Source organism: Hemitrygon akajei, chromosome 7 (genome assembly GCF_048418815.1).
Source record: "Hemitrygon akajei chromosome 7, sHemAka1.3, whole genome shotgun sequence".
In the NCBI taxonomy this organism is placed as follows: domain Eukaryota; kingdom Metazoa; phylum Chordata; class Chondrichthyes; order Myliobatiformes; family Dasyatidae; genus Hemitrygon; species Hemitrygon akajei.
The window spans coordinates 61819722-61891810 of NC_133130.1; the positions used below are offsets into that span (position 1 = coordinate 61819722).

At 38.6% G+C, this 72089-nt stretch overlaps 2 long non-coding RNA genes across 3 annotated transcripts in view; one reads left to right on the top strand and one right to left on the bottom strand.

Annotated features, from left to right (window-relative positions):
* Positions 1-259: 259 nt before the first annotated feature.
* Positions 260-26587, bottom strand: LOC140729999 (uncharacterized). Of its 2 annotated transcripts, XR_012099469.1 has the most exons (7): positions 26475-26587; positions 23572-23626; positions 16475-16677; positions 15932-16063; positions 12791-12998; positions 4745-5010; positions 260-1569 (listed from the first exon to the last, which is right to left on the bottom strand). It is a non-coding gene; the product is annotated as an uncharacterized lncRNA (long non-coding RNA). The 2 variants fall into 2 exon arrangements; XR_012099468.1 differs by lacking the exon at positions 23572-23626.
* A 41370-nt stretch (positions 26588-67957) lies between these two features.
* The window catches only part of LOC140730000 (uncharacterized), a 15600-nt gene continuing 11468 nt past the window's right edge, over positions 67958-72089 (top strand). The window contains exons 1-2 of the long non-coding RNA XR_012099470.1: positions 67958-68007; positions 71088-71117. This is a non-coding gene — a long non-coding RNA (uncharacterized lncRNA). The remainder of the gene's footprint in view (positions 68008-71087; positions 71118-72089) is intronic.

The window sequence follows — 72089 nt, forward strand, 5'->3', positions numbered from 1 at the left end:
TACTGTATTTCTCCACTGAGAAATCAAGTCTAGAGATAATGTTTCAATGGCAATCTGCGATTTGCCTATCGCCACAGTAGGTCAATGGCAGACACAATCTCAATGGCTCTCCACACGGCTTTAGACCACCCGGACAACACAAACACCTATGTCAGGATGCTGTTCATCAACTATAGCTCAGCATTTAATACCATCATTCCCACAATCCTGATTGAGAAGTTGCAGAACTTGGGCCTCTGTACCTCCCTCTGCAAATTAGAAGACACAATCTGTGTGGATTGGTGATAACATCTCCTCCTCACTGACGATCAACACTGGCGCACCTCAGGGGTGTGTGCCTAGACCACTGCTCTACTCTCTATACACACATGACTGTGTGGTTAGGCAAGGCATCAAATAACATCTATACATTTACTGATGATACAACCATTGTTGGTAGAATCTCAGGCGGTGCCAAGAGGGTGTACAGGAGTGAGATATGCCAACTAGCGGAGTGGTGTCGCAGCAACAATCTGGCACTCAATGTCATTAAGACAAAAGAGCTGATTGTGGTCTTCAGAAAGGGTAAGGCAAAGGAACACATACCAATCCTCACAGAGGGATCAGAATTGGAGAGTGTGAGCAGCTTCAAGTTCCTGGGTGTCAAGAACTCTGAGGATATAGCCTGGTCCCAACATATCGATGTTATAAAGAAGACAAGACAGCGGCTGTATTTAATTAGGAGTTTGAAGAAATTTGGCATGTCAACAAATACATTCAAAAACTTCTATAGTTGTACTGTGGAGAGCATTCTGACAGGCTGCATCACTGTCTGGTATGGAGGGGCTACTGCACAGGACCGAAAGAAGCTGCAGAGGGTTGTAAATCTAGATGGTTCTATCTTGGGTATTAGCCTGCAAAGTACCCAGGTGTCTCAGAAAGGCAGTGAGAATTATTAAGGACCTCCAGCACCCAGGGCATGCCCTTTTCTCACTGTTACCACCAGGTAGGAGGTACAGAAGCCTGAAGGAACACACTCAGCAATTCAGGAACAGTTTCTTCCCCTCTGCCATCCGATTCCTAAATGGCCATTGAATCTTTGGACACTACCTATTTTTTAAAAAAGTATACAGTATTTCTGTTTTTGCATATTTTAAACAATCTATTCAATATACGTAATTGACTTGTTTATTATTTTATTTCATTTATTATTTTTTCTCTCTGCTAGATTATGTACTGCATTGAACATGCCACTGCTAAGTTAACAAATTTCACGTCAAATGCTGGTGATAATAAACCTGATTCTGATTCTGAGATCCTCCTGGATTACGACAGGATTCCATTCCTGAATGCTGTTCACAACCTGAATAGCGTGTAAGTAGGAAATATGGCTGCCCAGCAATATACTTAAAGAAAAGCATAAGCCAGTGCATTGAACTCAACCATTCAGATTTCTGTGAACTGAGTTCGCACATAACAGAAGATGCCTGAAGCCCTGCAGCAGCTGGCAAATCCATCCTGCCAGCCTCCCAAATGGTCCACCGTGTGCAAGGGTTGTACATAAACCAGGTGTTCTTAACTGGGGAGGTCCTGTACAAATTGCACACAATATGAAGGTAGATTTAAGAATTGTTTATTTCTGGCAATCTGTGTTTCTGCAAATATAGAGTCTGCCATGAACCAACTTAAACTGGGCAATGCTTTCAAGCATCATCTTTCTTTAAAAGTTTACAGTTAAAAAATATCCTTGATATATTTAAAACAAGTGACCTGATGAGGTTTTATTAACAGAACAAAAAAAATATTTTTTACTGTGCAGTCCATGACTTGTGCAGTAATTCAGTGTTAAACATATGAAAATGAATTTAAAGCTTATATAATTCCATTCACTATCTACAGTATATTGATGGAGAGAAGTCTTAATAAAGTAAGAAGTTAAACTTTAGCTCATGCTCTTAATGCCCTGGCACCAAAAAATTTCTCAATAGGCAGTTGCAATTAATGGATATTTGCAATGGGGCATGGCCAGTTTTATGTGTGCCAATTGCTTGTGTTTTTCTTTAGGTTAAACTTATGCAAGAAATTACAACAACTTAATTCATGCTCCGCTTAATTTGTGATTGATATTGCTTGCTTTTTTTTTTGGGAAAGTGTGCTTGCATGAGAATTAGGTGGAAAAAATTCCCTGTTGGTCCTAATGGAAACTCCAGGCTGTTTTAATTAAAATCAGGTCGTTGCACAATTCTATTGATGTGAACAAAATTGCTGTGTTTAGCATAATCCCAGTGACCACTGTGAGGAAACTATTTAAACACTCACAGTTGCCAGCTGAGATTAAACCAATTAACAGCAGTTCATATTATTCCTGCAGGTTGGACTTTTCTGTGAGCAACTTCTAAGGGTATCAAAATTAGATATAGCAATTCTCAACACAGTACCTGGTGTGTCTAGGCAGATAACTGAGAACTCTCATATCTAAAATGTCTCATCTACTTCATATTTACATGCTGTAATGAAAGAAAAGCGAGTTTCTCTTGAATACTTGCTGGTCTTTAAATGTAATTGGATTTACATTGGGAAGTCTATGATTTGAGCCCAAAATATCGACTGTACTTTTTTCCATAGACGCTGCCTGGCCTGTTGAATTCCTCTAGCATTTTGTATGTGTTGCTTGGATTTCCAGCATCTGCAGATTTTCTCTTGTTTGAAACTGATCTATCTGACTTACATAGTTATTCTTTCTTTACAACTGCTGCCTGACCAGCTGAATACCTTTAGCTGTGTTACTTGATAGTAAGAATTCTAAATCTCGCCTGGAAGTGGCTGAAGGAAAGTTGCAAATTTTTATAAAATAGAACTCTGATTTTGAGAACTTATGTTTCTATAACTAATGATATCTTCCCTCAGAAAAACTACCTGAAAGAATTCTTTAGAAATAAAAATAACTGCATGAACGAGTGAGTTGTGCAATGTCACAAGAACTTGGATATGGGGTGGTGAAAAATAGACAATAGACAATAGGTGCAGGAGTAGGCCATTCGGCCCTTCTAGCCAGCACCGCCATTCATTGTGATCATGGCTGATCATACACAATCAGTACCCCGTTCCTGCCCTCTCCCCATATCCCTTGACCCCGTTATCTATAAGATCACTATCTAACTCTCTCTTGAATGCAACCAGAGACTTGGCCTCCACTGCCTTCTGGGGCAGAGCATTCCACATATCCACCACTCTCTGGGTGAAAAAGTTCTTCCGCATCTCAGTTCTAAATGGCCTACCCCTTATTCTTAAACTGTGGCCTCTAGTTCTGGACTCACCCATCAGCGGGAGCATGCTTCCTGCCTCCAGCGTGTCCAATCCCTTAATAATCTTATATGTCTCAATCAGATCCCCTCTTATCCTTCTAAATTCCAGTGTATACAAGCCCAGTCACTCCAATCTTTCAACATATGACAGTCCTGCCATTCCGGGAATTAACCTTGTGAACCTACGCTGCACTCCCTCAATAGCAAGAATGTCCTTCCTTAAATTTGGAGACCAAAACTGCACACAATACTCCAGGTGGGGTCTCACCAGGGCCCTGTACAGCTGCAGAAGGACCTCTTTACTCCTATACTCAATTCCTCTTGTTATAAAGGCCAGCATGCAATTAGCTTTCTTCACTGCCTGCTGTACCTGCATGATTGCTTTCATTGACTGATGTACAAGAGCACCTAGATCTCGTTGTGCTTCCCCTTTTCCTAACTTGACTCCATTTAGATAGTAATCTGCCTTCCTGTTCTTGCCACCAAAGTTGGTAACCTTACATTTATCCACATTAAACTGCATCTGCCATACATTTGCCCACTCACCCAACCTGTCCAAGTCACCATGCATTTTCATAACATCTTCCTGACATTTCACACTGCCACCCAGCTTTGTGTCATCAGCAAATTTGCTAATGTTACTTTTAATCCCTTCATCTAAATCATTAAGGTATATTGTAAACAGCTGCGGTCCCAGCACCGAACCTTGCGGTACCCCACTGGTCACAGCCTGCCATTCCGAAAGGGACCCATTAATCGCTACTCTTTGTTTCCTGTCAGCCAGCCAATTTTCAATCCATGTCAGTACTCTGCCCCCAATACCATGTGCCCTAATTTTGCCCACTAATCTCCTATGTGGGACTTTATCAAAAGCTTTCTGGAAGTCCAGGTACACTACATCTACTGGCTCTCCCTTGTCCATTTTCATAGTTACAATGATAAAATGATCATCATTTTTGAAGCAGGAAGAAATGAAAGAGATGACTAACTTCTGTGACCCAAGCTCACATGATAACCAGCTAAGGGCATGAAAAAGAATCTATTGTTTGAGATTGCATATACTGTTAAAAAATCCAGTTCTTCATATAGGTGCGAGATATGAAAATGTGTTACCTCAGTTTGTAGGATTTACTTTACTTTATTGTCACCAAACAATTGATACTAGAGCATACAATCATCACAGCGATATTTGATTCTACCCTTCGATTTCCTGATGTCGATGCCAGTTGACCAACTGCTAGCCAAAAAAGGTGAAATTAAATTTTAGAGAATAGTTCACAAGGTGCCAGTAATTTCAAGTCCCCAATTTCTTTTTGTAACTACAGGTGATGCAGTGTAGTTTAGAAGAAAGGAAGGTGAGACACCCATGAATATTGTATTTCATAAAGGTGTCACTGAGGTGCACTGCAAGAAAGTGTGTAGCTTTCTCATAAATATACGCATCTAAGATTACTACTCACCTTTTCATTACTGGAGCAGCACAATAGTGTAGTGGTTAGCACAACACGTTGCAGTACAGGCGACCTGGGCTCAATCCCACCGCTGCCCGTAAGGAGTTTGTACGTTTTCCCGTGACCGCATGGGTTTCCTCCAGGTGCTCCAGTTTCCTCCCACAGTCCAAACACGTAGCAGTTGGTCGTTGTAAATTGTCCCATGATTAGGCTGGGTTTAAATCAGGAGATTGCTCGGTGGTGTGACTTGAAGGGCTGGTTGGGCCTTTTCCACACTGTATCTCAATAAATAAATAGCAGCTAGGAATATTAAATTCTCAGCATGATCTAAACCTACCCTACTTGGTAATAAAACATTTTCCTCTTCATGTTATACAGTATATGTTATGAAAATACAGTAATAGCTAAAGTTCCCAGTAGGTAATTAATGTCAACATGTATTTGAGTCAAGAATATCCCAGACCTATGGACAGTAAGGTGGATAGAGGCTGAAAACAGATCATAGAAATGAAAATTAGTTTCTCATCTGAAGTGGTGTAATTGGGATTTTTCTGGTATTGCTAGCACTTTGCACTTAGCTAAATATACACAGATTTTATATGGATTAATGAAGGAGTGGGAGTTTGGTACACAAGTTGTGAAAGGTAAGTAAAAGTAGATAATATACAAAGTTCATTTTTGTGTTATGAGGCAAGGCACACAAGTATGTTGGTAATGTTATATTTGTAACAGAGGCACAGAGGATAGAAAAGTACTGGAAATACTTCAGATTTGCTGTGGATATTTCCAGAGATAAAGGGCCACAGTCCAGAGACCTAAGAGACTAAAAAGAAACATTTTCACCACATACTAAAAAGATAAGATGTGTGATGGAAGTATAAGATTATAAGAAGCTTTAATAAAATAAATGTTATTAGCTTCCTTTTGTCAATAAGGTAATAATCTAAAATTTGCAAAGCTATAAAACAACTTGGAAGTTGTATGACATTTCATACATTGAGTATATGTGTACTTTAAGAAAGAATTCATAAAGATGCTTGAAAAAATAAATGTTGTGATATTAAAAGTGGGCAAATGACTGAGATTAAGTTTCTCATTTTGCTTAGTGAAGATCTGTACAAATTGATGGACTGAAGACTCTGTTTCTGCCCTGTAACAGTAGGTGAATTGTGGAGACGAGTACAAGCTCTAACATAGTACTGACTTTCAAATGTCTACAAGTTGTAAACTGTTCTGAAACAGCTTTGTGGAATGCTTCAGAGTAACTTCTTCACTCTTCTTGACTGTGTTGCTACAGGGAGCACACAATAAGTATACTATTTGATTAGATTTCCATGTAAGACTCTTAACTAGAGTTATTTATCTTTTTATCTGTTACCATCAAACCTGGAAAAAGAAATAACAATGAATGTGGAGTGCTGTGTTAGTGTTATGATAACGTATCTCAAATTTGCAAATAATTATCATAAACTTTGTTTACTACACAGGGATGTTATGGATCCTTCTGAGTATTAACTGAAGACAAGCACAGCTGGATGCTAAATGTTCCAGAAGGATAACAGATTTTTTTGGAATTATGAATGTCATTAGAAATTGAAAAATAACATCTGTAGTGCTTGTACTCATTAGTGATATCACTCTGGATGCCATATTGCTGAGGGAATTAACATATGCTCAATGCAAGCCCACTGATTTGATGTTAACTCTGCCATCTTATGTATCATTTCTCCAACGAGCATGGAGTATTATGTACCTTGATCCCACAGAGTTGAATAGTTTGGATTCTGGTAAGTTGGGCCATCAGTTAATTTGGGGCAGTGGCTTATTTGAGACAATTCTCAAAGAACAAAAACTAATTGGAAAAAAAATAGCTGACATTCCCTACCATTATCTGGGACAGTATGCTGCTTAACTGGGACAGGAGACTGTTGCCGAATGATTTCTAACTACCGTCAGTCACGTGCACTTGTGAAGCCATTGGACACTACACTGTGCTTTTAAATAAGCATCAGTTGTGTGTGTTTGTATTAAAAAAGCAGTGATTTTTATCACTGTGAGAAATAGCAGTAAGACAATTCAGAACTGTCTTACTCAGTGTGGTTTTGATCATTCAGGCTTGGAGATGCCAGAAACGGCCGGAGGAGAAAATGAAATTATTCCACTACTTCAACAGGTTAGGCACTATGAAGAATTTGAAGGTATCAACAATTAAGTTGAATATTACAATGAAAATGAAGATTTGGAGAATGTAATCTTTGAAAGCATTGTACGAAGGCAGTCCACTATCTGGACTATAAGTATCTGCACTGGTTTTGTTCATTTATAGTCAATCAAAAGAACGCAGCAGTGTATATCAGATGAATTCCTCTGTCGATAACTATTAGGAATTAATACACAGTTTTATAGTACTGTAGCTTAATTGGGCTAAAATGTACTAGTCCTGATGTGTTCCAATTAACTGGAATCCACTGTATATGATTAGCAGCCACTATGCAATCTACGGCAAGGAACACATTGTGGGGAGCTGCTGAGGTGACTGAAATAATTTGTTGATGCGATCAAGGCTCCTTTCAGCCTGAGGATGGACATATTGACAACATCTCACTATTGGTCATGTAGTTCTGTAGGAAAGATTACTGATGTTTTCTATTCAATGCGCATTAACTACATTACATTCTCCGTGCAGGCAGAGAGGACACATGCACTTGTGAGTATTACAGGCTTCACCCTGGCAGATAACGCAAGTGCATGCCAGCTGTACCTGCATGTGCTCCCCACCAAGAACACAATGTCCTAAAACTCTCTCCACCCACAGGTCCAGCTGAAGTGCAGCAAGTCATGCAGGGCAGAGCTTGATAAATTGGCAGCTGCTGAGCTGCTTCATTCCAGGGCAGGTCGCTGAGCCAACTACAGCTGAGTCACCACATTAGCAAGAGCCAGGCAGTGACCACATGCTGATCACTCAACTATGCAACCCACTCACTCATGAACAGGATGCATTCAATAACAACCATGCGGCCACACAGAATAGGAGAGGGCAGAGCACCAGCACTTTGAAGCAGCTGTTGATTGCCTGGACCATGCTGAAGGTCTTCACGATGGAGGACACGTCTAATATGCCAAAAAAGGATGTTATGGATGAAATGGGAGATGAGGACCTCGATAAAATCACTGTCACTAAAGAGACACTGATGAGCAAACTCGAGGGCCTGAAGGTAGATAAGCCCCCTGGTCCTGATGGGATGCATCCCAGGGTGCTGAAGGAATTGGCGGAGGTTATAGAAGATGCGTGGGCAATCATTTATCAAAACTCTCTAGACTCTGGGCAGGTCCCGGTGGACTGGAAGACAGCAAATGTCACACCACTTTTAAAAAAAGGATGTAGGCAAAAGACGGGCAACTATATGCCAGTTAGCTTAACATCTGTAGTCAGGAAACTGCTTGAAGCTGTCATTAAGGAAGAAATAGCGAAACATTTAGAAAGGAGTGGTTCCATTAGACAAACACAGCATGGATTCAGAAAGGGCAGGTCCTGTTTGACAGACTTACTGGAGTTCTTTGAGGACATAATGAATGCAGTGGATAGAGGGGAACAGGTAGATGTTGTATATGTACTTGGATTTCCAGAAGGCATTCGATAAGTTGCCACACAAGAGACTTATAAATAAGATACTGATGCATGGAGTTGGAGGAAGTGTATTGTCATGGATAGTGGATTGGCTAACCAATAGAAGGCAGAGTGTTGGTATAAATGGGTGTTTCTCGGTTGGCAGTCAGTGGTGAGTGGGGTGCTGCAGGGGTTGGTGCTGGGTCTGCAGCTGTTTACCATTTACATTGATGTTTTGAAAGAGGGGAATGAGTGTAGCGTAGCAAAAGTGTTGATGACACTAAACTGAGTGGAAAAGCAAATTGTACAGAGGATGTGGAGAGTCTGCAGAGGGATATAAATAGGTTAAGTGAGTGGGCCAAGGTCTAGCAGATGGAATACAACATTGGTAAATGCAAGATCATCCACTTTGGAAGGAATAATAGAAGAGCAGATTATTATTTAAATGATGAAAGATTGCAGCATGCTGTTGTGCAGAGGGACTTAGGAGTGCTTGATCATGAATCGCAAAAAGTTGGCTTGCACGTACAACAGGTTATTAAGAAGGCAAACAGAATGTTGACCTTCATTGCTAGACGGATTGAATTCATGCCACAACTATACAGGGTATTGGTGAGGCTGCACCTGGAGTACTGTGTGCAGTTCTGGTCTCCATACTTGAGGAAGGATATACTGGCTTTGGAGGCAGTGCAGAGGAGGTTTACCAGGTTGATTCCAGGGATGAAGGGGTTAACCTATGAGGAGAGATTGAGTCGCCTGGGACTATAGTCTCTGGAGTTTAGAAGAATGAGAGGAGATCTTCTAGAAACATACAAAGTTTTGAAAGGGATAGATAAGATAGAAGTAGGAAAGTGGTTTCTGTTGGTAGGTGAGACTAGAACTAGGGGACATTGCCTCAAGATTCCGGGGAGAAGATTTAGGACAGAGATTAGGAGAAGCTGTTTTTCCCAGAGAGTGATGAACCTGAAGAATTCTCTGCCCAGGGAAGCAGTTGAGGCTTCTTCATTAAACATATTTAAGAAACAGTTAGATAGGTTTTTACATAGTAAGGGAGTTAAGGGTTATGGGGAAAAGGCAGGTAGATGGAGTTAAGTTTATGAACAGATCAGCCATGATCTTATTGGATGGCGGGGCAGGCTCGATGGGCCTGATGGCCTACTCCTGCTCCTCTTTCTTATGTTCTTATGTCATTCTTTTCTCCCCAGTTGCAACATATATGTATCTCAAATAAGCTTATCTGGTCACTGAATGAACACTTGTATGTTTCATATGACTCACTTAGAATTTTTGATTGGATCCCCCAATTCTGTCGGCTCTCCTTATTTGGCATTTTCTCAAAATGTAACCACTTTTCACTGAGTTTCCCGGTCCAAGTACAGTAGGTTCCGATTATCTGGGCCATCAGTTAATTGGGGCAGCTGCTTATTTGGGACAACATTTAAAGAACAAAAATAAATTGAGAAAATGCGTGGGATTCCCTTCATTTATTAGGGACACCAAGCCACTTATTCGGGGCAGGAGACTTGTTGAATAGGTTCTAGCTAGGGTCAGTCACTGCATTTGTGGGGCTGTAGATGCTACACCATGTTTAGAGTGAACAGCTTTTAAATAGCATCAGTTAGTTGTACGAGTTTGTATTCAAAGAGCAGAGAGTTTTGTCACTGATAGTCGGCAAGAACGAAGCAGCGAGACAACTGTTTTGCTCACTGCTTTTTGAGCATTTAGGCTTGGAGATGCCTGTAACGGCTGGCAGTGAAAATGAAACAATTTCACCACTTCATCATGTTAGGAACTAGGAAAAATTTGAATTTATCGACAATCATCTTGAATGTTGCAGTGAAAGTGAAGATATGGAGGATGCAATTGTTGATAGCATTTATGAAAGCAGTCCATTACCTACACTGGATGTCTGATCTGAATTTGTTCATTGACTACACAGGGTGAATTCCTCTGTGGATAAATATTTGGAAGTAATACACAGTTTTATAGTACTATCGTAGTATTGGTAGCATGCTAAGTTGTTCTATATTTCATTTAAATACATACTCTGTTATTCAATTTGTCCTTATTATATCTTTTTAACTATTTCCATGAAACATCAGCTAATTGGGGCAGCCACATAATTGAGCCAAGAAGTACTGGTCCCAATGTGTCCCAATTGACTGGAATCCACTGTATTCAAATAAATTAGTAACAATGATAATTCTGTCATTGATTCCTTGTGCAGTCCTTTAAATTCTTACAGTTACTCAAGTGTTACTTCCCTAATCATATGTTCTACTCAATTACGGTATATATTCTCCATTCTCAAGGTTTGCATCAGGTGACTTTGGAATTTTAGTTTATTCTACATGAAATAAATAGCATGAACAAAAATGGGAGAAATGGTTCTGATAACTTCTTAAAAATATTCAGATTGAGCTAGCTAGTAATCCTGTAATCATAATGAATTTCAATAAATTTACAGGGAAATATTGAGCAGGCTTATTTAGTGTGACTTTTCCAAGCCTTTATTTCAAAATAAGCTGTGTTTATTGAATAATTTATTTTACATTGTTGTTGCATTTAACTGTCATGTTGCACTTACAATAGCAATAACTGTCATAGCATCAGCACTGCATGATTAGTATTATTTTGGGTATGTTTTTACTGGGACATAGTTTGAACAGATTCTAATATATATTATTATAATTGGAACGATTTTTGCATCTCCCTCCCACTTTGAGCGTAAAAGATATAATGCCCTGGTTTTCCTTATAATGAATAATTTAATTAGGAACTTGAATTCTCTAAATTCCATGTTTTGAATTTGTACATTTTAATAAAATCTGTACATTTAAGTCGAAATAAAAATAAATAGAATTTTATTGAAAACATCAACATGCTTAGTGATGAAATCAATAGTTCATTAAAGTTATCATGTAGAAACTGTTATCAGAGGCAACAGACTACAGAACCTCTGTAGGTTATTGTGAGATTAAGACTGTACTGCACAGTTCCCTGCAGAGATTATCTAGTCTGTAGCTATCCATCACTTTGAGATCTCAACATTTTTTACTTGCTGATTTTCTTAAGAGCAAGAATGAATCTAGTCAAGAAATTAATTCAAAAAGTTTGCATTTTTTGTGAACTTTGATCAGCTAGGTTCCTTCTTTAATATATCATTTTTACAGCTGCTTCAGACTGCATTGTTGTGTCCTGCTTGGCTAAAACAGAAGGCACCATAGATAGAAGATCATGGAATGAAGCCTCACTCTGAGACTTGAAAATTATTCTAAATGGATAAGCCTGTGTTGGACTGACAGACAGTTAAAGTTGAGAAGGTCAGCCAGAGAGTTTCAAATAAGTGTAGAAAATGTTGTTGTGCATTAGGGACCGATCTTTCCCAGCATGATGGCCAGTATCCCTGTCTCAAACATCATCACCAATATTAGATTATTTTAGTGTTCATTTCATTTGTTGCTTCTGGAGCTTTTTGTGTACAATGACCATTACACTTACCTGTGTAGTAACAGCACCTGCATTTAAAAATTAACATACAAAAATTGTTGTAGGTCACTTCTAACAGATCAGTGAAGAGCTGCATAAATATCAACACTTTCATGTATTTCTTTTTGCTATTTTTTTCTGAAAACTACAAAATAAAGAAATAGTTTTTGAACTTAAGCTAATTTTGTGTTGGTTAACTAATTTTACTATTTCATTTTAATGCAACATTTAATTCATGTGATTGAATGAGTTCCAATGACAGGGCACTCTGAAGCATCCTTCCGTACTCAGGCTTCCTGATCTGATAAGCTACCGACTGGCTTCTTGTTTTGTAGAGTCCGTACAGATAGGTGATAGTACGCTTAAAAACACAGACGATAGCATCTGCTCCTCTAACCTCTTGTTTGTCAATCTTGACTCCCAAAATGTAAGGCTCTGTGGCTTTTAAAAAAGTTGCAAAATTTGTGTAAAGAATGTGCCAATAATATGCCCAATAGTCAGCTATATATTTCATTGTGCATTTTCTCACAAGCATCCTTTTCTTTTCATTGCTGAAATGAAAATAGTTGCTCAGTCCAATCACCACAAAATAAATATTGCCTTTTCAATTCTTCGTTCAACCTCTGGAGACTCTTTTATTAAAAAATTGCAGTCTGCAGAAATAACTTCCTACCTAGTTGCTCTGTTATTTCCCTTTTTACAAGATAAACAAATTAGAAATGTTAACATAAAATTACCATTTCTTTGCTGGACTCAAATATTTCACAGCTGGAACATAATGTAAATCTAATGTTTCAACAGCATGGTAAATGTCACCTTTACTTGATTCAGTATATTTTACCATTCTTTTGCCTACACATCTAGATTATGCAAATTTATTAAGGAGAAGTAATTACTTTCTTTATTACGCCTCGCAGTGGAAACCTTGCTCATTGAACTGTTGACTCATGCTGACCTACCACAATAGTTTCCTGGTGACAGCTGACACGTGTCTTCTCCTCATAAAGCCTCTCCAGGGTAACAGACCCCCACTGGTCAAGCGTAACTGCTTTCCTGATGCCAGTTAACTAGCACGTGTCTCATTGTTGCTGGGCTTTTCTGGTGAACTCCTTGGCCCACGGGAGCTGTTTCACTAAAATGAGATCATGACCCTTGAACCTTCAGATGCTGCAACAAATTGGAAGATTAACACATTTGTTTTATAAAAGTTAATTGGGAAAATCTTATTGTATTGTTTGGAAGGAAAATAAAGAAGATTGTAAAACTCCTGTGCAGTGTTTAGTCTCCAGCTGCAGTTAATTGACATTTCTTAGAGGCTGCAAAAGGTGCAGTGGACTGAAGAGAAATTTACTTAATCAATTTGAATTCTTTATAACAGGCTGCCATTACAGGCTCGTACTCAACATCGCATGTTATTCTAATTAATGTCATTTAGAAGTATATTTTTACACTTATTCAAAATATATCATAAATCAAAGAATTTTCAAATCTATTTGCAGACTCTAATATTAGAAAGGTGTAACTGATGTTTATGACTATTACATTTCTACCATATTAGCTTCTCTGTTTTCTACAGAATCAACATTTTTTTATATGCTAATGAACAAGTTTCTTGATAAAGAGCAAGAACTATACTAATTAAATTTACTGAGCTTTAGATCAAACAAAAACACTGAATTTTTTTCAGACATCACAGTGACATAATACACTTGTTCCAAACCAAACCGCAATTTATCTACCTACATTATTGGGCAAATTTCTTCTTATAAAAAAGCCCTTTATAAAGGACAGAAATTGTGCATTGCAAGAGTACAGTATAAAACTGCCACATTCATATGTTTCCTCTATGTATTATTTACAATAACAGCACCAAAACTTCTATAAATGCACTTATGCTTTTATATCCAGATCCTTTTTTATTTATGCTTTGATAGGAAAGTAGAAACCTTCCAGGAAGTACCTTAATTTTGTCACCAGAAACATCAAGGGCTTCAAAACTGTTAAAAATAATCAAAACTGCTTATCTTTTGTACTTCAAGTAAATAGCAATCTACTTTCAGTGATTTTCATGGTAGTAGTATTTTCAGATTTTTGAAGTCATGTCAGGTTAAGATCTGATCAATTGCATTCTAATGAAGTTTTACTTGGTTCATGCATTAGATAGTGGCCAACCAAAATATGTTGCACCAGGTTTTTAGAAGTTGTGAAATTTTTTGCTTCTTTTCACTTGTTATTTTTTAAGTTACTGGCAAATTAATTTGTTTTTCCTTTTGTTATTGTTTCAAGAACATGTTACTGCATAATTTTGTGGAACTAATTTGAGTATTCATAGAAACTAAGCATTTATGTATGTGTAAGTAGATAATTAGATAGGCATAAAAACACGAAATGCTGGAGAACTCAGCAGGCCAGACAGCATCTATGGGAGGAGGTAGTGACGACGTTTCGGGCCAAAACCCTTCATCAGGTGATAGGCATACACACTTACTTGCGTGAGAAGGTGCAAACTTTTGATATACTCTTAACCAATTCCTTGACAGAGCAGCAGAAAATCATTTTACTGTTGTCTAGATGCTGAAATATCCCTTATTCAGAGAAACTGCCATTCAACATTGGAAATTAGAACATTAGCATCATCTTTACATTGTGATGCTAACTGAAAATTTGTTGTCTGGTTACTATGAGCAGGCCATGAAATACATTACATTTACTCACATGATGATTTCATCTCATTGACTATTAAGTAATTGTTTCTGTTGGAAAGATTTGCAGCAACAGGGAGCTGCTAATCTCTGGATATGAGCCTAAATATTTCTTAGTTTGCTTACCTGTGTAACATCTCCAGCCCCATCCTTCTATAGTGCAGCGTCTGATAAACAGTTTGTGGTGGAAAACTGCACTAAGACCACTGCAGCAGATTGCGAGTAGTATTTCAACACAAGGAAAGGAAAGCTAAGAAGGTGATGTGTAACAGTATGATTGTTGACACCACTATTCTCTCAACGGCAGAAGCCTTTTTGAACCCCCTAAGCTGTTGGTCCTGCTGAGCCCAGCAGGAGCCAAACGCTAAGCACCATCTGCCAGCGCTTCACTGTGTCCCCACATCTCCCCACCTCCACTTCCATCTTCAACGTAAACTGATCGCAAAAGTCACAAAGGGACAAAGCATGCGCCAAAACTGACTAAAAGGCAGAGTGAATACTTTTCAGTTGTGGCTGTTTAATTTGGATTAACTACTTCCTGAGCTGCACTTTGAAACTCCAGTTTTAGAGCACTGTCCAGAGGGTAAAGAGCAAAAACACAAGCAACTAGATTGATTACCTTTAAATCTATAGGTAAAGCTGTATTATTAGTTGAACATAATTGCATGAAAGCATATGTGTTAAGCTGTCCAGTCTATTGACTGAATATATTGACTTTGAATTAGTGCAAGAATAACAAACTTATATTTCAGCAATTAAAAAAGGTCTCACTGGGTTAACAAGTACAGATAATAAAACCAAGATGGATGCTGACCAAAGAAAGTTCTTCATTATTAAGGGAGGGGATCAAAAACTTGCTTAAATGGTGTATTATAAATAAAGGGAATCTAAAGTAGTGGGGTGCATCTAGGAAGAGAAATCCAGAGCCTGCAAGCTGAGTATCTCAGAAAATAGATTTTCCTAAAAAAAGGTAAAAATTAAACAATTAAAATTTTTTAAATGGCTGAATTTTGCTGCCAGTTTTGCAGGAAACTCCTGGCAAACAGCCAGCACTGGCACAATTTGTTTCAGATTGTCATGATGCTTAGGCAAATGCAGAAGAGATTGCAGGTAAATTGCTGCTGTGGTATAGTGGTCCCAATTGAGTCCAGTGGTGGGAGTCTGATGTGTTGGAGAGAGGGACCTATATCCTTTGCAGCTGATCCCTTAGTTTTACACCAGGGGTAACAGCCAAGCAGACAGTGACTTCATTGCTGATCATGGGATACAAAATGTTATTTGAATTATTTCATTTAGTTTGAATGTTTTGATTATTTTAGCATTTTCTGGTGTTTTATTGGGGATATGGTTGAGGGATAGTAATAGTCCCGAAGGTCCATTGCTGGAGGCCTTACTTACCTTGCAAAGGAAGCCTTGGGTGTTGAGCTTGTTCAGTTCTTCACGTTCACAAGGTAAGTGTTTCAGGCAGACATTGCAGTTACTGCTGATGTTTTTCATTAAGCAGAAACTTTTAAATGTAGAGATTAGGATCTAGGGGACAGAAATCTAAGTTACTCATTAATGTGGCCTGCTACACTAGCGTTCATTTCAGTTTGCTGCCAGAAGAAAATTACACTGGCTTCACTACTCTATATAAGCAATTCGCATCCTATGACCACATCTCCTTCCTATTAAATAGGAAATACATTTGTCAAATGAAGAAAAGTTAATAGGAGTTTTGTTTTCCTTATCTCAGGGGGCTATCACAATCTGTATGCCCAGAAGTAGGGAGTAGAAGATTCTATAGTAATTTTCTAAAGGAATTGGCTAAATTCCTAAATTGAAACAAGGGCTACAGGAGAAGAACACAACGGTTAGACTAATTGAACATCTCCACTAACCAACCATCAAAGGCGTAATATTTAATGTTTTCCTTCTTTCTCTTTGTAATTATACACGTACCTTGATGTTATTATATTTCCAGTGCATGTTAAACTTGTACCTGTACCAGTTCTCTCAGCCTTTGCTGGTTTATCCTCCATGCTGGGGATTTACATGTAACACTGTTACCCGAGTTAACAGCTGTGAGTGTGTGCTTGGTTGACAGTGTGTCTTTATCATCTTCCAGCTCCTGCAGCGGTGGGCCAGAGTGTCATTCCTAAGTACTGAAAAGACAAAAGCACTAAGGTATGATTGTGTTAACAATGGGCTCAGTAAGAAATGCCAGATAATTGCAGCCTTGCCTATAGAAACACAAAATACACTATTCTTACTCTCCCCTTTAAGTCCAGTTTCTTAAAATCTAGCCCTATGACTGAGCTTTTGATAAGTCTGTCGGTGCCTAGTAAATCTTTTATCTCGGTGTAATATCTTGAGATGTGTTACTAGGATAAGCACATTATTGATGTTAAATGAGTCATATATATATTATTTCAACATGCTGGAACTTTATTCAGTTTGAGGGCAGTTATATTTATCTGCTTCTTTATGATTGAGTACTCTTCAGGTTTGTTGTCTCTCTATTTATATCCAAGTTTGAGAGCAAACACCAGAAATGAATTCCTCACAATTCCATTGGTTCATTCACTTGCTTAACAAAGCACCGGGGCAGAATAACTATTACTAGGCAGAATTCCCAAGAACAGTAGGAAGTCTTGGAATCCCTTGGATTACTAGACAATTATCTCAGAATTTTAAAAAACAGGTATAAATAAGTATGACTATGATACACCATTTAACATTATTATTATTTTCTTAAACTGGACAGAGTGCAGAGAAGATTTACAAGGGTGCTGCTAGGACTCGAGGGACTGTGTTATAGACAGGTTAGGGCTTTTATCCTTGGAGAGTAGGAGACTGAGGGGTGACATTATAGAGGTGTATAATATCAGGAGGAGCATAGATAGGGTGAATGCACTCAGCCTTGTTTCCCCCGGGGCTGAGGAAACGAGAGCTAGAGGTTTAAGGTCAGTTGCAACTCTTTTTCACACAGAAGTTAGTCAGTATATAGAATGAGCTGTCAGAGGAAGTGGCAGAGGCAATTATCAATTTTAAAATACTGTTGCACAGGTGCATGGATAGGAAAGGGTTAGATGGCAATGGGCTAAAGATGGGCAAATTGGACTAGCTTAGATGGGCATTTGTTTCACATGGATCAGCTGGGCCGAAGGTCTGTTATGCTGTATGACTCCATGACCACAGCGATATAGTTGACTCTCAAATGCTCTTGGCTTCAGAGAAGTAAAGCACTGACCTTGCCAGCAATTCCCACACCTTGTGAATAAACAAAGCAAAACTACAGGTTTGCTGTTCCTTATGTTAATGGAATTTATTATTGATTCTGGAGAGCTAGGCTCATTCACAGGATGAATTTCATTAGCTGCAAGAAGAGTTGTAGCAGGCTGCTCTCAGGCAATGGAGAATCGCTTGTGTTATCAAAGCTGCCATTTGTTAGTAGTGCAGCAAGCAAAATGGCTGTAAACCCTCATACCCCTCCCCTCCCCTCCCTGCTTCCCTATCCCCTTCTCTTGACAAAGCCAGTGTGAGACGGCACCTGCTCCTGAGATGGTTTTGCTGCTTGTTACTCTAACTGCTGTCAATCCCCAAGGGGATTAGAGGCTATCATGTTGGTACACTGACAGCTAGAAACGGGCAGTTATCAATGCAGATGTGTGGTATTTCAACAAACCCGTGTAGAAGATTTTAAGCGTGACTGTGTTTCATGCTACAGCAACACTCAGAGTTGTTGCAGATAGCTTTTTTTGCCCATTTGGTGAAAAATTACTTTGCCTAATAAGCCACAGCTATCTTTACAATCACGTGACTAATAACTGACCAGTCTATTATAAGCAGTTTGAAACATCTTCAGTGATGACTTTTTCTTGAGCAGAACAAATAGTGCTTGAAGGGTAATGGTATACAACAGGGTACAGTGTGGCAGATCTTCCATTTGTCAATCTCATTGCACAAACATGGCACAATTTTCCATTGAAAGCCCAGATAGCTGGCTGCTATCATCAACGTTCTTAAATTACTCCTGCAAAGTCATCATAAAAGAAACTTTGATATGGAACGACCATGTCTTCCTGAACAGTATAGTAGAACTTCTTGTACTATTTTGCCATTCTTGTGAACAAGATTCCCTATCTGGAATGAAATATCAATAAAAATAATTTCCTTTCTGGCATCAATTTAGATGATTTAGAAAATAGATGATTTTAAAAAAATCTACTTTTGAGGTACATTACTGAGGATTTCATTTGATTTGGTTGTTTTGAAATCAGTTTTATTTGTCTGAATTCAAAATTATATCCATCATCGCTTTGTCAAAATAAATGGGATAATGCAGAATGACATGTTGTGTGAAAAAACTGTTTTAGCACCTGCAATTTTAAAAGTGCAGACCATGAATAAAGACCTTCTTCTGACTTACTGGACAATCTGTACAATGTAAGTATATTTGAAGTGTGGCAGACATTGGTGAGGCTGCACATTTCTATGTTGCCATCCTGTAATATTGAACTAAAGAAAGAGCCCCAAACTTGCTTCTTGGGAATTTGGAATCCACTTAAATACTACTTAAAGCTCAAGAATATCAGTTCAACAATGACAGCCACATACAATTGAGAACACAACAATGACTGGTAATGTATTTGAGGTAATTATCTTCATTTTTCAGATACCATTATTTCATCTGATGTACTTCTCCAATTCAAGTGACTAGAGTTGAAGTTAGTTTTGCGATGAGCAGTAACAAGGAGCCACTAAAAATTGTTGGCCTCAATCTTGAAACCCTATGTTTCCCACAGTCAACTATATGGCGGTTGTTCCAGATTTGGAGATTAAAAACAATCTAGACAAAATTCAAAGTTAAAAAATGTAATCAATTCTGAAATACTTCAACATTGAAGTCCTGCAAATTTACATGCTGTGCAGATTTACTGCATATACTTAGATAAAGAAAATCATCATTATTTTCAGTGTGTATATTTTTATTGGTAGCTTTAATATTTTAGCACAGTAATTATATTATTCACAATATTGTCATATATTTAAGTTAGATTTACCACGTTTACAAGGAATGTTATAAAACCTGATTGCAAGGAAATAATTGCAAGCATCATGATTACCATCATAATCATCTGAGCAACGTTGGATATAGCAGGTCGTTGGTAATATGGTGAAGAGAATGTCTAGAAATTAGATGCACATGATGGACATATAATCATCCTAGGTATTTTAAATCTACACATAGACTTGTCAAACCAAATTAATGTTAATAGTGTGGAGGATAATGCTATGAACTTTATGAGAGATAATTTCTATATCAGTACATTGAGGGATCAAGGAAAGGATAGACTATTTTAGATCTGGCGCTGTGTAATAAGGAAGGGTTAGCTAATAATCCAATAATTAAGAGGTTGTTAAAGAAGAGTGAGCATGACAAGGACAGAAGTGTGTATATACTGAAGATTGTAGTTAATTCTGCAACTAGGTTTTAAAACTAGTGGTGTACCAGGAAATCTGAATTGGCTTTGGTACTTTGAGAAGCTACATTTAAAGCTATAGCAGTAAACAAGCAGTGGCTAACATTTAATGAATTAATAAAGGTTCAAAGGTTCAAAGTTTCATTTAATTGTCAAAGTATGCATGTACAATACAACTCTGATATTTGTCCACTCTAGATAGCCATTAAATTTAGAAATTACATGGGTATTGATGAAAGGAAAGACATCAATTCCCCCCCCAATGGCATGAAAAAGAGAAGAAACAAAATTCGCAGACCTGAAAAGCCCCCCCTCACCCGCAACAAAAAACAGCCACAAAAACATTCAATGATCTTTTACACATAACTATCCATGCCTCCATCACTCGCAGAAAACAACAGTGACAGTAATATAATTTATAAGCAATACATTGTATATCCTGGAAAGGGGTGTATCGAGAGACTTCAGAATTCAATGGAAGATCAAGAATGTGCAAGGAAAGGGAAAATAGAATATAAGAGTAATCCAGTGAGAAATATAAAAAATGCATGGTAAGGCCTTGCATAGATATGCAAAATAGAAAAAAGATAATGAGTTCCTTACTAGCTGAAAGTGAAGAAATTGTATTGGAGAATAAGGAAAGGGCAAGAAGTTAATAACTGTTAATAATGTGTCCTTACAGAACAAGATAACAAATACCTCCAGTCAAGGTACAGATCTAGAGTTAATTTTAATGTAAAGCTATTTTACAGGTCAATGGGACTCAGAACTGGGCCTTGATGCTCCTAAGTTTTGATGGATATGGTTGTGGAGGTAATAAATACTCACCTTTTTTTTCCAAAATTTTCCAAAATTCCATACAATCTTGAAATGTTGCATCATACAAAAAGGCATCTTTAAAAGCTTATCAATATTCATTATGAAGCCACAATATAATAAAAATAGTTCAGATAGAATTTTGTAAGGTTATTTTCAATGATTAAAAATGAGTTAAGTATTGAAAATAGGCTCACATAGATTAATTTAATGTGCTTATCTTCATTTCAGCCTTTTAAAAAATATAATGCAGCAGGTCACCACAAGGAATACTTGTAACACACAAGTTAAATCATAATCTATTGTAAAATGCTGCTGAATTGTGCAGATTCATTGTAGATTTTAAGTTTGCCATGCTATAAGTGAGCTTAGGTGGAAGAAAAAAATAATTCTAGAACTTCAGTACATTTGGGATACAACTTTCACTTGGACCGATGATTGCACCCATAGTTGGGAAGCCAAAACCTGACCAAATAGACGTACACAGGATGGAGGAAGAAGTTTAGCAGTAGTTGCTGAATGGGCTAGACATTACAGTACTTGTAAAAACTAAAGGATGCAAGGTGGTAAAAGTTATGTTCTTTCATGAAGTGCAGAAGATTGTGATGGAGGCACTTGTGCTTATTTGTACACATTGTGGTACTGGCAGCAGACCTGGGGGTTTGATGGCTGACACTTGGAGGAAAGATTATGTACAAAGTTTTCCAGCAATGCAATATCAGGATTGGGCATGCAAGAAAAATGCAGTATGTACTCTGACTTCGAATTATGACAAGTTTTATGTTGAGGGAAGATGATGATCGAAATCTAGTATGATAATTTAGAATTGTGTATTTTAAAACAGATTAATTTCCAAAACTAAGATACTAAAATTATCAAAAATTCATGAAAAATTGTTTAGCACATTTGGAAGGTAAAACATGCTGATATATTAAGCACTAAAATATTTGACAGGTCACAACTGAAATGTTCAAAAATCGATTATTTCCCTACTGATCTCTTCAGAACTAATATTTCCCCAATGATTTGGACATGCCTGTATATATATCACAAATGCATTGCTTCAGGGTTGCCTAGTAACACTTCTGCTAGTCTTGTCACCTCAACCACATTTACTCTAAGTAATTATTTTACTTCAGATTAACACAGAGTAGTTTGATGTCATGGAACCTATTGGCATCAGGAACATGTGTGTTTGTTTTAAAGTAAAAGGCAATGTCTCAGTGCAGAAGATTCAGAATCTAATGTGTGCTGACCCAGCTGATCTCAGACAATCAGTGGAATGTTTTGAACGCAATGATTATGGATATCAAGAGTGAAAAAATTAAGCACTCTAGTATGCAGTGACACCTGGTGGAAAATACATGCAAGTGAAGATAAGTTGTTGCTACAAGCTTGTGGGTGCATTTTAAAAAGAGAAGAATTGGAAAAGCAATGGAGACAGTAGAAAGGCTAGCACAAAAGAAACAAACAGTCAGAGGATGTGATCCCCAGCCACCATTCAACATGTATAAAATAGGAAACTGGAACTGTCGTTCTTGCATTAGGTCAATCTGGTTCTAATTTTTCATGAGGATGTTCCAGCATGTGTCAGTGCTGGAGCTTGGACAAATGTCTTGTACTTAAGATCCAAGCCATCCACATTATCTTCTGGTAATAGGAACTGTAACTGGTGTTTTTCCATTATTTGTATGTTAGGAAGTTGCAACATATTTTTTACTTGCAGATAAGTTGAAACATACTTTTCAATTGTTTCAATTTCTTTAAAATCCAATGGATTGTTAGTTTAGTTTTAGAGAGAGAGGGCAGGGAAGCAATTGTTTGTTCAGGAAAAAAGGAAAAGGCAAGTATTTGTGGCAACTGGTAGAAATAAATTAGTGAGTTGATCTTTTATCTTGTAGTGACTTGCAGTCTGGAATGCTTACCGCAAAGGCTAATAGAGGAAGATTCAACAGTAACTTGTAAAAGGAAATTTGATATTTGCATAATGTAAAAACTTGCAAGGTAAAGTGGAATGAGAAAAGTGAGATTGATATCATTTCAAATACCTTGAGCAGACATGACAGCTGAAAGGCAAAATTCAGTGATTGTATCAGTACTGGAATTCTAAAGTAAAAGAGGAAATGGTGTAAATGCTAAACAAGATGGGAAATAATTCTGGATAGAAAATAGAGTTAATATTTCAAATAATAATATTTCATCAGAATCATTGCAACATATGATCCAAATTATTATATCTGTTTCTCACTCCATTGCTACTGGCTGATCTGCTGAGTATTTCATCATTTCCCATCACAAACCACTGCAATTTCATAATATTTGTAAATGTATATGGTGGATAAAGTTGATCCTTGATTTTTCCTTATTTTAATTTTGCCTTCTCTCAGAGTTGTTTTCAAAATGCCTTGACTTTTGTGCTCAAAAGATGATGGGGTGGGGGATTAGACTGTAACTTGGTAGAATATGTGGAATAAATTAAAGTAAATATTATTAGATTGAATGCAGCCTATTCCAACGCACATCATCCAAATGTACCATGGCTCATTAGGCAAAATGGTAGCTGAAAGAGGTTGCATTGTGAATTTATAAATTTATGAAATGAGGGTAAAGATTTTGAAGTAAAAAAGAAACAATAAAGGAACTGAATTTATTATCTTGTTAAAATGGAATGCAAGTGTAATTCAACAATAAAATTGATGCTACTAATTGCTGACACATGAATAACCAATGATAAAGGTAACAAAGTATAATACTTACTCCATAATGTTGTAAATGACAAATGTTTCAGCACATGGTAACTAGGCATTACAACCTATGCAACAAAATAATCAGTATATTACCATACTTTTCTTAAGTATGTCCTTGTTTCACTCACCTTTCCTTACAATCCCTTTAGCAGAGGATCCCAGCCTGGGGTCCACAGACCCCTTACTTACTGGTATCAGTTCATGGCATTAAAAATGTTGGGATCCCCTACCCTATAGGTGCCTTCTGAAACTATTGAGAAGAATTCCTTGTTGGTGGTACCATACAAAATGTTTCAAAACTTAAATGGCAAACCACCTCAATGTTTCAAATAATTAAACATTCTAACCCACTTTAAGATAAATTAGAATAGTCCTTTAAAACATTTTAAAACACCCATTCATAGCATTATAGTATTAAATACACCATCTACAAAGCTGGTGATACTATTTTTAAAATGTGATGCTTAAACCTTATACAGTAGTAGAAACTTAATTGTAAATGATAGAAGTCTGTCCTTAACCTGTTCACTCATAGTAATAGCTATATTTAAAACCAAGACACCAATACATTTTTTAAACAATTTTTAAACAATTTTATCAACTTGTCCTGCCATCACAAAAATAGAAGTTCTTTTAATCTGTAAGTCCTTTGTTAAAGTTGTGAAGTCAGTTAACTTTACCTCATTATTTTGTTTTACTTCCCTGCAGTACATTTCACCTAGCATTTCAGTCTGTGTCTTCTTGGAGTCTTCTTTTCACTCCTTACCTTGCACTGCATTTTCAAGTTTCATGCTATCTTTTAAACTATCTCCCAATATCCAAGTCATGGTAAGTTACTACAGTGAATTCTGGTTAATTGAGAATACGTCAAGAGCTGTACATTTTGGCCCAATTAAGCGGCCGCTTCAATTAGCTGAAGTTTCATGGAGATACATAAAAAGGTACAAAAAAAAAAGAAAAACTACCATTTAACTGAGTAACAAGTTATGTATTTGAGTGAAATACAGTACAAATTAAAACACTATCAATACTACCACAGTATTATAAAACTGTACACTAGTTCCTAATAGTTATCGATGGACAAACTCATCTGCCGCGTATGATAACGCGTAATTGATTGATGGTAAATTGAACAAAATCAGTGCAGGTACCTAGTGTAGATAATGGACTGACTCCAGACAATGCTTTCAACAACTGCATCCTCCAAATCTTCATTTTCATTCTAACATTCAAGATGATTGTCAATACTTTCAAATTCTTCATAGGTCCTAACTTGTTGAGTAGTGAAATGGTTTCAATAGACAATAGACAATAGGTGCAGGAGTAGGCCATTTGGCCCTTTGAGCCAGCACCTCCATTCAATGTGATCATGGCTGATCATCCACAATCAGTTCCCCGTTCCTGCCTTCTCCCCATATCCCTTGATTCTGCTATCTTTAAGAGCTCTATCTAACTTTTTCTTGAAAGCATCCAGAGAATTGGCCTCCACTGCCTTCTGAGGCAGAGCATTCCATAGATCCACAACTCTCTGGGTGAAAAAGTTTTTCCTCAACTCCGTTCTAAATAGCCTACCCCTTATTCTTAAACTGTGGCCTCTGGTTCTGGTTTCATTTTCAGTCGTGGCCATTACTGGCATCTTCAAGTCTAAATGCTTGAAGCCACACCAAGCAAAACAGTTCTGATTGTCTTACTACTACTTCTCGCCAACTATCAGTGACAAAAATCACTGCTTTTTGAACACAAATACAACTGACACTATTTAAAAACTATTTGCGCTAAGCACGGTACAGTGTCCAAAGACCACACAAGTGCATGCATCTGACACTAGTTAGAAACTGTTTGACAATAGTCTCTTGCCTCAATTAAGTGGCATAGTGTTCCAAATAAAGGAACCCCAGCCATTTTCTCAATTAGTTTTGTACTTTAAAAGTTGTCCCAAATAAGTAGCTGCCCCAATTAACTGATGGCGCAATTAACTGGAATCTCCTCTATTAAAAAGGATATTCATACCTTGGATACCATTGTATATGTATGTATTCTTAAGTGATAAACAACTCTGCACTATTAATATCTGTGTACCATTTGTTAGACAATTCTAGATCTGAGCTACTGTGGCTTCTTTAACCCCAAAGTTCCATTATGTGGCAATTTCTGAAAATTTATTAATGAATCATAACTTCATTAAACATGATTTGATTTTAATAAAGCTATGTGATCTCCCAAATAACAAATAATTTTATCTCAGATTCTTGTCTTTAGGTATGCCCCCACCACTGATTTGATCCTAATTATTTGGTAGTTGCTTGATTTATTCCTTCCTCTGTTTTAATGGGGTACCTTTATTAACATTCCACTTTAAGCTATGACAGCTGCTCTCCAAGTGCCTGAATTTGCTAGTTCCTTAGAATGACTATGCCCAGTGCTGTGTAGACTAAAGCTCAATGAAATGAATCCAATAATTTATACACCATTATTTATTCTCAAGTAGCCTTGTGGTTTAAATCATTTATTCACATTCTTCATGTGAATTGAAACTGAATGACTAGGAGAAGTATTGTTCAATTACTCTGTATCTTAAACAGATATCTATAGACTTTTGGGGGGATTTGGATGTGACCTATATTACCATGCAAACGATGAAGATTCTGTTGGGCTCCGATAAAATTGCTGACCTTTTGAATGTTCATTTTGTCACACTTCGTTAAGCAATCAATGCAAGCCACATCATTTAAAAAGTTTTATGGCATTGATCCCATAAAATCACAAATGCAAGTGACTGGTCTCTTGTCACGGTTAAATTCTACCTCATTCACTGCACTGTAATAACATATGTTCAACCGAATGAATACAAATCCTTGGAAACTGTGAGTAGATGTGTGGTATTTCCAAACTGTTAATACAACAGAAGCCTACCTTTCAAAACAAATTAGCTGTTCGCGTCAGTCATGTCTTCAATCAAGAACTTCATTTGTTTTCAGAAAAATACAGAATGACCAAGAATCAGTTTACACAGGTCCACAGCCTGAATGGGCAGTGCTCTCATTTGCTTAGGTTGCTGTAGCCCACGTTTCAAGGCAATACAGTTCTATCAATTTATCAATACTGCAACATTAGCACCTCCTTTTATCCCAGAATTCCTTCTGTTTTATTTTGTTGGGTCAAATAAATTTAAAAGAAAGCATACAAGCTGTTGTGTTAATTATACCCTTTTGTCATCTGCTTGTCTGAATTTTCAAAAATAATTATATTATGTGATTAGATTTTGCATGACATTTTGATCAACTAAAAAGAATCGTATCAGTATGCTCATCTATCATTCTAATAATTTGCTGTACTTCTGTCCAGCAACTATACTTTGGCCTCAAATGGAATAATTTGTTATCAGAGCTAAGATATTCTTAATTTATCCAGCTGCTTTCTTTCCCACAGGTGACCAGTTCATGCTCAGAATCTCCCTTGTGTTCCATAATATTTGCAATCTTCAAGGCCCCTATTTGAAGCCAGGTGAACCAGCTTTAAAACAGCTGCTAATTTCCATGTGATAATAGACTCAGCAAGCACTTGTCTCATTCTGAATACAGGACAATCTTATCTTGGAGTAAAAATGATGCCAACTAATTTAAATGCTGTTGAGATTAACTTGTATTCCATGGAAAGTATACAAAACACACATACTGTGGTATATCTGCAACAGAAAAGGTGTCATATCTGCAGTTTACTTCCTATTAGCTTCATCCAGACATGGACCAAGTTATATTCTTTAGGAGTGGCATGGGAAGTACAAGTAATTTTGCTAACCTGCAGGATTTTATACCTTTCCTGCAATGTTTCGAAACAGCTTTTGAAAGAAAATGTAACCATTGTGTTCTTACAATTTCAATAAAATTTGATTAATCTTGTGTATATATATATATATTGTTTGATCAAGCTTTCTTGTTTGATTAGAGCTTAGGAGACAATGGCGCCTAATGGCACTCCTTTGCTTGCATCTTTGGAAACAGCTCTATTTCTATCTTTAATGTTTCTTTTCCCTTTCAGGGGTCTTTTGAAGACCCTGACCTGGAGTTACACACAGACTTTGGTTCTTTGCAGGAATGGGACCTGCTCTCGGGGTCTCACGACTGGCCGTTATTCCATATACCAAGGATGCGGCCTAGGTTAACGCACCTTCAGAGTTTTGGGATTTCATGGCTCTGGAGGCGGGTGGACTTGAGGCCGGTGCCTCTGCAGGAAATTGGTGTGTTGTGGGAGATGGAAGGTCAAAAGCGGCAAGATGGCTGCAGGCTGTGTGCACTGAGGCCTGAGATCCTTGGGCACAGAGCTCGGAAAAAGAGTCACAAAAAACTTTTAATATCATAAATCAGCAAATTGTTTGTTATGTCCCTCTCGTTGTGAAACGGGGACACCTTTTTTTTCCTTATTAGGGAGACAGAGAGAGCCTGTGGTATGTCGAATTAGCAGGTGAATAAGTAGTCTTTGGGTTACTGCAAGTCTGTGTCTTAATTGATACCTTGCTACAGGCTTGTGCTCGGTGGGGGTCGGTGATGCTTTTTTTGCTGGTGGGGGAGGGGGGAATCATGGCTTTACTGCTGCTTACATGTGGGAGGCTTTGGGGTTCTAACAATTAACTGTCATTCATTCTTTGGGAGCCCTCCTCTGTTTTCATGGATGGTTGTGACGAAAAAGAATTTCAGGATGTATGTATATTGTATACATTTCTCTATTATTAAACATACTTTTGAAACCTTTGATTAATTATGGGTTATATGTAAAAATACCTTAATTGTATATGTCATCACAGTACCACATGATATGGGTACGTCTCGCTAAAAGTAAAAGATGAAGTTACACTCGCGTTTTTGGCCTCCCCAAGCCTTCCCTTGAACTAATTTAATGCTTTGAAGATACAAAACATAACATTGGTGATGAGGTATTTTTAAGACAAGCCCGAGTTGGCTCCTGACCTGTTAAAGCGGAGTGAGATGTTCAACCTAAAGAAAAAATGAAGTGAGCAATGTCGAATGTAAAAGAAACAGCCCAGCTCACGAAGACACAATTGAGTTTTTAAAGAAGGCCATGAACAGAAGAATTCAGAGTTCATAAAGAGTGAGTATCGGTGATAAAAATCATTTTAAAAATCAGAAATAGCTGGCTCCGTCAGAAATATTGATGAGTTTGATTACACAATGGGTAATTGGCTCATGTATACTGAGCTATTGGAACTGTATTTTGAAACAAATGAAATAGCCACTGAAAATCAAGTACCAATTTTGTTAAGTGCATTGGATTTAAAGGCATACAGTTTGCTTCAAAGTTGGACTACTCCAACCAAACCTGCAGAAATGAGGTTTCCTTAAAGTAATGAAGGAACACTTAGAACCAAAGCAATTGTTGGTTTCAGATTGCTTTAGGTTTCATAAATGGAATCAAAAGGAAGGAAGGTCCATTTCAGCGTATGTGGCTGAATTGAAAAGGTTGTCTGAACATTGTTATTTCGGTAATGGGCTTAATGATACACTAAGAGATTGTTTAGTTTGTGGAATCTTTAAAGAAAGCATTTACAAATGGCTCCTAATTGAAGAACAACTTACATTCAAAAGAGCATTTAAAATTGCTGTTTCAATGGAAACTGCAGGCAGAGGTGTAATTGAATTGCAGGCAGGAATGAAAGTGAGACTGAATAAAATTGCAGCATCCCTACAGCAACTAGGCTGAACGAACAGACTGTGTCACTGTTGTAGCAGGGGTTCACATACACCAGACAAATGCAGATTTAAAGGCAAAACTTACAGAACATATATCAAGGTAGGTCACATACAAAGAGCATGTCAGGCAGACAAAATAAATGGACTGCACAGGAAAGAGAAAAAGTTAAAAGGTCAAGTTGCAGTTTCAGAAAGAGCACTGATCTGCATGTGGTTGATGAAAGATTTGATGATGCTGAGAATGACCCAGGACTGTGCAGCTTTGAGATTTGAATTGTGAAAATTAACAACAGACCAGCAATATTGTCTACTCCAGAAGAAAACGGCAAATTAATTAAAATGGAATTAGACTCTGGCTCGGCTGTTTCAGCCATTTCACAAAATGAGCTTGAATGGCATGTTGAAGATATGAAACTGAAGCCTGCAGATATCCAACTAAGAACTTATACCAGAGAAAAGATACTTCCTGTGGGAATGACATCCGTAACAGTGAAATACAACAACCAATAAGCCACATTGAGCTTGTATGTGGTAAAAACAGAAGGACTAGCATTGTGGGGGTGTGATTGGCTGAGACAACCACAACTCAGTTGGTGATCCAGCCACAATTTGCATGCCACATACCTGGCAATGAAGCCAATTGAAAGCAAATTAAGAAAGGTACTGAATGATGCCATGCTAAACACCACGACCATTGCCCAGTAGAGGACAATCAGTTACTGATGCCAATCCCTGTGCCTCCGGTTGGAAAGCATTTTCGACCAGGGAAGGACAATGCTGCTCAGCGCGAAAGTGACAGAAACAATGGTCCAACTACAACAGTATTTGCAGGCAAAATATCTAGAAAAGATTCCAATATGTTCATCAGACAGTTACTTGCAAAATATGGCTATGTTTTAAGTTGGATGAGAGTTCAAGGAGCTTCCAAAAGGTTTAATAGTTCCATTTAATATCAGAGTATGTGTACAATATGCAACCTGAAACTCTTGGTCTTCACAGACATCCACGAGAAACTGAAGAATGAATGACAGTGAAAATGTTAGAAGCTCAAAGCCCCCTTCTCCCCTCTCCCATGCACAAGTATCAAGCCTACCTCCTCCTCTTATTTCAGCAAAAAAACATCAGCACCCACCACCCACCAGGTAAGCAATATCAAAGCCCCCAAGACAGACCATGATTTGCAGTACAGATAATCTAATCATTCACTTCAGCAATTCGGCAGGCCACAGGTTTTCTCTCTCTGTAATAAAGGGGCAGAGAGGTATCACACTGTGAGAGGGGAGACCAACAAAAACAAAACAACTTGCTGATTTAAGGTGTTAAAGTCTGCTGCATCACTTTTTTCAAGAATCAGCAGCAAACTCGTCCCCACCAATGAGAGAGAGAGAGAGTGGTTCGCTGAGTACAGAGACCTCCGACAGCCGATCCGCTGTTCCCAATATTCCATTTTCTCACGCGACGCTTGTCAGTGGCACTGACATAGATTTGGCTTGTTCACAGGGCCGCTAAGCCTCAGAACCCCAAAGGCACATTCGTCTTCTAGGCCACACCTTTGGGATGTCGAAAAATGGGCAGTCAGTGAATCCTGGGAGCAGGAACAATCGCTGTAAAGAGCCACAGTTTGAGTGCAGCTGCAAGTCAAGGGCACTGAATTTGAAAGCATTCGGCTATTGTGAGTATAAAGAACCAGAATCTACTCTGCGTGCATTAAGGTAATTGCATCAAGTTGGAGACAAAACACTGCTTGTAACAGGAGATGCAAAGACCAAAGCACAGCCGGATGAATGGAAGGCCAAAAAAGAAAATAATCAATGGAGAGACGACAACAGAGGATTTGTCAAATGATTTTGTGGATGCTGAAACCAAAAACAGAGATCAGATCATAAAGGGAGCAATAGAAAGATTAATAAGTGAATCCTCCCGTTAACTAAATGGACCCTCATAAGATCAAGATGCACAACCTAGAAGAAAAAGGAGGGAAGAGATGGAGAGAAAGAATGTGTAGGAGAAGGTGTGAAAGCAAGAAGGAACATGGGAAAGGAAAAGAAAGGGATTGAAGTAGATCCAGAGAGGACAAAAGGAGAAGAAAAGTGTTTAGAGCTGTCAAAATCTCTTCCTGCAGTCTCAGAGTCAACTCCTACAAGCATCACCGAGGGCGCCTCAGAACCTGAGATTATTTTCACAGCCTCACCTGCCTCTTGAGTGGGATCTTGCTTAACAGGAAAGATGTTATCTCACAAGACTAAGAAATCCACCACAGCAGCAAAATCTTTAAGCCTGAGAGACACAATTTAAGATTTGCTATACTATTGATACCTGTGTATAATATTTGTATTATATAGTATACTGTGTATATAGTTGAGATGCATTCTATATTGAGTTGGATCAGCATGACATCTAAAACCTTGATGAACTACTATAGCTGTGTATTAGATAGTAGATTAGCTGGCTGCATCACAGCCTGGTATGGAAACACTAATGCCCTTGAATGGAAAATCCTGTAAAAAGTGGTAGCAATGGCCCGGTCAACCATGTATAAAACTATTCCCACCATTGAGCACACCTACATGGAGTGTTGTTGCTGGTAAGTAGAATCTATCATCGGGGATGCCCACCACCCAGGTAATGCACTCTTTTTGATGCTGCCATCAGGATGAAGGTACAGGAGCCTTAGGACTCACACCACTAGGTTCAAGAACAGTTATTACCCTCAACCATCAGGCTCTCGACCAGAGGGGATACTTCACTCAACTTCACGCCCCATCAATGAACTGTTCCTTCAACCTATGGATTCACCTTCAAGGGCTCTTCATCTCATGTTCTTGACATGTATTGCTTATTTATTTACTATTATTATTTCTATTTTTTCTTTTGTATTTCCACAGCTTGAGCTCTTTTGCACAGTGGCTGTCTGCCTGTTATGGTGTGGCCTTTCATTGATTCTATTATGGTTATTGTAGTTACTGAGTATGCCTGCAAGAAAATGAGTCTCAGAGCTGTATGTGACTGTGTATGTACTTTGATGTTAACTTAGAACTTTGAACTTTAGTATTATTACTTTGTGTCATAGTGTGTGTTGTCATTTCTGTGCTGCTACTAAATATTCCTGACACAACAAAAGTTGAAGATTGTATACAAAGGTAAAACCAGAAGACAAACTATCATTGTTGGGAATGTCAGGTGGAAGTTTGGAATGGATGACTGAGCATGGAGTACAGCAACGTACTAGGTTAGATAAGGTTGGAAAATAAGGACTTGTTCCCCAAGCCTGGATAGAACAGTGTAAGCTAGGACAGTATTGAGTGGGAATGGAGCAGCAAGTTAACGTGGCAGGCCAGTCATTGTTCCGTGTCACTGGGCTGGGCAGAAATACTCTGCAACCCATCATCTAACCTGTGCTTGGGTTTTCTGAGTGATCACATTGTGAGTACCAACTGCAGAAAACTAACTGAGAAAAGGTGCAGAGACTGTAAATTTCTGCTTCATTTTAAAAGAATGTTTGAGGCCTAGTATTGTGTTAAGGGAGGAGTTAGAAGAGAAATTATGCACCTCCTGAGCCAGGAGAAAGTGAGTGTGTGCTGGAGGAGATGGAAGGTTGGAAAAGGTCATTGTAGATTGTTACAAGATGACTCAGAAACAAGTATCGAATCATTATCAAATTGTATTTGGTGGAAGGTTGCTATGAGCAAGTGATCTGTTGCAAAGCCCAGAGTACAACAGGAACCGTTGAAACAGTGCTTTGGGTCTTCTGAGGGCATGAAAAGCGATATATAAATGCGTAGCTCCCCCATTTCTACTTAGTACAAATTGAATGTGTATCATATTATTAAATCAACTCCTTTGAGTAAATGCATCACTGTCTGGTATGGAGGGGCTACTGCACAGGACCAAAAGAAGCTGCAGAAGGTTGTAAATCTAGTCAGCTCCATCTTGGGCACTAGCCTATAAAGTACCCAGGACATCTTTAGGGAGCGGTGTGTCAGAAAGGCACCTTCCATTATTAAGGTCCTCTAGCACCCAAAGCATGCCCTTTTCTCACTGTTACCATTAGGTAGGAGATACAGAAGCCTGAAAGCACACACTCAGTGATTCAGAAACAGCTTCTTCCCCTCTGCCATCTGATTCTTAAGTGGACATTGAAACTTTGGGCACCACCTCAATTTATTTTTAATACACAGTATTTCTGTTTTTACACATTTTTTATAAGCTATTCAATATACGTAATTGATTTACTTGTTTATTTATTATTATGTTTTATTTTATTTATTATTCCTATTTGTTTTCTTTCTCTGCTAGATTAGGTATTGCATTGAACTGCAGCTGCAGTTAACAAATTTCACGTCACATGCCGGTGATAATAAACCTGATTCTGATTCATATAATCTTGTGGAGGCCTGTCCTGTTTCTTTACAGGGTAAAATGAGCAATATCTTTCCTTAAAACTTTCTTGATAGTAAAGTTTTAGTAATTGTCATAGTTTGAAGGTAGGTACAAGGGGGATGTCAGAGTTAAGTTGTTCACACAGAGAGTGGTGGGTGTGTGGAATGCACAGCTAGCGAAGGTGTAGAGGCGGATACAATAGGGTCTTTTAAGAGACTTGTAGATAGATACATGGAGCTTAGAAAAATAGAGGGCTATGCAGTAGGGAAATTCTAGGCAGCTTCTAGAGTAGGTTACATGGTTGGCACAACATTGTGGGCTGAAGGGCCTGTAAAGTGCTGTAGATTAATAAGTTTCTATGAAATGTCAGTGGTGTTATTTATAGCAGCAGATCTTGTTCTTTCACTGATTCCAAAAGGGTCCACTATTCCTTTGTAATGTGAATTCCTTTTTAGTAAATGTCAAGAAAGTTCACAGTACCATGCAAAGTCAAGATTACACATGAAATGTGATCTCTATCTGCATTTATCTTGTTCCTAAACGATGATTCATTCAATCTCTTTAGTGGTCGGATTTCACATGGAAGTGACAGGTTTTTCTTGTGACATGTTAATATGAATCAAAAATGCTTTTAGCTAATGTACATCATCAGAATTCAAATTAAATAGCTTGATGCATAACTTTATCCATGCCACTTCCTGTTTCAAAGACGTATTTTATTCTTCTTTACTCAAATGAGAATTATTTCAAACTGTTAATCCTGGCAAGATGTGGATATTTTTTCTTTGAATTTTGCTCTTGTCTCTATAGTAGTAACTTTAGTAGTAATTTAGTACTACTTTTGTATTTCAAAAGTATGTAACAGGTGATGACAGGTGAAAGATGCAACTCTTACAAATTATATACGGGTAATTCTTTTCTTTTGAGAGTGTAGATTCCAAACTAAACTTACTCATGTGATTTTTGTTATCTCTGACTTTGAACTGAAATTCACTCATTTTCTCTTGTTTCTATTAATTATTATTTCCAGTCTTCTAAGTTAATTTCTACTAAACTTGCTTAATTTTCCTTAATTCTTTTTATCAAGGTGTTTAGATTTGTCATAAAAGCCTTGGTGTCTAGCTGCTAAGTCTATTCCTACTGGTAGCTATGGGTGTGTCAAGAAGAGTTCCACTTTTACAACAGCCTTCAGTTTATACATTTCTCCTCAGTGAAGCCCTTCACCCTGTTTGGGTGAAGCAAATACTTCTTTTAACATTGTCATCCCGTAATTGTTGTTTCACAGATTTAAAAAAAATGAAAATCAGATTGCAGAGAACAAGGAAACTTTGCTTATTTTCAGAAATGAACTGGAATGAGAGAGGTTCATAGTTCTCCAAGAGGCCTTTGGCTCATTATATTCCTGCTGGCCAGAAACAAATTGCTTGGAATCCTCCCACTTCCCAGTTCTAGGTCCTCAACCTTGTAGATTATGGCTCTTTTCAGCTGCTCCTTGAGAAAACTTTTAGAAGTGATCTACAACCTTTAAGTCTGAAAGCCAAGTTGACTGGCTAAGAAGTTTTCTTTTCCCTCAAGCACTCCTCTAATCATTCCACCAATTAACTAAATCTATGTTCTTTTGCTGCCAAAGGAAAGAGATCGTTCCTGTTTACCCCATTAAGGTCTTCTATAATTTTACACACCTCATTTAAATATCCCCTCAGTCTTTATATCTATGCTTAAAACTTCCCTTCCCAGAAACAGACATTTCAAAAGAACCAATCAGAACTCTAATTTTCTGCAGCCTGTGATGAAACTCGATATGTACGAGAAACTGCTAATTCTGTGAAAGAAAGAAATCTGATTAATAATTAATTTTTAATCACTTCATCTTAAATGCTAAATCCATTTTAACATCAGCATACATAGATATAATGATTTAATTGCAGATCCATTGTATAATTTAATATTAATACTCTGTCTTCTGAATCATCAGCATCTTTCCTGTAACCTTTCCCGCACATTTCAACCACAGATTTAGTCTTGGATTTTGTTGTGGACCGAGCCTAGAGCAATTTTGCTAGAACTGGTTCAAGGATCGATAAAATTTAGTCCTTAACTTTCTTAAGACATGGGTGTGTTAGCTACCAGGGCTAGGGGTGTTATTTCATAGTCTGCTGAAGCAAAGACATCAATGCCATATTATCAGCATCTCTCAAGGAACCCAAATAGTCAGCTGTTGGTGTAAGACTAAGAATAGGAATACACAGAATTCTTATGGATGGGAGGAGTACTCTAGCTAGTCTTGGTTGCATAGGATAAACCGACTGAAGTGTACCAACTTCTGTTAATGGTTCCTATGTTGGTCAGTCCTGATGCTGACACTGTTCAGCACTGATAACATTTCAATAGTGGCAGACCCATGGCTCCTTTTTATTCAAATAAATGTCATGTTAAGTGACCTGATATCTATCTAAAAATATAAGATTTCTGAAATATGCTTGTACAAAAAATATCACTGACAGTTCCATTGCTTAATTGCTGTGTTTTCTAGGCATAAAAATCGTGTCAGTTTGCTCCAGTTCTATCCCAGAGTATGCATGGCAGCATCTTTAATGTATCTGCCAGGAAAAAATAAACCATCTCAACAGTCCAGGGCATTTCTTCTGTGAATTACTTATAAAGTATATCACTCAGGCAAAAGCAGGACAGCGGGTTAATTTGTAAATAGTGAAATTCCTTAAGTAGGCAATGAGTTGAAAGATATACTAAGGGCATTTGATTTTGAAGGAGTATTGGCCAGCACAAAGGTTAATGCCATGATATTTGAGCAATAGCATTTTGATATCTCTGCAAAACTGTAAAATTCGTAGGGGACCTTTATTCAAATGATAACTGGGTAGTAATTTGCCTCCAATCACTATAGTCGGGGACAAATTACTACCCAACTCTGCTTTCTGCAAGATAGTAGCACTGTGTAAAGAGTTCATTTCCAAAACATGGTTCCACTGAATCCTCGACATCCTCAATATTTATTCCTCTACCAATGTAATTAAACCCGGACTTTATCCCATTACTATTTGTTCAATCTTGGTGTGCGAATTCAGCAGTAGTGTCTTCTAATTAACCAGACTGACCACAATGTAAAAGCTGTAAAATGCCTGAGGATGTTTTGGGATTTCATTCAATAGATTCATTATTTGTGCTTCCAATGGAAGGAGTAATTTCACTCATGCAGTCTGGCCAGCCAGCACCCTGACCAACATTAAGCCATTACCTGTAAGTGGTGATGAAATGGTGGAAACTCTGTGAGGATATTGTAAATGTGAAAGATTGAGAGAGCCGTGCTTCAAACTTCGATGGACATGGAATAATTGGTTCTATTAAATACAACTGAATGACTGCATCAGATTTATTTCTGGGCTACATAATTCTCATTTATCCTTGTTTTCACAAGAATGTTTAATTTCTGTGATTCTGCAACATTTTATACGAGGACTTCACCTCTTGGAGCCTATACCCAACGTTTCCAGCGCCTGGAAGCCTAATGTGGTTAACTGTTCACACCTGAGAGCTGTTGTGAGGTCTCAGTGGGGACAAAGCCTCAAGGACTGAATAATAGCTGCCCTGCCCTGGAGTATCTGACAGCATTTGCCACGAGGTTATGCTGGCAATATAGACTTGTTTTCTGTCCAAACATAGAGATATTTAAGAACTCTTAACGTAAGCATAAATAATCTAACAAAATCTTTTTGATATTATTTCACATGTTAACGTCACTTATATGCATTAAATAATATAATAAATTAATTTTTAAAAATCACAATAATTTCAGAAAAAAACACCTGCCTTTTCCTTTCCTGTGTTAAGAATTTGTACTGAAATGAATGGGATCTCTGGTTCTGTTCCAGGTCTGTCTGGCGCAGGGACAAGGAGATGAATTTTCCAGTTTAATTCTAGGGAATTAGGGCAAGAGTGGCGTTGGATTCCATGTGTAAGACAATGTTGGAACCAATGAGAAAAGCATTATTCCAGAAATTCTCTGAACAGGAAATTTGATTCTGCAAGCTGACTGTGTCAGGGGTGGAGGCAGCAATGCACAGGATTGTAAGGGGTTTCAGAGAGTTGTACACTCGGCCAGCTTCATCACGTGCACAAGCCTTCACACCACTGACAACACCTTCAAAATGGCAGTGCCTCACGAAGGTCGCATACATCATGAAATATCCAAAAATGCCACAAAAACTAAACATTTGCATCTTCTATCCTATTCATCTGCCTCCAATGCTTTCTTCCCTCTTTTTTACTTTTTATTCAGATAGTAGGTTCCAAATCAATGCTATCTTCCTCCTGTTTGATTTTCTAGTATAATGCACTATTTCTTAGAAATTGATGAGAAAATCAGTGAATATACAAAAGTACTTTTATTTTGCACAGAATTTCTAAAAATATGCTGTATATGCCATAACACAGGAACATGATGACATTATTTGTAATCTATGAACAATACCTCAGTAATCTTCCCCACAGGTGCTACCTTGAGCATTTTCAATTCTAAGATTTTTATCTGTAACATTTTGTTTTTGGACTGACAGACCTAGCATTTGCCATGAACTATTTTTTGATCCAAACCAAATCAGAGTACATGGCCTGGAAAATGTTTTGTTACATTATAAGGACACTAAAACTATATATATATTGCATATCATCCTAAAGCTGATGCAGAAGCCTATATATATACACACACACATATATGATTGCAACCTTCAACTGCAAGGTTCACAGAACGATGTTTTCGGGTTTTCATCACGCTGTGCTCTATTTGCTCTATTATAGAGTATTGAACATTTAGATCTTAAAGGACATGATACATTACAAGTAACATCCTTCCTGCTAGGGTTAGTGTTGTAGAGCTGGGGATCTGAGGGGAAAGTTCTTTATCCATAGAGTGCCTGGGATCCAATCCCTGAGAGAGGTGGAAGAAGTGTCTCGGCAACCTAGGCATCGAAAGTTATGGTTCAAATGCTGGAAGATAGGATTGGTCTGGGTGGATGCCAATTGGTTGGCATGAACATGATGGCCCAGATAGCCTGCATGACTCAGTGACTCTCAGTCCACTGTTTGCAAAAGGATTATTTAGGCTGACTGTTCAGTGACCATTCTTTGCTTCAGAGGGCCACTCAATTTCCCATGCATCTGCTGTATTCTGGAGTTGTTATGCAGTGGTCTCCCTGAGGCTGCTGCAAGTGTAAAGACTATCTGAACCAAATTCCAAACCTAGCGTCAGAGTAATATTCAATCAGGTTACATCTAATTGTTACAAACATGTTGTTATTTCTGTTAATGATTTGCCATCCATTATTTTTTCCTGCGTTTTTTTTCTGGGACTGAGAATGATTAGAGCCCTAGGAATGGATATCTTTCTGTTGCTTTGGCTTTGCATCTGTCTCTATCCATCGGTTTTGGAGAGGTAGTTGGAGAGTCACAGAATGGTGTATTTTCACCTCAAGAGATCAATTGATAGTTGATCCAAATATGGATTTGGACGGATGTGACATAAAACCTGTGTACAGAGACCACAGATTCCCTTGGAGTTTGTCAAAGAACTTCTCACAGAGCCGCAGGCAGACGTGCATGTTTTCACAACACAGGTGGTTCCATTGATCAGAAACAGAGTGGAAATAGCTTTGAACATGTGTAAACCAGGATCCTTCCAAGCAAATATCAAAACCTTGGACTAGAACTTCTGTTTACAATTGAGAATCTCAAGCAGAAGTTATGTTAGAACACAGAACACTTAAGGTTATATTACTGTACCATGTATCTTAATAATACAGTCCAAATCATTATAACTTTAAAAAAAAGCCATAACTCTTTCAGAATTTCTAACTTAAAATCTTTCCATCTGCCATCTGGTAATTCTGCACTACAGTTATTAAGTGGTCTGTGAATGGGAGAAGCACACATAGATTCAGTAGAAATAATGTTTCATTACAGTGCAAGGTCAGCTATGTTCACTGCTAGCACAAGCAGTCCCCAAGGAGCAGTTACCATTGCACTAGCACTTTATTATGGACTTCACTGTGTTTTATTCCCATATCTCTGTTTACTGTGAATATCGACGTGAGGAGCCTATTCCATTTATTTAAATGTTCTTTAATCCCTTGTGGACACGGCTGTCTTCCACTTGTGTCACCCCAGAAAAATGCACTACCTTGAATAATTCTCAACCTTATAAGTACTTCGTCAGTCGGGTGTTCTCATTTTCATGAGATTTTATGGGACTTGGTACAAAACAGGACCAATAATATGATGTGCCCATGGACATTAAAACATTAAATATTAAACTCTAAACATGTGATTGTAGCATTCTAAACATGTGATTATAGCATCACCCTATAAAATCTATAGTTTAACAATATACTTTTAATGCATCATGAATAGACAGATGTTAGATTTGTACTGGGTGTATAACAAATCAAAACTTTGTGGTCTGCAGAGGCATATCTTTATAATGTTATCTGTTGCTAGCAAACAGACTGACACCTTTGTTATTTCTCAATCCTTTTTCCTCAGTCTGTAGGCCCACAGCCATGGTATCGCTGGACTCGAAATAGAAGACTAAACAAAGAAAGGAAGTTCTGTTCTTATGAATAATGATCTTTAAACATAGGTTGTTACTGGGAGACAGGACTGAATTGTAATTTATTATTAGTTAAGGCCCTGGTTTGTAATCAAAACCAGAAATGCAGGAAGAACTTAGCTAGTCAATCAGTCTATAAATGGTTCATAATGTGCAATTCCATAAGGCACAAAAAATGCGTTCATGCTAATTCAATGAGAAACTCCTACTAAAATTAATAATGTTTCTGACTGATATCTGAGGCCATTACATAGAACTATGATATTTTATAATTCTGTAACATACGAATGGCATCAAATTTATTATTAAAATCCAATAACTGTATTGGAAGTCCTGAATCAGGGCCAAAAGCATCCCTTTGTCTCTACATTACATACAGTATAAACTACATTGCTGTTAAAATTCTAAAGATGAATTAATACTATTGCTTTTCAATAGCTTCTCTTTGGTCTCCAGGACTGCCATCTCGCTTTATGATTTTTGATCTTGCCTTCCCCATTTCTGAACATGGTCGGCACAACCTTGTGGGCTGAAGGGCCTGTCATGTGCTGTAGATTTCTATGTTCTATGAACAGTCCTTCATCCTTATGTCCAGCATCTTCATTTTGTTGTGCTTAATCCCCACTAGCCCTTCCCACTGAACTCACTTCATTGACGGTGACATAATGCACTTTCCAGGTGAAGCGGAGATTCTTTTACCCTCCTTCCAGTCTAGTGTACTAAATCTGGAATAATCAAATGCAGATTGGGAGATCACTCTGTGGAGCACCTGCTTTCAACCCACAGGAGTATCCTTAAACTTGGTGTAGCCAGCTACTTTAAGTCTCTATCCACCATATTCTGACCAGTTTATCTATGGCCTCCTTCATTTTTATGATAAGGCTCAACACATGGTTGACAAATATCATATATATTGGGCCTACCAGGGTTAATATTGAATTCTCCAACTTTAGGTAACACATTTTCTTTGTCTATATCTGAAATAGCCACTTCTGCCATAAGTCATCCACTTGTAGTATTGATTCAGGTTCTTCTCCTGAGCACAGCCTGGCCTCCATAGCACCTTCCACAACTCTGCTACTAACAAAACATATTACAGACAAAATCACCCCTAAATGCCCCATATAACCTATCTGACTGACCTTCACTCATCTCAGATTTCCCCTTTATCCTATCTATCTTATTTGCCTTCTTGGAAACTTAAAAATAGCTTACCTGTCTCTTCTACTTCTGATGAAGGGTTTCTGACCTGAAGTATTAAACCTGTTTCCCTTTGCACAGCTTCTACCTCATCTGTTGAATGTTTTCAACATCTATTTTTATTTAAGATTTCCATCATCTGCAGGTCTTTTGATTGACAGAAGATGCTACATTCTAGGGATGACATTTCCATGTTTCCTTTTGAAATAACGTTAAGCAAATCACCAAATACACTTTGGCTCATGATACTTTCGTGATATTAACCAGGCGTAAGTATTTTGGGACAGGCATGAACTATTTCATTTGGAAGTTTTGTTATGGAGGAGCTACTATTTTAAACATTTGCCTGCGAAAGGAACAGCTTCTTTGAGTAAACATGTATCAGGTTATTCATCCATTTCGTTCATTAATTTATTGAAAGCTGGGTCAACATTTATTATCCATCCTAAAGGCCCTTGTAACTGTAGTGCAGAGCCAACTTGAAATCCAGAAATGGACACTGTCTCAGAAAGGCAGCATCCATTATTAAGGATCTCCAGCACCCAGGGCATGCCTTTTTCTCACTGTTGCCATCAATTAGGAGGCACAGAAGCCTGAAGGCACACACTCAGCGATCCAGGAACAGCTTCTTCCCCTCTGCCATCTGATTTCTAAATGGTCATTGAACCCTTCGACACTACCTCACTTTTTTTTAATATATAGTATTTCTGTTTTTTACACGATTTTTAATCTATGTATACTGTATAAAGTATATTGAATAAGATTTATTTATTTATTATCATTACTATTATTATTTTCTTCTGCTAGATTATGTATTGCATTGAACTGCTGCTGCTAAGTTAACAGATTTCACGTCACATGCTGGTGATAATCAACCTGATTCTGATTCAGATCTGAATTACCGCTAAAAACAAAATGCCTCCGTTGCTCTGGTGGAAATCTTCCCATGGGTGCTTACGGGAGGGAGTTCTGGGTTTAACTGGTGAAAGAATAGTAATATACTTCAAAGTCAGGATGATGTTTGATTTGGAGAGGAAACTACAGCTTGCAGCTTTCCCATATGCATGTTGCCCTTGAGCTTCTTGGTAGCAAAGGTCATGGGTTGGGGAAGTAGTTGGAGTAGACTAGGGGACCAATTGCAATGCATTTTAAGGAAGGTTCCCAATGCAGGCTACTCTCTGCTGCTGCAAGTTCCTTTGCTACATTTTTATGCTGCACTCATTCAAAGTTTTTAAGGGTGTCGGAAGGTGAGTCAAAGGTCAAAAGATACCTAGTCTCTGCCCTGCTCTTGTAGCCACAAATTACCTCTGTCAATTTAATCTACGTGTTTTAACTATTGGATTTATTTTTTCAGTACTTGTAGCACTAATAAAATTCCAGCCATCAGCACTTTACTCACCTGGATCACTCTGAAGTAAACTCACGTGGGAAACTATTTGGATTGCTCCATCGTGAGCAAGCCAAACTATTTTTGTTATCCTGCCAAAGATGATTCTGGAAAGTGTGGGTTAGCTGCTATATAAGTAAACTTTGATGTGTGTTTTGAAATTTATATTCAGTCTATCATTTCAACAGCACTTTCCCACTTTTGAACCAGAACTTCTAACTGCTATTAATTCACCATTACTGCTGTTGAATCATTAATCTATGCCTTTCCCTTTTTTCCCTGAAATCCTCATTTTTTCTCCCTGAATTCTGCTACAGATACAATTTCTAACATATCCAGGACTCCATTATGCACATCCAATGCTTTGTCAAGTCCCATCAGTCTACCACTCTGAACTTTGGCAGGCCCTATTGATTTTGCATTTAACAAAGCATTCATTTCAAAGTACTGAAGTTTCATCATTATCTTCATGGTCTCAGTGGTTCTCTCTTTTTCAGTGTTTTTTTTTACTACATCTCAAAATATCAAGTCAGATCAAGTCAAGTTTATTATCATTTAACTATATACATGAATATCTTCTTTCTCTCTACTTTAGCATCTAGTCGATCCTCATTGGTCTTTCTTCATGGCCATTTAGCCTCTCCAGTGCAACAGCTTGATTCCAGGCCATTGACCACCAATACTCCACCATAACGTCCTGAAACTCCACCTGAAATCTGGTGTGGGGAGTGCATGGCTGAAATAGTCACTAGTGCATGACTATGATACCTATTTCACAAGGCCATTTGACCTTCTCTAGGACTGTTTCTCTCTTTCCAGTGAATAATAGTTCTGGGCCGTCAAGCAAGTGTATGCAATGAATTAAATTGCCTTGCACAAAGAAACTTCTTGTCATGAGCTGGTATGGATGAAATGGAGGCCAGTGCTCAATTCAGAACACAGAATCTACCAAATCAACAGAAATGAATTGCAGCATTCAGCAACAATTCCATAAATTGTAAAGACAATTTATATTTAAAAAGTTAAAACTAAAGACCCTCTTTGACAAAGGCAAAATGTTCCTTAAAACAGCCAATAACAGGTCTAGAAGCTGTGGTGCTGGTTTTTTTGGGAACAGTTTTTCCTTGAATTTGAAAAGGGAGTCAAAACATGCAGGTCACTTACACTTCATTTACATCCAATATATATTTGCACACATTCTACAGACAATCATCTGAAAATGGCAAATGGAACTTCAGACTATGTCTTGAGAACAAAATAATGGAAAAGCATTAATGCACATGTTGGCTGAGATTACTATTCAATTTTCAGGTATCAAACCGAAATTGAGTAACTGATCCTTTGCTTGAAGGTGACTAAATTCTGAAGCCATCGAAAGCAAAATAATATGTGATCTTTGCAATTCAAAACACTTCCAAGTTTATCACTCTCATCTGAAAGTACCAGATTAATAAAGTAAGAGCAAAACTAAAACATACATTAATTTATATTTACCAACCTAGAAACAAATGAGAAATGGTGACTGACTTGAAGTTAACTGTCTGAGAAGAGCCTTCTCGTGGTTTAAGTCAACATGGTTTAAAAGGAATTATAGTTTCAACTCAAATGCATAAATGCAGAAGATGCTACTGCATACTTCATGGTAGATCCATTACAGTTAAGATCCTCACCTGTTAAATGTTACATTTTTCATCATTTTTTATTACTTCAAATAGAATAATAGGATTCAAGAAGAAGAAATGGTAGATGTCATATTTCTAAACAAAAATTATTTACAATTTGTCGAAATATTTATCACAACATATGGTTCAAAGTACAAAGGAAGTTAAGAATTCAGGTTAACTCTATGCATCACTCCGCAGTTCTATTATCAGGGAGAATTACAAGCTAATTCACATTTGTCTCCAAATCCAGATCTACTATGCCACTATTTGACCAGCTGCCAAGCAACAAGCAATCAAGCAAATTACGTAGTAGGGAGAAATGCTTTCCACTGGCATTCTACAACACTACAAAAGTGTCCTGAAAGTAATCATTATTAAAAGAACTGAATTGATTGGAAGTCTGCAAGTTAGGGGAACTGGATGAATTGAAATTAGCCTGCAGCAGTGGCCCACAAAAGAAAGCTGACACACGTTAGTTGCTGTCTTCTCAGACTGACACTATCAGCACTTGTAAAACAAAGACAAAATCTGACAAGTGATTGTTTTCATGTAAAGTCTACTGCTTGCACCCCTCGTAAGGACGTGTTTCAACATTGCATCCTAATTTGATTAGCTACCGGTGCCCTGAATCTGTAAGATAGCCATTTGCATTATTATTGAGTTTTGCTTTTTTGATTGTTCCTCTTCTGAATGTGACCTCACCACCTATCCTTTTTATTTTACCTTGGGCCTGTTGCCAAGTCTGCTGCTTTAATCCATTCGTGTCCTGCAATGGTTGAGTTCCATGGTTATCTGACTGGGCAGAGGTTGGATAGGATCTGGAAAGGAAGCAAAAAGATTGTTTATGTCACAGTGACAGAGCAGCTTACAATGAAGAATGACTTCTTCAGAAACCTTGCTATGTATCAAACACAATACAATATTTGCTAATGCTAATAATTACTATGGATGCAAAGGTGCTTCACAATTAACATTTTTCAGTAGCTGAACCGATATAATACACAGATGAATCTGATAAAGTGTTTTAATATTAATAGAGGAAATTGTTATCACTATAAAGGCAGAGTATTAAGGACAAAAACAATGTATGTTATATATTTATAAATGTAAAATGAAAAACAAACACACTTAAAGTTATCTTCACCATTCTGCATTGTTTTTCAGCAACATTACAATTAATGTATTCAACCTAGTGGAATATGAACAACTAAGAAATGAATAGGAAACTAGAACAATGTTTGAAAGGTGAAGATTTCTGAAGTATTTTACAATAGTATGTCAGGCACAGGTATTTTCAAATTGAAGTTATTTTGAAAAAAAAATTCACAGTTTTACTACAGCTATAATGAATATTCTTAAATTACCTTGCACAGTTAAAGATCACTCTCCTTTCCCACTCGTCTTTCATTTGACACCTAGTTCAAACTAATTTCTCTGTGGGAACACTTCCTATCTTCTTTCTGTATAAGATGTTTGCTTCTATGTGATCACAGTATAAAGACTGCTTTGATTCCGGCAGGTGACTGGACTCTTCGAGTGATGCTGTTCCTCTGGTTGGCCTTTGGCTGGGAGGAGGTGGTGGGGCAAAGAGAAGAGAGGTCGAATGACGTGTGCTATAGATCAAGAATCCATCTTTTCCAGTGCTGTTAATTTTAATGTATCCCATTAATCTCATGAATACAGACATGTGCCAAATCAGCTGATATTCTGCAACCTGGTTTGCAGTGCCTATTGCTGCTGGAGGAGGATTATCATAGCAGAATAAATTGTGGCCATTGGAAATAATCACTGCAGTCCAGCTCACCCCACTCGTCTCTGTTCAGGGCCCCAGCTGATTCAGCCTGCATCCGTCCATACATAAATCATTCCCTTACTCCATTGGCTACAACGTACATGGCAAGTATTGATTTTTCACTCTCCTTATTTCCAGGGAACTGGTGATGTTTATTTTCTAAAGATTTTGGAAACATGATTTTTCGTTACAGAGTTTAGTTGAAATCACTAAAATAGTAAAATGTCAGTGACCTGCATAACCTTAAATACCCACTTGGTAGTAAGGTTTCTAGTTAAGGCATTTAGAAACCTTTGCATGTTATTGAGTTCCTCAGAGTGGCCACGAATACAACTGATGCTAACAGCTCTGTTGTAAAAAAGCTTCTGCCCTATAACCTCTGCTATTAGTATCCTTCTCCTCAATCCAGCTGGATCTTAATTGCTGTATTCAAGTCACCCGGAAGCAGTTTTATATATCCTCCCTTGATACCACCATCACACTTGTCCTATGATACCCTTTTTGTTTCCACTCTTTAACTGGAATCTGCATTTAGCACTGGTAACAACAAGACAGCCCTTTCCTCCATAGGTTTTTCAGTATCACCGGAACTGATGATTAGATTTTCAATCTACATTTAGAAACCACATTTGTATTGGTATCGGTTTATTATTGCCACATGTACTGAGATACTGTGAAAAGCTTGTCTTGCAGACAGATCAGATCATTACACAATGCATTGAGATAGAACAAAGCAAAACGGTAACAGTGCAGAATGAAATGTAACAGCTACAGCGGTGCTGGTAAACAATAAGGCACAAGAAAATAACGAGGTTGATTATGAGGTCAAGATTCCATTTTATTGTCGGAGGGAACCATTTAATAAACCTATAATGGTGGGGTAGGAGCAGTCCTTGAGCCTGGTGGTACATGCTTTTAGGCTTTTGTACCTTCCGCTCCATGGAAAAGGGGAGAAGAGAGAGCATCTGGGGTGGGTGGGGTCTTTGCTTATGCTGGCTGCTTTACAGAGGCAGTCTGAAGTATAGTCCATAGAGGGGCGGCTAGCTTCTGTGATAGGCTGAGCCATGTTCAAAACTCTCTGCAGCTTACTTTGGTCACGTGCAGAGCAGTTGACATAACAAGCTGATATGCATCCAGGTAGAAGGCAATAAAAATTGGCAAGGATGCCAAGGCATAAAAAGGCAAGGACAAATAATTCAGTGTAGTAGCACTACTTAAAGTGTCTTTTTAATCAGTTTTAGGATTTATTTCAAAGCTATGTGTGAATTATAACTGATTACAAATGAAAAATCAATAAGAACATGGTCTTAATGTAATTTTATTGTAAAAGATGAGCCCTATTAATGCCACAATAAAATGGAAACACATTCATCCTAACAGCTTACGGCATGCATTTAATATGAGGGTCCTCTCTGCAGTCTTATTCTGCGTTAATAGAAAGGATGTCATCAATGTTCATCGGTTCCTTCATTTTCTTGCTCTTCATTTCCAGGGCTGGACATACACAATGAGTAGAAGAGCCCCAGCAAGTGTTGTAGAAAGGATGTACAGTACTGTGCAGAAGTCTTAGGCATATATATGTATAGATAGGTGCCTATAACTTTTACACAGAACTATATTTGTCAACGTGGAGCAGTGAACAAGTTTGTAAAGGATGTTGAGAATGATGAGGGAGTGGCGTGGGACAGGTGGCAGAGAAGGAGTGTCAGGGATGGGAGGTGGTGTGGGTTTGAACACACCCAGGCATGAGACACCAGGGAGGGCAATTTGATTCCAAACAATTGGTTTATCAATCATTACAGAATGTATCTCTGGTGCTTGCACGTTCCCTCCCGTCTTCTTTTCCATTTTCTCACCTATGAATCCCCTCTTTCTACCCCTGTCCCACTCTTATTCCACAATAGGGACCCATATCCGAATCAGGTTTATCATCACTGACATAAGACATGAAATTTGTTTTTTTTTGCTGCAGTACAGTGCAATACATAAAATCACTACAGTACTGTGCAAAATGATGTAGGCACCCTAGCAATATACATGTGCCTAAGATATTTGTACAGTACTGTAGTTCACAGAAAATGGTGACCCACATAGATGGTGTGGGGAAGAAGGCATATTGCACATCTGTCTTCATTAGTCAGGGCGTTGGCCTGTCATGCCACAATTGTACAAGACTTTGTTAGTGAGGCTGCACCCAGAATATTGTATGCAGATGTGGTCACAATGCTATAGGAAGAATATGATTAAGTTAGAGCTGGTGCAGTAAAGATATTGCTAGGACTGAATGGCTAGGGTTATTATGTGGCACTGGATGGGCAGGGAGTGTTTTCCCTGGAGGGAAGGAGGCTTAATGCTGACCTTCTAGAGGTTTGTAAGATCATGGGGGCAGAGATGTATCGTTACATTTTCCCAGTCGAGGGGAGTCTAAAGCTCTGGGACGTAGGTTTAAAGTAACTAAAGAGGATCTAAGACAAAAAATTTTCACTCAGAGCATGAAGGATATGTGGAACGATCTGCCAGAGGAAGTGGTAGAACTGGGCACAATTACAATGATTAAAAGACATTTGGACAGGTTCATGGATAGGATGAGTTTTAAGGGACGTGGGCCAAATGAAAATTGCCCTTGGTTAACACGGATGAGTTGGGTTGAAATGCCTACTTCCGTGGTGAATGATTGATTCCCTGGTTCCATTTCAGTGAAACATATCTTCATCAAACTGAGTTACTGCTGTCCAAATGAGCTCTAATTTTGCCGGTATTTTCATGACTTAATTGGAACCAGATACCTATATTCTATTTACCTGAGTCCTCTATTAAGTTGTGTTACTAAGCAATAATATTTTTGTCTCAACATTCAAATCAAATTTTACTCATTAGAAAATGACTGGGATCATTCATTGGTAGGCTGAGGATAGTCAATGTGAAATGCACTGTCTGGTCTGAGTGCGAGTTCCATGGTGTATATTATCTGGCTGTTATCAATGTAACACTGGTCAGCTGTTCAACCAAAGTGGATGGTAAGCAGCATTTAGCTAGCATAAAGTACATGAGGGCCTCTGAGAAGTGGGAAGTTGTCTAGAATGAGTTGCAGTAATCCTTTAAACTGGGTGGCGGGGAAGGGATACGTCTCTACCAAAGGGGGTGTAGGGCGCTCCTTCCCTCCACTAGCCTGCAGGTCACCCTTAGGCAAGGTGTATCACTTGCTTAGCCCCCTGATAAGAGCCATAAGAAGCCATGGTCGTATGAGCAGCTGGCGTGTATCACAAGTGTCTGGTTATGCCACCACTGACGCCAGGCAGACCATCTCTGACGAATATTAATAACGGCTGGGGGCACCATTTTGTAAAGACCATAAGACCATAAGATATAGGAGAAGAAGTAGGCCATTTGGCCCATTGAGCCTGCTCCACCATTCAATCATGGGCTGATCCAATTTTTCCAGTCATCCACACTCCCCTGCTTTCACCCCATACCCTTTGATGTCCTGGTTAATCAAGAACCTATCTATCACTGCCTTAAATACACCCAATGACTTGGCCTCCACTGCTGCACGTGGAAACAAATTACACAGATTTACCACTCTCTGACTAAAGTAATTTCTCCGCATCTCAGTTCTAAAAGAACGTCCTTCAATCCTGAAGTCATGTTCTCTTGTCCTAGAATCCCCTACCTTGGGAAATAACTTTGCCATATCTAATCTGTTCAGGCCTTTTAACGTTCATAATGTTTCTATTAGTTCCCCCCTCATTCTCCTGAACTCCAGGGAATACAGCCCAAGAGCTGCCAGACGTTCCTCATACGGTAACCCTAGACGTTACTAGAAGAAGGCAATGGCAAACCTCTTCTGAAGAACAGTTTAACAAGAATGGAGGTTCTGCATGGAGGTCAGTCACCAGTGGTGTGCCTCAGGGATCTGTTCTGGGACCCCTACTCTTCGTGATTATTATAATTGAACTGGATGAGGAAGTGGAGTGATGGGTTAGTAGATTTGCTGATGACACAAATGTTGGAGGTGTTGTGGATAGTGTGGAGGGCTGTCAGAGGTTACAGCGAGACATTGATAGGATGCAAAACTGGGCTGAAAAGTGGCAGATGGAGTTCAACCCAGGTAAGTGTGAGGTGGTTCATTTTGGTAGGTCAAATATGATGACAGAAAATAGTATTAATGGTAAGACTCTTGGCAATGTGGAGGATCAGAGGGATCCTGGGGTCCAAGTCCACAGGACACGCAAAGCTGCTGTGCAGGTTGACTGTGTGGTTAAGAAAGCATACAGTACATTGGCATTCATCAATTGTGGGATTGAGTTTAGGAGCCAAGAGGTAATGTTACAGCTATATAGGAACCTGGTCAGACCCACTTGGAGTACTGTGCTCAGTTCTGGTCGCCTCACTACAGGAAGGATGTGGAAGCCATAGAAAGGGTGCAGAGGAGATTTACAAGGTTGTTGCCTGGATTGGGGAGCATGCCTTATGAGAATAGGTTGAGTGAACTCGGCCTTTTCTCCTTGGAGCAATGGAGGATGAGAGGTGACCTGATAGAGGTGTATAAGATGATGAGAGGCATTGCTCGTGTGGATAGTCAGAAGCTTTTTCCCAGGGCTGAAATGGCTAGCACGAGAGGGCATAGTTTTAAGGTGCTTGGAAGTAGATACTGAGGAGATGTCAGGGGTACGTTTTTTTGCACAGAGAGTGGTGAGTGCGTGGAATGGGCTGCTGGCGTCGGTGGTGGAGGCGGAAATGATAGGGTCTTTTGAGAGATTCCTGGACAGGTACATGGAGCTCAGAAAAACAGAGGACTATGGGTAATAATTTCTAAGGTAAGTACATGTTCAGCACAGCTTTGTGGGCCGAAGGTCCTGTATTTTGCTGTAGGTTTTCTATGTTTCTATGTTTCTAAGAACAATTGTGGTCATGGACCATGATCGCCTATATCATAAGACAAGGCACATCATGATGATGAATCTTGTAAAAGGAAAAGAATGAATCTCAGAGACAGAAGACCATGATTGTCTAGTGAAATTTGATCGCTCCATGGCTTGTTTGCATTCTTAGTGGTTGTCTCAACTATAGCTTAAGATTGGCAATATTGGGAAAAGTAAGAACCATTTTCTGTTGGTTGATTAGGTTGGAAATTGATCCCTTGTTCTGACTTATAGATATAGTAGTCCGTTAATTGTGAGCTGTTCATTTACAGTTACAATGTAAAGAAGCAAATAGTGCCGCTTGTGGCACCAGGCCACAAGTCACTGGATTAAATGATTACTCTCTCTGTCATACCAAAGCTCAGCTCATTTCAAAAGGAGTAAAGCATTGACCATAACATCGTCTAGCTAAAGAGAGATAAATCAATGCATGCTTGTTAGCCAGTGATTTCTGCTAATAACTGCCAAGTTGTGAATGTCAGGTAAAGACAGGATTTGTTTCATGTTTAATATATCATCCCCAATGTGACATAACCTCACAGATGTCAGATGCTTGTAGTATTCTAACATGCTTTCAACCCTCCCTGTAAACTGATTGAAACTAATCTGGATAGTTTGCAGAATCCACTTCCTATTTAACACCTTCACTATTTTCTCACTCCACATCCCCTTCATCACTAAAACTCTGTTTATCTTCACCCGTGTAAAATTGCCCAACTCCATCCGTTGCTGAAATCTTCACCTATGGATTTATTACGTCTTGAATTGACTACTCCTGTGTTCTCCCACCTTTCCATCTGTAGATGCCATTGTGCTGTATTTTATATCCCTTGAAAATTAAAACTTATTCAAAATTCTGCATACTTGAGCTCAAATCCAAGTACTGCTTATTCATCATCCCCTTATCTGCCCCTTAAATTGTTTCCTGTCCAGGGAAGTATTGCATTAAAATATTTATCCTTGATTTCAAACAATTCTATTGCCTAACCTCTGACTATTTCTGGAAGTTTTTGATTTTACAAGCCCACTTTTCCCTAATTTCCCCTATTGGATCATTGGTAACAGTATGGTTATTGAGCTTGAATTGCTTGAATTATTTTGTTAAATTTCTTCATCTTTATAATTATTCACTTTCCTTAAGACATCTTTTTTTGAATGTGCATTTGAATGAGTCTTCAGCTTACAGTTCTGTTTATATTTGAGTATCAAAATTTGAGAATGCTTCTTCGAGGTACATAAGGATATCTTACTCTAAACAAATGCATTGTTGTTAAATGTGGGTCACACCTGCAGGGCAGTATGATGGAATATTTCTTTATTTTCATTAAGCTGAAGAATTCTAATGGGGATTGTGGGACAATGCAACTTCAAGATGAAATAACTCTGTTGCTTCTTCTAATCACCAACAGTTATCTTTAAGTTGATAAGGTTCTTGAACCTGTATCAACAAGTTTGAGTTCAAGTCCCTTTGCAGAAATTTCAACACAGATATCTTGGTTGACACTCCATTGCAATTGTGAAGGAGAGCTCTCTTCTAAATCCAGTTTTTCCTGTCACCTTCTTCACTGATCCCTTTACAGCCAATACCCTTTTATACAAATTGTTTCTTACTGCAAAGAGCAGGAAGACTAAAGACATTGACTTCAACCCTCCTCAAACCAGTTACTCTAACTGTATCCTCCTCCCTGCAGCTTCTTAAAGCTGATTCAGACTGTATCCAATATCAGCATTCAATTCAATTCTTAATTGAGCTGTCGAGCTCACCTATTTTCTTATATCACAAAAGACTGCTGTCCAGAAATTCATTCACTGTCACATATGCTAAATATCGCCCACACTCTACTCTACTTCAAAGATTTGGTTCCGTAAACAATAGAGTTATTGCCTTTGACCTCATAACCAAGTGTCCTATTAGTATCCTGAAATCAGTCCATATCCTTCCTTGGATGAACTTTCAGCCACCTATATATTCTCTATGCTCCTTGAAGCATGCTATTTCAATAAAACTTTACCCCAACCCTCCTAATACCTCTGATGATTCAGCACCCATTTTTTTTTACCATTACACAGCTGTGATGCGTGTTGCTATTTTTATTTAATTCTCTGAAGGCAGACACTGGAGGTTGTTGCCATGACTGACGTATGACATATAAGGGGTCAGTGTGGACATGGTGGAGGATTACAAGTACCTGGGGATACGAATTGACAATAAACTGGACTGGTCAAAGAACACTGAGGCTGTCTACAAGAAGGGTCAGAGCCGTCTCTATTTCCTGAGGAGACTGAGGTCCTTTAACATCTGCCGGACGATGTTGAGGATGTTCTACGAGTCTGTGGTGGCCAGTGCTATCATGTTTGCTGTTGTGTGCTGGGGCAGCAGGCTGAGGGTAGCAGACACCAACAGAATCAACAAACTCATTCGTAAAGCCAGTGGTGTTGCGGGGGTGGAACTGGACTCTCTGAGGGTGGTGTCTGAAAAGAGGATGCTGTCCAAGTTGCATGCCATCTTGGACAATGTCTCCCATCCACTCCATAATGTATTGGTTTGGTACAGGAGTACATTCAGCCAGAGACTCATTCCACCGAGATGCAACACTGAGCGTCATAGGAAGTCATTCCTGCCTGTGGCTATCAAACTTTACAACTCCTCCCTCGGAGTGTCAGACACCCTGAGCCAATACTGGTCTTGGACTTATTTCTACTTGGAATAATTTACTTATCATTATTTAATTATTTATGGTTTTATATTGCTATACTTCTACACTATTCTTGGTTGGTGCAACTGTAACAAAACCCAATTTCCCTCGGGATCAATAAAGTATGTCAGTCTGTTCGTCTGTTCTGGAAACTTGCAAAAATCTTCACTGTGACTGGCACCTCCAAAATTATTTCTCAGCAGATGCTCACTCCTGAGGCATGATTCTCAGTGAGATTCTTTTCTGAGTAGTTGGACAACTAAAATACCAGTGTTAATAAGATGGATTTAGAAAAAAAGAAGAAACTACCTTACAATGTACCTCCAGAACCCAGGCAGTACTGGTGTGTGGAAGAGGACAGGGCAGGGCAGGGCAGTGAAAGTGTTGCAGTCTGAATCAGCCTGTCATATGTTTGTTCTCACACAGATCGAATGGCACTGGGTCCCTGAGCTCATTAGTGATACACAGCCATACTCGGGCCTTTGTCCTGCTTCGTGAACACAGAGATGAAACAACAGACAAATTTACCAAGAACAGAAGAGTGTCATTGTTAACAACAATAGTGCCTCTAATTATATTATGCTGTTAAAGAGGAAACACATCTCAAAGTGCTCGATAGGGAATTATAAAATTATTTAAAATTTTGCTTTGCTTAGCCATGTGCCATTGTAGATCAGCAAGCAAAGAGTAATGCATGAATGTATATAGTCTAAAGCACCCCTCCACTTGCATCTTGATAACCTCCCAACAAATAGAAATATCAATTTGAGCAAGCTGCGCTAGCAACCTGTCAACATATTTATATGGCTTGTTTGCAGCTGAAAAAATACTGTCAATTATTAATCCAACCTGCCTGTTCATGCCCACAGTAACAAAATAATTCTTTTACATTCCATTTCTGGGTCGGTCTGCCCTTGATCTGCCATTGGTGTCTGGTATATTTTGCTGAGGTATCAAAACACTTTGACCACTTGATTAGAGTATTTATGGGCTCTTCATATGATGACTCAAACCTTTCACAGGTTCAAGTCTGGTGTGGGAGAGCACTTTCTAAGGTAATCTTGGAGTATCAAGAACAGGAAATCTGTCCACAATCGTATCATGTTGGGAAATGCTACCACTATTCATGATATACTTTGTTTAGTTTTAGTCTGATATCAAATACATTTCAATATTTTAAGTATAGTTTTCTGGTTATCATTTTTCATCAGGTACTTTATTGCAGTTTTGTTCACACCATCGTATTGGGATTTATGAATGTTCTGACATAGCAGTTCCTCCACTGGCAACAATGTCTTTGATTTCTGGAATGGAGGAGGAGGGGCACGTGAGTCTATGATTTCTGAGATGAAAGATCTAGAAGAGGAACCCAGACTGCCAAAGTATACCATGACCTGAATCAGAGAACCTATAGAAAGGTACCTGAAGGTCACAAGGGAATGAAGGCTCCCTCATGTTTGGACTTCATTACATCACGTTTGAAAGTCACTGGAATGGAATGGAGAGGACGGTGAGAAAATTGGATACAATAGGATCTTTTAAGAGAGTATTAGATAGGTACATGGAACTTAGAAAAATAGAGGGCTGTATGGTAAGAAATTCCAGGCAGTTTCTAGAGTAGGTTATATGGTTGGCACGACATTGTGGGCTGAAGGGCCTGTAATGCGTTGTAGATTTCTATGTTCTATGTTCTAGCAATCTAAGAGATAGATCACACATAGAGGGGTTGGGTCTGCAGCCAAACTCCCATGGAGATCTAAGGGCCAAAGATTAAAATTACTGCAATCTTTGTGTGTTATGGCAGAAGTAGGTTATAGACTAATTAGTTAATTATTTTAAGGTAACCTGAGGTGACTGAACATTTTTGTTTTGTATTTAGTCTGCAGACAGTATGGTCTCTGTCCTTCATCAAACATCTGCGGTCACAATGGCTTGGAAATTTGTAGGGATTAATACAACAACCTTGAGTGGCAATTTCCTATGAAATAGACCATGTGCTTGATAATATTTTAATTGTGTGTTCTGACTTGTTTTTGCAACTAATGTTATTCTTTTTTGATTCCTGTAAAACAATTGCTTACTTTCCCTTTTTGATGAAAACATGTGTAATATCTTAAATAAATTCTTCCAGTCATTTCACACCTTGATGCAGGTTTGAGAATCTTAAAAGAGGCCTTAGCATCAGGCACACACAAGACCTCTACACTTCACTTTTTAAAACCAGGCTCCAGTGGCATTTTGTCCATTAAAAGAGTGGCCCAAAGCAGAAGCAGAAGCACACTGAAAGTCTGACATTGTGTACTCATTAAATATTCACGTTTCAGCCTGATACAGCTAAAAAGGTCAGTATAGTCAACAAAGATGTCTTAATGCATTTAAACAAACTATCGCTGCTTAAAACCGATGGAAACAACACCGATTGTGGTCGGAAGCGCCCACGTAGGACACCTTGGAGGAAGCGCGGGTGTAAAGCGGGGTTACAAGTGCGTTTTAAACTCCCTATGCTGACTATCTTGCTGATGAATGTGCAGTCTCTGGTGAATAAAATCGATGATCTCAGAGCCAGGGTGCTGAATCAGAGGGACATTAGGAATGCCTGTGTCCTTTGTTTCATAGAATCCTGGTTAACTTCTTACATACTGGATGTAGTGATCCAGATCAACGGGTTTATATAAGAACATAAGAACATAAGAGATAGGAGCAGGAGTAGGCCAATCCGCCCCTCAAGCCTGCTCCGCCATTCAACAAGATCATGGCTGATCCAATCTCAGCTCTAGTTTTCACCGAATCCCACAAGGCAACAGTGCCAACCAACAGGGCACCATGCCGCCCATTTTATTTTATTATTCATCCCGCCCAAACCCATGTGATCACCCGGGGAAAAAAAAACGATTTGCCAATTGAGGAGAAAAAATCTGGAAAATTCCTCTCCGACCCATCCAGGCTATCAAAAACTGGTCCAGGAGATCACATGGCTGATCTAAACCTAGCCTCGTGTCCAACTACCTGCTCGCTCACCGTATCCCCTAATGCCATTTTTATCCAGGAAAATGTCTATCTCCATTTTGAATTTATTGAGTGTAGTAGCTTCCACAGCTCTCTGGGGCAGTAAATTCCACAGCCCCACTACCCTCTGAGTGAAGAAATTTCTCTGCATCTCAGTCCTGGAACGGTATCCCCTTATTTTAAGATTATGCCCCCTAGTCCTAGTTTCACCCATCATTGGGAACGTTCTCCCCACATCCACCCGATCAAGCCCCTTCACAATCTTATATGTTTCAATAAGATCGCCTCTCATTCTTCGGAACTCCAATGAGTAGAGTCCCAATCTACTCAACCTCTCATCATACATCAACCCACCCATCCCCGGAATTAACCTAGTGAACCTTCTCTGCACTGCCTCGAGAGCCAGTATGTCCTTTCTTAAATATGGACACCAGAACTGCATGCAGTACTCCAGGTGTGGTCTCACCAATACCCGGTACAACTGCAGTAAGACCTCCCTGTTCTTATACTCCATCCCCCTAGCAATAAAAGCCAGCATTCCATTGGCCTTCTTGACCACCTGCTGCACTTGCATACCAACTTTTTGTGTTTCCTGCACCAGGACCCCCAGATCCCTTTGCACAGAAGCACTTTCCAGTTTCTCTCCATTTAGATAATAACTTGCTCTATTATTTTTCCTGCCAAAGTACAAGACCTCACACTTGTCAGTATTATATTTCATCTGCCAAATGTCTGCCCAATCACTCAGCCTATCTATGTCCCCCTGCAGGGTTTCAATGTCCTCCACACTCATTACACTCCCTCCCATCTTTGTGTCATCAGCAAACTTCGATACGTTGCACTTAGTCTCTTTCTCCAAATCATTAATATAGATTGTAAAGAGTTGGGGTCCCAACACCGACCCCTGCGGAACACCACTAGTCACCAACTGCCAGTCTGAGAATAAACCATTTATCCCAACTCTCTGTTTTCTGTTAGAAAGCCAATCCTCCACCCATGCCAGAATATTATCCCCAATCCCATGATTTTTTACTTTAAGTAATAATCTTTGGTGTGGCACCTTGTTAAATGCCTTTTGGAAGTCCAAATACACCACATCCACTGGTTCCCCTTTATCTACCCTATATGTTATGTCCTCAAAGAACTCCAACAAATTTGTCAAACATGACTTCCCTTTTGTAAAGCCATGCTGACTTTGTCCTATTAAGCTATGTTTATCCAAATGCCCTGTTACTGTTTCCTTAATTATCGATTCCAACATTTTGCCAACCACAGATGTTTGGCTAACTGGCCTATAATTCCCAGCCTTCTGTCTATTGCCCTTTTTAAATAAAGGAGTTACATTAGCATTTTTCCAATCTGCCGGGACCATTGCCAAGTCCAGCGAGTCCAGCAATGTATTTACTATACATTGCCAGGACAGATCTCTCAAAGGCAGAGGGGGAGGAGTAGGCCTCATGATCAACTCTTCTTGGTGTACAAACATGTCAGTGCTGTCCCAGTTCAGCTCCCCAGACCTGAAATATCTAGCAGTAAAGTGCTGTCCTTTTACCAACCATGGGAGTTCTCCGGGGTCACTTTGGTAACAGTTTACATTCCACCTCAGGCCAATGTCAATCAGGCTTTAGATGATCTGAGTAATGAGATCAACATGCATGAAACAGTGCACCCTAACACCTTCACTATTGTTCTGGGGGATTTTAACCAGGCCAGTCTGAAAAAAATCACTAAGCAATTACCATCAACAGATCACTTGCAATACCAGGGGAAACAACACTCTGGACCATTGTTACACCACCATCAAGAATGCCTACTGTGCTATGCCACACCTTCACTTCAGGAAGTCTGATCACTAGTTGTACTTCTACTCCCTGAGTAGAGGTAGAGACTGAAGACTGCAGCACCAGTAGTGAGGACCAAGAAGGTAAGGTCAAGGGAAGCAGAGGAGGGCCTACAGGACTTCTTTGAATCGGTGGTCTGGACTATTTTCAGTGATTCATCTATGAATCTGAATGGGTATGCTGCAGTTGTTACTGACTTCATTAAAACCTGTGTGGATAAGTGTGTGCCTACAAAGACTTACTGTACATCCCCAAACCAAAAGCCGTGGATGAACCAGGAGGTACGTCATCAGCTGAAAGCTAGATCTGTGGCATTCAAGTCTGACAACCAAGGCATGTACTAGAAAACCAGGTATGACTTGTAGAGGGCTATTTCAAGGGTGAAGAGACAATTTCGAATGAGGTGGAGGTGACATTGGTTGCTCAGCAACTCTGGCAGGGTTTGCAAGACATTACTCCCTACAAAGCGAAACCCAACAGCATGAATAGCAGCAATGCTTCACTACCAGATGAACTCAATGCCTTCTATGCCTGCTTTGAAAGGGAGGATACAACTACAGCTGTGAAGATCACCGCTGCACCTGATGACCCTGTGATCTCTGTCTCAGAGGCTGGTGTTAGACTGTCTTTAAAGAGAGTGAACCCTCGCAAGGCAGAAGGTCCCGATGGTAAGGCTCTGAAAACCTGTGCAAACCAACTAGCAGGAGTACTCAAGGACATTTTCAACCTCTCACTGCTATAGGTGGAAGTTCCCACTTGCTTCAAAAAGGCAACAATTATGCCTACAAAGTACCCAGGACATCTTTAGGGAGTTGTGTCTCAGAAAGGCAGCGTCCATTATTAAGGACCTCCAGCACCCAGGGCATGCCCTTTTCTCACTGTTACCATCAGGTAGGAGATACAGAAGCCTGAAGACACACACTCAGTGATTCAGGAACAGCTTCTTCCCCTCTGCCATCTGATTCCTAAATGGACATTGAACCCTTGGACATTATCTCACTTCTTAAAAAGTATACAGTATTTCTGCTTTGGTATGTTTTTTAAATCTATTCAATATATGTATATTGTAATTGATTTACTTATTTATTATTATTTTTTTCCTCTGCTAGATTATGTATTGCATTGAACTGCTGCTGCTAAGTTAACAAATTTCATGTCACATGCTGGTGATAATAAACCTGATTCTGATTCTAATGAATGCCAATGCTATTAACACAAATAAAGTATGAAAATTATATTACTGATGAACATCCTTATGAAAATCCTTTACATTTCAGAATATTAATTAATTCATGCAGCAATTGGCAAATACATGAAAATGCTTCAGAATGCAGAAGCTATAATATTCAAAGCTTCGAAGTATATTTATTGTCCAAGAATGTATAAATTATACAACCTTGCAATTTGTTTGCTTACAGGCAGCCACAAAATAAGATACCTGAAAGAAGCCAAAAAAAGACAAACCCCCAATGTGCACAGAGAAAGAGAAAAAACCCCACAAATTATATAAACAATAGTAGTGATCAACAAAAGCAGCATTCCGAACCAAATTGAGTCCTTAGCTCCAAATTCCTGGAGCAGCCCGGAGTAGGCCCAAAGCCTCAGTATTCATTTCATCATATTAGTGGGCAAATCACCGCAAAGTTCATAGACACGAAGCACAGCAGCCAGGGGCTGTCTCACAGCCTCAGTGTTGAGGAGGGAAGACCTCCCCAGTCTATTTGGGCCAGCATTTAAATTGTCCGAACTGAAGATTGTACCTTGCATTAAAATCCGGGCTCCGCCATGGCAAATTGCTCCAGGCCTAGATTTTGCAGCCAAAGAAGTCGTTCTCAATCTCTCCAAATCGGCTCAATGCCCAGAGTATCCAACCGCACCCGACTCCTAACACCCTGCCTTTCTAGACTATGCAGGCCGGCATTTAAATTGCCCAAACAGTGGATTGTACGTCACATTAGGATCTGGGCCCCACCATGATGAATCGCTCTGGGCCTAGAATGCGCTGTCCAGACCTGATTCAGACCTGGATTTTGTTGCCAAAAAGTCGTTCTCGACCTCTCCAAATCGGCTTGGCACTTAGAGCGATACACCCTGGAACCTGGGTTAGTTGCATCAGAACTATTTGCCTCATCTTCTCCTCTCTAAATGGAGCACCAGCGGAGCTACGGGGGAGGGGCAGAAGTTCAGCTGGTCAGGCAGCATTCGTAGAGAGGAGCAGACAGTCAACATTTTGTATTGAGACCCTTAATATGTATTGATGAAGGGTCTTGACCCGTAATGTCAATTGTCTATTTCCCTCCACAGATGCTTCCTGACACTGAGTTCCTCAAGCAGCTCATTTTTAGCAGACAAGTATATGACTTTCATTCAGGGGCTTCTTAAGTAGCTGTTGAAGAGCCTGTAATTGTTTGCTCAATCAGTGGTAGTGTGTTTGCTGATATCTTATAGAAATTTATAAGTCTAACAAAAATGGTGATTGGAGTTGTGTGATAGACTGCATTACCTCACCTTGATTTGTAGCAATAGCTCTATACTATCTGTGGGCTGTGTAACAGAGAATCATAGCTAGTTTGTTGTGTTGGACTAGAAATATGTTTAGTTTGTAATCACAGGTGAATTGAAGTGCATGTAAAAGTCTGTAAGTTTTTCTGGCCTTTTTAAATGTTGTACAGTAATAACAAACTGACTAAATGTTACGACTTGCAGGGTATCTATCAATAACACATTTAAAGTGCATCATTTTTGCTTGGCAATTAGCAATTAGGCTGTGAATTTGAAGAAATTGTTTTTATGGTGGATAGCAGGTTAAAGTCACTGAAAAACATTTGGGAGTGTGGTCAAAGGTTATCAAATATTCTATTCAATGATTAAAATGTGTGTAGTTTGCTGAGAACAACTTGAATATCATATTGACACTTTATGCTAAAGCTGAACTGGCCAAGCACCCTATGTGCACCATGAGAATAACCTAACCTTTTGTAAATTAACAGGTTTTACAAACATATTTTATCATTATCTCTATAATGACTGCAGAGAGGTCAGTGGAAAAAATAATTGCAAGAATTTTCTAAGCTGTCAGGACTGGGAATATACAATTCAATGAATAATACGTATAACGCCAGATCAGATAAAGAGTCTGAAATTTTACATAATTTCACTTAATGATGGTCAACCGGCAAAGGTAAGGCTACTGGTTGGAGTGAAGGGGGTCGTCAGTGGGAGGAAAAATTCAGAGATTTACAGAATATTTTCTCACGTGGCTGAACAGGTAAAATAAAAGTTACGATAGGGTGCTTCAGTGGCTTGGTGCTGGTGTTAAAGATAATTGTGTGTAGAGATGGTTCCATCTGATTGGAGGCACATTAGAATAGAATTTCTGGCTGCCACTCTAATTTTATTCCACTCTTAGCACATCCTCTGAGTCAAGGCTTTTTCCATTGTGGAATTAATATATCTGCTATTGTGTGATCCCTCCAAGGCAATCTATGAAACTCTTATGGCACTGGAAAGACAGGAGTTTGTACGCTCCATCCATCTATTGAGGTATCGCAGGGATTTTACTCTGCACTCTAAATCCTTTGACTATCTTCTCCATGCTCAGCATAAGAAGGAGCAGTGACACATGTGTAAGGTGGAGAATCCATCAATTATCCAGAAAATAGTCCCCTCCTTTTGCTTACAGGAATGGACTGATCCTATGGAAGTGCTAGTTGGGCACGATGTTCGCACACGATGTACTTCACTACCTCAATTCTTTCCCAATTTTCTGCACCCATATTCACTCTATTTCACAAAGAAAAATACTAATATCAAGCTTCAACCATGATTTATTTCAAGCTGAAACCCTCAAAGTAAAAGTACAGACATTAAAAGACACGAAAGTTTATTTGCCAGATAGTCTGAGCATGAAAATAGCAAATGAAGTATTCTATTTGATCTGTTGGATGCCAGTGCACCCAAGAAAGGCTTCATTAATACAGTATGGCCTTTGATGGGTACTGAGGTTTGTAATAAATTGAAGAATCTACTAATAAAATGTTAAGTACATTGCCGGCAACTTTATGGTGTGATGCCTGATTTCAAAACTCCTATTTATTCAGCCTGAACTGTAAAGCAATTTACATGCTCAATCAAGTTTGTTTTTGTATCAAAGGAACATATAAATATTCAAGCAATTCACATCACATTAAAACGGCCAATTTATTGTTTCTGTGATCCATGCTTTCTAACTGTGATTCACCTTATTACTAGTACACACAATACTGTGGAATAAAGCAAGAGGCATGCATTCCTGGTTAACTAACTTGAGACCACCTGAATGCTCTTTGAATTGCAGTATTCAGAAAAAAAACAAGGCTTGAATATATATTTTTGAAAGGTGCATAAAATTGAAATGTTGAATTTGATCTTGGATTCCTCTTTGGCTTGCTATGTTATTATAGATTTAATTGGTTATATAGAGAAACTCTAGATAGTTTCAGTCACAATCCAATGTTTGTATCAAAGCTCAAAGATTACAGAAATTAGAGCAGTATCTGTATCTACCACAAGTATTGAGACTGCAAATAGCATTAAATGATTTAAAATGCTGAAGTGCTACCACTCTACTGAATATACTTCTCCATAGGTTATAGAAAAATAGAAAACCTACAGCACAGTACAGGCTCTTTGGCCCACAAAACTATGCCGAACATGTCCCTACCTTAGAAATTACCTAGGCTTTACCCATAGCCCTCTATTTTTCTAAGCTCCATGTACCTATCCAGGAGTCTTTTAAAAGACCCTATCGTATCCACCTCCACCACCGCCACTGGCAGCCCATTCCATTCACTTACCACTCTCTGCACAAAAAACTTACCCCTGACATTTCCTCTGTACTTACTTCTAAGCACCTTAAAATTATGCCCTCTCGTGCTAGCCATTTCAGCCCTGGGAAAAAGCCTCCTACTATCCACACGATCAATGCCTCTCATTATCTTATACACCTCTAACAGGTCACCTCTCATCCTTCGTCACTCCAAGGAGAAAAGGCTGAGTTCACTCAGCCTATTCTCATAAGGCATGCCCCCCAATCCGGGCAACATCCTGGTTATGTTCACAGATCATCATGAACTGGTGGCTGAATCTGCATGTTGTAGACAATGAAATATAAACGGACATTTCTGTGATAGTCACATTTATTTCTGCTATAATAACCTTATTCAGTTCAATTCAGCAGAGGTCACAGCCAATGTAGTTTGCTCATCTTTGAGCAGTTCAGACAAAAAAGTGAGATTGTAGTCATATATATTTAAGGACACATGAATAATACTTCGTATGTCAGTTGAGCCAGAAGCAGTTTGTGAGTGAGCCATGAGAATTTTACATAAGTGTAATTATTTATTGCGTTTTTTTATCATATTTGATATGTACATCAATTTCTTGAACTTCTGGTAATTGCCCTCCTTTCCTTCGCCATTCCCCCATTTCTGTTTCCCTCTCTCACTCCTTATCTCCTTACCTGTCCATCACCTCCTTCTAGTTCTCCTCCTCCTTCCCTTTCTTCCATGGCCTTCTGTCCTCTCCTATCAGATTCCCCCTTCTCCAGCCCTTTATCTCTTTCACCTATCAAATTCCCAGCTCCTTACTTCACCCCTCCCCTTCTCCCAGTTTCACCTATCACTTACCACCTTGTACTTCTTCCTCCCCTCCTTCCACCTTCTTGCTCCAACTTCTCATCTTTTTCTCCTGTCCTGATAGAGGGTCTTAGCCTGAAACGTCAACTGTTGACTCTTTTCAACAGATGCTGTCTGGCCTGCTGAGCTCCTCCAGCGTTTTGTGCACGCTGCTTTGATATGTAAGCTCTATTTACTTACATGATCTACCAAATTTGAGTTACAGTGCAATCTTTTGAATAATTCTGCACAGGTATGTAACATAAATAACAGATTTGATCTGAGTCACTGCTTTGCTTATTCTTGTTGCTGAGTAGGGCAAGTTACAGCTTGAAACGCTTCATCATTCTGCTCTGCTGATGCAGTAATGCACCAGTTATATACTATGTTATGCTATTGTACAGGTAGCTAAACAGTAGGGGGAATCAACTTTGTAGTGAACAGCAGTGATTTTAAGTAAGTACCTATGGTGGATCAGAATCAGTAATGTTTCATTGGCTGCAGTGTTGGTAAAATGTACACCGCTGCCATCGCTTGAAAGGAGACCCAGCAATCTGTTCACTTGGATCTCTAGTTCTGTTTTCTCAGTGTGACCAAAATGATTGCAAAATGCATTTCCTCCGCATCTCCTCTTGAGCTTTCCATATGGTCACTTCATTTATCTACACCACTTCCGCTTCAAAATGGTTGCATTCTTTTCCAGTCACTTGCCTGACATTAAGTTGTGGTTAGACACAATTTATTCAGATGAAACTTTTGCAAGCCATAATTACTGCTGGACAGAAGTTCAGGCAACCTGCCTCTGAGATTCACATATTAAACTTAACACTGCATAACTTTAAAATCCTGTTTTATCTTAACCAGAATTGCAACCCCTACATCTGGTGCTTTGTAAATTTCCAGTTTTGAATATTTTCTTCATTATCAGTCCAACACTAGCCCTATTCCTGCTTTTATCATCCGAATGGTTAATGTTCACAATAATCTTAATATTAAATTATACAATTTACGGAAACTCAATTATTCAGAATCTGTTATTTATCTCTTATTTTGGCTCACCTTGCTTGTTTACTCTCCTTCTTCTTGTTTCTTTCTGTCTGGAAGTGGAGGTTATACCAGCCTGACCTGCTGGAACGTCTTCCTGCTCTGCAAATTGCAATCCCAATGTTCTTTTATCTAAGTTAGTTTCTTCATGTTCTCACTCTCAGACTGCTCTCATTCAGTCAGTGGCCAGGTAACTTTGTTTATGGTTTATCCCAGTTTAACCTATGAGAGATGTCACCCATCCTCTACCAGTCCTGCAGCCTATGATATTCTTTTTTTTCTCCTTTCCTACTGTTGTCAAAAGGGTCTTAAGAAAAATGTTAACTTTGTTTCTCTTCCCACTGCAGAAATTTTGTTAGTCTGGCACTACCAAAGTCCAAGGATGCTGGATTATTGGGGTTTTAATGTTTTGCCATTGGTAACCTCCTTAATTCCTTTTCCTGGCTGTTTTGCTTCTTTACAAATGAATGCTAATGGATGCTCACTGGGAACACTCTCAGTGATGGGTCCATTGCACCATTTAATACGATAATCAGGACACTTGTGCCAATTTCAGGTTCAGTCTCATTTCCAATCCCTTTCCAGAGTTCAAGGTTCCAGTGTTGGAAGGATTCACCTGGCACGAGCATGACATGAACTCTGGATTTGCCTCTTAGATATCACAAACTTGTTTCTGAATGTTGAGCCAGTTCTACTCTGGAACAACCTGATGTTGACTGCTTTGGATTATTCTTCAATTTCTTACCATGTGCACACTAAGAAAGCATTATGTTTTCATACTTCCAAGCTAATTTGGTCATTACTTTCCAAAAATTTCAAAACTTCTCATTTTTTAAAGTACAGAAATATACAGAATAATTTTTACCTCACTAGACATTGCGTATGAACTCTGAATTTATCATTATTTCAGACCTTAGTGCGAGTGAGCAAAGATGTGAGTTAATGCTTAACCGCATCTCAGAAATGAAACCCAACATAATTTAAAGTCCTACTGGCTAGCTCTTCAGTTGTTCTTTGTCTGCAAAGGTGGCCAATACAAAAGTTGGAAAATGTGTCTTGGGGGCCATCTGCTGAAAAGCATATTGAGGGTCTCCTGGCTGAAAGATAGAGACCTATTTCTGAGGGGTAAGCCTAAAATTTCCTAATCGGGCTTGAAGGACCACTCCCCTCCTGGCCCTAAAACAAAAGGAGCAGAAAGGGTTTGGCTTCCTGTGCCACTATTTGCTTTCCTATTGACTTGATTAGGCCAAAAAACTACCTTTGACTTTCCATGAAGGCTATTGGATTAAAGTTCCTCAAAAATTAAAAAAAACCCACTACATATATAAAAAATGAAATAACCCATTTAAGGTGGCTCCTCTTATGCATAACTTTTGAAAAGGTTACAATTATTACAGTTCAATCCAAAGATTCCAGAATTGTTTAGTAACCTGGGAGGTTTTAACATCCATCTTCTACATGTGGGGAATGAAGGCTGTCTCATACTATAGCACAGCAACCCTCCTATAATCCTCATTGCATATACGCAGATACTCGTGTATAGAATGGACTTTTTGCTCAAGCATGAACATTTACATGGAGCAATTTGCAATTGTGTTTATAGGAGCTAAAATGTGGCTTTGTTGTTTACAAACAAGCCAAGATCATACATCCAAGTATCACAAAGGCTTTTTCCAGATATTTCATTTTCATCAGTTTCAAAGTTGACTTAAGACTACTTGTAATGGCATTTAAAGTTCCTTCGTATTTTAATAATTAACAGTTTATCTGACATACTGACACCATGCCGTAAAATGCTCTGTCACTGAGTCCTGAATGCAATATTAGCAGAATGAAAATGGTCTTAGATTTAACTCCAACTTACTTATGGCAATTAATCACACAAAATTAAACTAAGCAAATGGCCTTTGCATCTAGTTAGTTTGCAAGTTAAGTTTCTCTCATGATCTGCTTACAAACTGTATATTTAACAGTTGATGAGAAATTGCACAAAATAACACACCCTGTATCTTCATTACAATAACTTGAATGAGGTTTCTTGTCAATATACGATACTCTGTCTGGTAAAAGTGTTACTTACAATAAACATAAAATGTTATTTTTAAATATCTTAAATGGCTTTATTGTCTCCCTCTGGCTGTTCTGATATTCTGAAAATGTATAATGAAGAACAGTTACAGTTTACCACATTCATTTTATCTGCAAGACAAAAACAGAAATAATGTCTTCTCATTGTAGTTTGAGCACAATGCACAAGCATTACCATAAGGTTAAACTACTTGGATTACATTACGAGAAAGAAGTCAGAGCAGAGCTGATTTCTTTTTATACATGTTTTGCTCAGATTATTTTTTATTTAAATGCTAAACATGCTCGGTACCTGGCTATTTAGAACTGTCATATTTACTCACATCTACAAGTAGACAATGAAGGTCAGAGACAGCTGCTTCCTATTGAGCCATAATCTCATAATGCCAGTAATCCTTGTATGAAAACCTGATAAAGATGGAAGCTGGGAGAGGCAGCTGCTTAGGTAAGAGACGGAGATGTAAGTAACTGAAAATCTGGCTGTTCAGCTGTAATGAATTCATAAGGTGCTAATTCATCAAGGCCCAGTTGCAGAAATCCTTTCTGACAGAAAGAAAAATTGTGGGTGATTTGGAATGGCCTTCTTTGTATGGTCAGCGAGAGATCGTTTTGTGAGGGCAGCAAAGGAGCGATAAATTTAATGGCATCGAGGTCACAGGTCCTGACTGGAAAAAAAGATGACCCAATCTCATTTATTCTTGCTGCTCCTGAATAATAGGAAAGATTTCTCCCTGGACCAGTTTACATATTCTCACTTGCTAAAAGCATTTTAAAATCCCAGTAAATATAAATAAATGTCACATTACTTTCCAAATATGTTTATTAGTTGGCAAGTCAGTTTAATGTTAGTGGGATTCAATGAATTCAGTTCCAATGAGCTAAGTCCCCTCTGCGTTTTCGAAAGGATGTTCAGGTTTTCCTGATTCCAGCTGCATGACAATATAATTATTTATGGCCTGGACAATGGTTAAATGAATTATAAACTGTAATTAAAACCAAATACAAAAACAAAGCAAAAAGGAGGCTACTCAAAACATGACTATTGATTTTTCTCCCTCTGTGTTGGCTGTTTCCAAGGGAAGCAAACAGCAGTTTCTTTGGATTGTAGACACATACATAACCCATGATCTGAGGGTTTTGGTCAATATATAATGTATAAATTATGCAGCATCTTTCTGAAAAAGAACATTAATTTGATTATAATGTTTGTGGATATTTTGACACATGCTAACACAGCTGAGAAATATATGTTTCCTGTGATCGATGCAATTACTGACTACAACTGAGGACAGAATTATTTTGTTTTACTCAGTCAAGAGGCTGTATGATCCATGACATTAAAATGATCCATTAAAAGATCATTCATAAAACAACAGTGAAGAATACCCTTATTGTTGTGTGGCCTTCAATAAATTATAGGTGCTAATGAAAGTGAGCTGGTGGAGATGTGAGGATATTCCATTTCTATGCAACTAAAAGTAATTTTAAAAACAATGTTGGTGAAACAAGGTGAATTTGTATTAGACACCTTGGGGAATTAGTTATGAGATGACTGTCTTAACGGTGGTGGGAGAGAAGAATGAAGTTATAGGAGGAAGTAATATTAAACTACCCCATCTTCAGTTTTCAAATGTTTTCTTACTACATTCTAAGTCTGCTACTCAGCACACCACACTATGTATGATGTTGTAGTGAATTCACTATGTATGCAATTGAAAAGAATTGAGGACATAGCTCAGCACATCATAGCAACAAGCCTCTGCTCTACTGTATATTTCTCAGTGCCTTGGTAAAGCAGCCAGCATAATTAAAAACCTCACCAACCCTACACATGCTCTCTCCTCCCCTCTCCCTTCAGGCAGAAGCTACAAAAGCCTGAAAGCACAGACCTCCAGGTTCAATGGCAGCTTGTATCCACTGTTATCAGACTATTGAATATTTCCCCAATATGATAAAATGTACTCTTGATCTCACAATCTATTTCATAATGATGTTGCACTGTATTGTGTACTTGAACTGCACTTCCTCTGTTATATTTTAATTTAATTATATTCTTGTTTTACCTGGTATCACCTTAATAACTCAATGTGTAATAATTTGATCTGTATGAACAGCATGCAAAACAGACTTTTCACTGTACCTCGGTACATGTGACAATAATAAATAAATCCAATTCCACTCGCAGCATGGTTTATTTGCTTACTTATTTCATTGATCCATCGCAATATCTTGTTTAAATGTGATGAATTCAGTTGGAGAAAGTACCATTTATTCGTGATATTTTGTCCAGATCTTTATTTTTAGTTTATTATTATTTAAATCAATTAAGAAACTTACTTTGGACAAAGCTCAATTTTTAAAATTCAAAGTCATCAGTAAGTTTTCATAAAATAAAATGCAGTTTTTCAATTTCTTGGCTGTGAGGAAAATTCAAAAGTATGACTTTTTATTATGTGTTTATTGACTTTAGTTACAGCTTTATAAATTGATGTTAAAGATCATGCCTATCTGTTATATTTGCAATCAAATACTCTGGTGAACTCTCATAGACAAAATATTTTCCTCCAAGCATATAAGTTATAAGTACTGAGAAACCTTTATTTTTATATGAAGTATGTTAATTCTTTGCATGTTTTACAGAGTCTATATATTTAATTAAGCTTTCTAAAATAATTTTCATAAAATCTATAATGAATGATTGTTGAGAATACTGCTAAATAATTTATCTCAATCAAATAACAGTTTTTGCTTTATATTTTATGAAACAGAGCATTTCTTTCAGGAAAGCTCTTAATAAGCAGGCTGCATTAAACATTTTATTCATGCCTTGAAAAAGAACATATTCCCCAATAGCTCTGTTAACTAAAACATATTTTATTAATAACTGATTGGCCTGTATTGGATTGGTATCACAGCGTACAGAGCAGATGATAGTCCTAAACACTCGGTTACATGCTAACAACGATTTTAGCTCTAACTTCTATTATTTTCTATATTCCCTCTTTCTGTGTTGAGGATAACAAGCCACACTGTATACATTGCAAACTGACTGATATCCCAAGCTGATTTTCTTTCTATATCAACCTTGACATGTGATGGTGGACTCTCTGGTCCATTTGAGTCCCACACACTTCCTACCTTACATTTGTATTGGGAATGTGTTGATGGTGACCAGTAGCTAATTGTTAACTGCTTAGTCCAACAATATCAAGGGCAGTTGTGTAGCCCCCATCAGCTTCAATCTGCTACTTCAGTGTAAAGCTGGAGGTAAAATTCCTTTTAATCAGTAAAACCCTAACCGGTGGTATGTTTACAGTACCATTTCATTTGATTTTCATTAACTGGGACCAATATAGGACCATCCATTTCTCTTCATATACCTAAATGGATGAATCATTTATTATTAATAGTGATTAAGCTGACATCCAAATTATTTAAATGTTCTAAAAGTAGGTCTGTACATTAAATTACACAGTTATCTTTATTTGCTTTGTGCCTTACCATTATTTTCTGATTTTATTTCAGATTTCCAGCATTTGCAGTATTTTCTTTCAGGTATGCCACCCCTGCATTGTGATTTTTGAGAACATTTTGCTATCCAGTTTTTACAATGACAGATGCACAATCACAGAATGGTCACAAAGTTGGGCATTAGGCCCTTTGACTCTGCACTAGCTCAAAGTTGGTGCAATCTGGTTCTGACAGAGCACTGTTGCACTCACCCCATCCTCCCCCATCCTCCCCCCATCCCAAGCATCCTGTCTCCTCAGTCTTTATCTGTACAGTTCCCTTTTAAAGTCTACAGTTGAATCTGCTCTGCTACTATCCCTGACACGGTACTTACTGGTTAACAAAACAAAATCCTCGTATCACTTTTGGTTCCTTGTCAATCACCTTCATTCGGCATCCCTTGATTCTTGACCCCTCTGCCAATGGGAATAGTTTATTTCCATCTACTCTGTCTATTCCCCTGTTCTGATGAATAAAAAACATGGCTTCTCCAGAATATCCACAAAACAGAAGTTCCCCAATCCCCAAATAATTTTCATGCGTTTCTTCTGCAGCCTCTCCAAAGCTTTACCATCTTTCCAAAGGTATGACACCCAGAAATGAACACAGTATTACAATTGTGACAGGAGCAGTGTAGGGTTATCAAGAGTTTCATACCCTTCTATTCGTAAGTAGCAAGAGATCAGTAGGAACACAGACTGCTCCTGGGGATGCATTCGGAAAAGTAAAGGAAGTGAGAATGGGAACCAATAGAACAAGGGGGAGGTGAACAACAGTTGGAACGAGTGGGGGGGGAGGGGGAATGTGTAACAAGTGAGTGGAAGGAGCCAGTAAAAGGAAGGGGACAAAGATGAGTTAAAGGGGGCTAGGGTGAGGGTGGGATGGGCAAAAATAGGAGGACTGGAGGATCAGAAGTGGGCAGTGAAAGGGAAGTTGAGAGATGGAAAAAAAAAAGGGAGCTTTACCAAAATTTGGAAAACTCAGTATTCTTGCCATTGGGTTGAAGACTACACAGAC